This window comes from Gorilla gorilla, chromosome 7 (genome assembly GCF_029281585.2).
Source record: "Gorilla gorilla gorilla isolate KB3781 chromosome 7, NHGRI_mGorGor1-v2.1_pri, whole genome shotgun sequence".
Lineage (NCBI taxonomy): Eukaryota > Metazoa > Chordata > Mammalia > Primates > Hominidae > Gorilla > Gorilla gorilla.
The window spans coordinates 114,888,375-114,960,463 of NC_073231.2; the positions used below are offsets into that span (position 1 = coordinate 114,888,375).

Genomic DNA, 72,089 nt, shown 5'->3' on the forward strand with positions numbered 1-72,089 from the left:
GCCAGAGCAGTGCAAACAGCAACAGGCTGACCAAATCAGTCCACGGCCTCTTATTCCAGTGGCCCATGAACTAAAAATAGTTTTTACACTGCTGGTTAGGGGGAAAAAAGAAGAATATTTTGTGACACATGAAAATCATGTAAGTTTCACATTTCATTGTTAATACGTAAAGTTTCATTGGAACACACTGTCTATGAATGCTTCTGTGCTACAGTGGCAGAACCGAGTACTTAAAACAGGTGGAGGGCCTGCAAAACCAACAATATTTCTTCTCTGGCTCATTACAGGAAAAGTTTTCTGATGCCTTGTTTGCACAATACTGAGCAGGGGGCTGAGAAGGGTATTTCAAATAATGCAGTACCCGACTGATGATCTGTCCTTCCACTGCTGTCCGGGTGAACCTTCCATTCCACCTACTTCCATCGATCTCATTTTCATATCTTTGCTCTTGTGTGAGAATGTGGCACAACAAATTTCTGACCCACCACTGATAAGTTAGCTTATTTTGTCTTGAAACATATGGAGAGAAATACAACTATGATACACCAGCAAAGATGAATGAGGACATTCTATGCAAAATTGAATTAGAAAGCCAAGTTTCCCAAGTACAGTTATTGTGACTTGAAAAAATATTCGGGCCATTGTTCAAGGTGGAAAGGGGGCATAAACATCCAAAATTTTTCCTAATTAGATTTCTCTCATCAAAGAATAAAAGGTTAAGCTCTTGCCCAGAGAAGGCAGTCTCTTTAGCTGATCCAGTCACTTAACTACCTTTACTGTAGCTCAGCAATTCTCATCTGAGAATAAGAAAATGCAAGTGAGTCACTCTTGCTGAAGACACCTGTGTGCATAAAACAGCAATCAACAAGGAAAAGGAAAAGGTAATTGGGAAAGTAGTGCTTCAGCTTCCCAGATGGCTGTATTTTAAATATTTTAATAAATAAATTAAGTCCACGTTTAATTTAAACATGAGTTTGATCAAAAATTCAGCTGAATACTTCATGCCTGGCTTTTATCTCCCAGAAATCGCTATAGCAACAGCACAGGAGCCTGACTCAGCATTTCCTTAACCACAGTTAAGTGGGTAACCAATCAAAGATGTGAACTCGACGAAAAGACCATAAAATATACATCATTAAACTGGTAAAGCTCTGGTTTTCTCTTGAATTAATATGCATTCCATAAGAACAGGAAGCCAGTGGGTAAATATGATTATCTCCAAAGAGGAAATATTACCCTGTGCTCTTAAGGGGACTCATCTGAATATGTACAGTGGATTTAAAGGTCTACAAGAGCTTGATTCTTTGACATCATGTGGGTTTTTCTCTCTGTTCCTTTATGCAGCTCTTAACCTCCACAGACTCTCTACTAGCTAGCGGCATTAAGTCTTTAATACAAAAGGTTTTTCCATGATGGAGTAAAGCAGCAAAGGAAAAGTCAAATAGAGCAGCCTTGTAGGCTGCCAGTAATGTAGGTAGTGCAGTTTTACACAGGTGATGACATCCCAGGGGCAAAACCGGAGGGTATAACTTCACATTCTTGATCCAGAATATAGCTAAGTCTATCAAGAGAAGAAACTGGCTTCCCTTATGGTTCCTTCAAAATAATTAAATAGGAGATATGGTATAGCATGACTGTGAGCTATCTGCACCTTTGATGGCTTTTTCCTATGGTTCTCAAGAAGAGTCTAAGATGCCTTCAAAATCAAACATTTAAAAATCGAACAACTTCATTTTATAGATGAGGAAACTGAGGCTGTAAGAATTGAAGTACATGTCCAGGTTCATCCAGCTGATTTATGGGAGAGTGATGTTTTTATGGAGCCTCCAAGTATTTCATTTCCATTGTATTTACCACCCTGCCTCCCTGCTCTTCCAAGCATGGAGCCAATTGTTTCAAAAGATGATGCTGGAACACTATATATTCTACTGAACCCTGGGTTGCCAAAAGTTAGCATTGCTTGTTGAAACACATTGTTAAAAACATGTGTCTAGAATGGGAGAAGACATTCTCATGGCTTGTTCTGTCCTGGAGAGGTGGTGAACACTCAGTGTAATATAATCGAGACAAGTGAGGCAAGTTTAAAGTTGCTGCCTATGGCATCACCCTTGAAAGGCAGTGAATCAATCAGTAGAAAGTGTTTTGATCTTTGAAGTACACTAACACTTTAGGTAAGCTAATTCAGAAGACTCTATTAGGAAAAGGCATAATATGGTAGACATTTTCTTTTCAACTACAATAGTATTCCATTATACATACTCAATAGATTCTAGGAGAAAACAGTTGTTTTGGCAGGGTTCAGCATTTCTTCAGTTATTAGGGATGTTGTAGAAAAATAGGGAATGTTTATTTGCAAGGTCACTCTCATTACTAGGAAATATGGTAGTTGGGGCTAAGTTGGAACAAACCCACAGTTGCATAAACATGCCCTGCCCTCCCACTCCTTCACTTTATTGCACACATTCCTTCCACGGCCTGAAAAAAAATCTCACTTTTCTTTCTACTTTCAAGATTCAAGTCAAGGACTGGCTTTTCCAGGAGTTTTTTGATCTTCCAAACCAAGTTGGTGGCTACTCGTGTACAACTGAAGACCTTGCTGCTTTTCTTCATATTTCTATCACTGAACTTACAAGGTTATATTGTGACTCATATTTTGTGTTTGCTTCTGTCTCCCATTAGACTATAAACTATTTGAGACCAAAGGACGCAATTTTATTTACCATTGCTCCCCATAATACTTAGAATATGTAGGTGCGGCTGGGCACAGTGGCTCACGCCTGTAATCCCAGCTCTTTGGGTGGCCAAGGCGGGCAGATCACGAGGTCAGGAGATCGAGACCATCCTGGCTAACACGGTGAAACCCCATCTCTACTAAAAATATAAAAAATTAGCTGGGTGTGGTGGCATGTGCCTATGGTCCCAGCTACTCAGGAGGCTGAGGCTGAAGAATCCCTTGAACCTGGAAGGCGGAGGTTGCAGTGAGCCGAGATCGCGCACCTTCACTCCAGCCTGGGCAACAGGGTGAGACTCTATCTCAAACAACAACAACAAAAGAATACGTAGGTGCACAGTAAATGTTCATTTTTTAAAATAATGTTTTGTGAATGATACTAATTTTTTTATGGTGGGCACATTCCAGCAGTTCACCAATCTCCTTCCTAAAGGCATGCCCTTGAAGACTTTGATATTTTATTCTTTCACATACATTGACATTATTCTTTCATTCTTAAATGAACTAAATCATTTTACTAAAATTCAGAAGTAGCCTGAATGCTGAAGCTGGCTGTGATTGCCCAGCAGGTTGAAGGTCTCCAAAAGTAGTGCACTTTGCTGGGGATGCTGGGGTGGTGAGAATTGCACGTGTGTTCTTCATCATAGTGGTTTTCAAGCTCTTTTGACCCAGATCCACAGTAAGATATACATATTACATTATAACCATGTAGTTCATAGCTTTAGAGCCAGGTTTCTGGGTTTGTGCCCTGGATCTAGAATTTACCAACTCTCTGCCCTTGGGAAATTGTTTAATCCCTTGGTTTACTCATTTGCAAGTTTGGGTTGGTAATAAGATCTATCTCTTAGAATTGTTATGAGTATTCACTGAGTTACTATACATAAAGTTCTGACAACAATGTTGGGCACTACCTCAGTGTCAATCATTATATTATTCCTTATTTGCATAAGTGAAACTAGAAGTTTATAAAATAATACCCGTATTATCTGAAATCTAAAAAAAAAAGCATTTGTCATAAAACTTTAAATTGATTTTACAACCCAACATTGAGTCTCAACCTTCAATTTGAAAATAACAATGCTTATCAATTTATTATCAAATTTCCAATTTGAAATTAATAATGCTTATCCTTCTCTCTTAGTATATTCATTTTGCTAGAGTTTGGTAAAAACTCATTTTGCTATAGAATGGGCATACAGACTATAAAATTTCAGTGAGAAAGAGACAATAAGAGTGGGTGCTTTCATCTCCCTGACTTATTTCAAGGATTTGATGAGCAAAAAAGGAGTTATGGAGCTGGGTGCGATGGCTCATGCCTGTAATCCCAGTACTTTGGGAGGTTTAGGTGGGGGGATCGCTTAAAGCCAATAGTTTGAAACTAGCCTGGGCTATATAGTGAGACCTTGTCTCTACACAAAGTAAAATATTAGCTGGGCCTGGTGGCGCATGCCTGTAGTCCAAGTTACTCAGGAAGCTGAGGTGGGAAGATCACTTGAGCCCAGGAGTTTAAGGCTGCAGTGAGCTATGATCACACCACTACATTCCAGCCTGGGCAACAGAGTGAGATCTTGTTTCAAAAAAAAAAAAAAAGTTACGCTATTCATTCCCTTCATCATTGAATAGATTTGAATTCTGTCTTTTCCCTGTCAGTTCTCTGCAATACAATGAGCATGTAGCTTCCTGTAGATACCCTGCCACTTCTTGAAACCGTTTTTGAGGTGGGTACAAACTTCAGAAGGCTATGCCTCAAAAACCAGAAGAATTAGAAAACAGTTATTTTCTTCTACTATAATTATAGTAACTGCTAACATTTACTCAGTACCCTCTTTGTGTGAGCTTAGTTCTAATAATTTTAATTCATATTATTCTACTTAATCCTAGAAAAAAATACACAACCCTATGAGATAGCTACTATTATTATTTACTTTACAATGGAAGAAATTGGGGTACAGAAAAGCTAAATGACTTACCGAAGTCCCACAGACAGTAGGAAGTGCTCTAGGACTGACTAATGACCAGTCAGCCTGAATCAGGAACCATGGGCTTAGCATGTGTCTCTGCAATAGGACTCTGTGCCCAAAGAGGACTCAGGGCCTGCATGGGACATTCTCAGAGAAAGACAAGGCACCTACTGCTGTGTCCTCTGGATTTTCTCTGATGGTACCTTTCCTCTACCCCAACTGGTTGGTCAGGGGCTATTTATCCAACCCGTTAGTTTTTTTCTAAATCCTGGGTTGGTCCTGTTGACCTCTCTGGTCTTGCGAAATTACGCTGTACCATTTCACGTGGAATTAGTCACTTTTAACCCTATACACCCTTAAAAATGTGTACATACCTCAATTACGGGACATGACACACTGCAGTATAATTGGCACTCTGTGTAAGTCACCCATGCCAGGCTGGGGACTCCTCTGTGCTGTTCATATTCACATTTTTATCTGCAGTGTCTGGCATAGAGACTTTGAAATAATTGGCCCTCAATAAGTAAGCACTGAACAAGCATGAATGGACAAACAGTTGACTCTTCACAGCGAAGGTGAGAAATCACTCTGTAATATCTCCTCATTCTTATTTCCTGCCATTCTTCTTCACAGAGGCTTTGCCAGCAGACTGGAAAGTTTATGAGAATAGCCAATAAAATATTTCAGAATTGTCTTGCTTTACAGGAAATGACTGTGACAATTTTATAAACTGAGGTGTTTTCCACACTAATGTCTCTTTTTAATTTTTTTAATCATTTCCAATATTAAAGTGGCTTCTGATTCTCTAAGATGTTATACTTTTGACTTAGACAGATCTTGCTTACCTCCTTCAAATAAATCATCATTTCCTATCATTGTCACTCTCAACAAGTTCCCACCCCACCCACCTTCTCTGAGGGTGTGAGCCACTTCTGGGACTGTCAGAAAACATTTCCTCATGGAGATGTGGTTTGTTCTGCACATCAGTGCTAGAATAATCTCATCAATAAACCCAAATATTCAACTACTATTAACAAACTAAAAATTAAGTGACTAAATTTCTATCTGTAACTACTGTCCTTTTCTCTTTCAAAAAAATATATCCAGCTTCAATATTCTGTATTCTCCTTTCTGTCTTAAGGTACTACTTAAGCCAACAATTCTTAACAACTCAAACAAATATTTTATAAAGGTTTTCTATCACAATTATAATTTCAAAAACATAGGAGCCGGGCACAATGGCTCACGCCTGTAATCCCAGCACTTTGGGAGGCCGAGGCGGGCAGATCACGAGGTCAGAAGTTTGAGACCAGCCTGGTCAACATAGTGAAACCCCGTTTCTACTAAAAATACAAAAATTAGCCAGGCATGGTGGCAGGCACCTGTAATCCCAGCTACTCAGGAGGCTGAGGCAGGAGAATCGCTCGAATCCAGGAAGCAGAGGTTGCAGTGAGCTGAGATCACACTACTATACTATAGCCCAGGCAACGGTGTGAGACTCCATCTCAAAAACAAAACAAAGCAAAAGTTAGAAATGCAATTCTACAAATGCCCTCATTTGTCATAATTAGGGTGAATGAACAAATTCTTACATTTTTATTACTTTTTAGTTCATGAATTTACTGAGGCTTGAACATTTAATGTTATATATTTTATTAACTCAGTTTTAGAAGAGTAAGTGTATACAATCAATAATATGGCACTGGGATCTTCGTAAAGATATATCGTACCCAAACCACCAAAAAACCCAGCAAGTTTAATCATATTAATTTTATTTTTCATGATCCAAATGTGTTTATACAGTCATAAGTATATTACACTTTTATTATGTGCCAAGTGCTGCACTAAGTACCTGAGATGTATATGTCATGTACACACTACTATTCTATGGATTATATTTTAAGTCAATCACTTCGGAAAACCAATTCACTCATTTGTACAACATTTTGTACTATACACAAACCACTTTCTTTGTGTAGTGATGTGCTCTGTTACATGCTGGAGAACACACAAAATACATTAAGGAAAGTTTGCCCTAAACACAAAGAGTTATTTTCTGTTTTGAATTCTATATATGTAGTCCTTATGTAGATTTGTATGAAAACAAATTTGAGTTTTCTGAACTATAATTTCAAATGGCCTGGATAGCCTTTTGGGTGAAAAAAACAATCTGGTGTATAGAAGTGCAGAGTGACTCTTTGGGACACAGTAGAACAAATTAGTTAAGTGTATAGATTTTGGTGGCTTTTAATTCCTGCTCTGCTACTCATCAGCTATATAGTGTTGAAGAAATTGTTTAAGTTTAATGTCTCAATTTCCTTATCTGAAACATGGACAATAATAATTCCTTTGTGGTGTCATTATCAGGCTTGAAAGTATAGTGCTGGCCGGGTGCGGGGGCTCAAGCCTGTAACCAGCACTTTGAGAGACTGAGATGAGCAGATCACAGGGTCAGGAAATCAAGACCATCCTGGCTAACACAGTGAAGCCCCGTCTCTACTAAAAATACAAAAAATTAGCCAGGCATGGTGGCACGGGCCTGTAATCCCAGCTACTCAGGAGGCTGAGGCAGGAGAATCGTTTGAACCCAGGAGATGGACGTTGCAGTGAGCCAAGATTGCACCACTGCACTCCAGCCTGGGCGACAGAGCAAGACTCTGTCTCAAAAAAAAAAAAAAAGTATAATGTATATACAGTGCTTAAGACTTAATAAGTGCTTAATAATCAACAGCTGTTCTTGATCATAATCATCATTATTAGAGATAATATTAATCAAAAATAGAACAAAAAGAAAAAGAGTTGACAAAGTATGCTAACATCTTAAAAAATAACAGTCTGTTGACACTGTATTGCATCTTTACAAATATTATCTTTTTAAATACAAGTGTATATTAGTAAAAGATAAGTTGAGATCTGTATCTTAAATCAAAATAGATGCCAGATGAATTAAATAATTAAATTTTAAAATGAAATTGTTGAAATATTAGGAAATAAGATTTGAGGTCTGTAGTGATAGAAGAAAAGATTAAAATTTTACACTATGTAATAGTAAAAAGCTCCATATTTAAAAAGACAATGATATAAAACCACAGATACATTTAATAGATAATTTAATGGATATATCTTTTATATAATGAGTTCAAACAAATAAATAAGAAAAACACTAGCTTCCAAAGGTAAACATGTACAAATACGTCACATAAAAATATTTCTAAAGCATTAAGAAATGTGAAGATAAATTGATTTCAATATTATTTTGTCTATTCAACAAAGATATATTTAAGAAGGGAACGTTTTGTGTGGGAAAGGATACAGAATATGAGGAAATAAATATAAAATAAGTAGCCACATGATAGATTCAAACCTAACCCCACTGATAACTACATTAAGTGAAAATGATTTAAACACTTTGATTAAAAGTCACATGTTATAAGATTGAGTAAAAAAGTAATATTCAACTATATGTTATTACAAGAAACCCATTTAAGGTAAATATACAGAAAGGTAAAAGGATAGAAAGGAATACAAATGAAGAAACTAATTATAAGTAAGATAGAGTGACTATACCAATACCAGATAAATAAACTTTAAAAGAAGTTGTATTAGGGATAAAGAGGGACATATCATAATAGTAAAGGGGACAATTAATCAAGGAGACATTGAATAACAGAGTTCCACAGGACATGATTCAAGAAGTGACAGAAGTGAAAATAAGAAATAGGAAACTCCACAATTATCTTTGGATACCTCTGCACAATATCTCTGTAATTGATAAAACAGAAAAATCAATAGCGATATAGAATACTTAGCCCTACAATCCATCTTGAACTAATTGACATTCCAGAATGGTCTACTGAACCAAAGCAGAACACATGGAGCATTCACAAAGATAGACTATATGATAGTCTATAAAATAAATCTTCATAAGTGGAAAAGGACTGACATCATGCAGAGTATATCTTTTGTCCACAATAGAATTAAAGTTGAAATCAATAACAAAACCCTGTATGGAAAATCTGCAAACATATGAAAGTTAAACAGCACACTTCTAAAGACTATAAAAGGAAAACTGGAAAACATATTTAACTGAATGAAAATAAAAATACAACATATCAAAATTAATGGAACTTAAAGTAATATTGGGAGGGAAATGTATAGTTCTAAATGCTTACATTTTAAAAAGAGAGTTATAAATCAGTGATCTAAGCTTTCTTCATAAGAAGCAAATTGGAGGGTGGTCAGGGAGGGAGAGGATCACGAAAGATAACTATTGGGTACTAGGCTTAATATCTGGGTGATGAAATAATCTGTACAACAAACCCCTGTTTACCTATGCAACAAACCTCCACTTGTACCCCTGAGCTTAAAAGGTAAAAAAAAAAAAAAAAAAAAAAAAAACACTGTCCCTTTAAAATAATTATTTCTCATATCTTTTCTACATATATGCATAATAAACCATGTCTTCCTCATTTTATATTGTGTGTTTTGTGAACCAAATATTTTATAATTATCTATTTTTTAAAGAAGCAAATTGAAGCCAAAGTAAGAAGAGAAATAATAATGATAATAGAGAAAATAGTAAACAATTAAACTAAAGGTTGATCATTTGTAAATGTCAATAAAATAAATAAACCTATAGCTAGACTTATCATGAAAATAAGGAGATTGCATGAATTGCCAATAGAAAAAATAAGAGTGAACATCACCATACATTGAGCAGATATTATAAAGAGGGAAATGTTCTGAAAACTTAATGCAAATAAAATAGACAACATTAGCTAAACAGGATAAATTCACTGAAAGACAAAGTAATCAAAACTACTTAAGAAGACATAGATAACATGAATAGCTCCAAATAAAAATCACATTTCTAATTAAAAACCTTTCAACAAAGAAAACTCCATGGTCATATGACTTCACTGATGAACTCTACCAGATATTTAAAGAGGAAATAATACTAATCCTGTAAAAATATTTCAAAATATATAGGAAGTGGGAAGACTTATCAACTTATTTTATCAGATCAGTGTTGACTTGTTACAAAAAACAAAGACATTATAAGAAAAGAACTACGTGAACTGGGTAATTTATAAAGAAAAGAAGTTTAATTGACTCAGAGTTCCACATGGCTGGGGAGGCCTCAGGAAACTTACAATCATGGAGGAAGGTGAAGGGGAAGCATGCACCTTCTTCACAAGGTGTCAGGAGAGAGAGAGTGAGAGGGAACTGCCACACTTTTAAACCATTAGATCTCATGAGAACTCACTTACTATCATGAAAACAGCATGGGGTAAATCCATCCCCATGATCCAATCATCTCCCACCAGGTCCCTCCCCTGGCATATGGGGATTACAATTCATCATGAGATTTGGGTGGAGACACAGAGGCAAACCACACTATTTTGTGCCTGGCCTCTCCCCAATCTCATGTCCTTCTCACATTGCAAAATACAACTATCCCTTCCCAACAGTCCCCCAAAGTCTTAACTCATTCCAACATTAAGTCGAAAGTCTAAGTCCAAACTCTCATCAGAGATAAGGCAAGCCCCTTCTGCCTATGAGCCTGTATAATCAAAAACAAGTTAGTTACTTCCAAGATACAATGGGGATACAGGCACTGGGTAAATGCTCTTGTTCCAAATGGGAGAAATCGGCCAAAACAAAGAGGCTACAGGACCCGTGCAAGTGCAAAATCCAGAAGGACAGCCATTAAATCTTAAAGCTCCAAAATAATCTCCTTTGACTCCATGTCTCACATCCAGGGAATGCTGATGGCAAGAGGTGGGTTCCCAAGGCCTTGGGCAGATCCATCCCTGTGGCTCTGCAGGGTACAGCCCCCGCAGCTGCCTTCATGGACTGGCATTGAGTGTCTGTGGCTTTTCCAGGTGCACAGTGCAAGCTATCAGTGGATCTGTCATTCTGGGATTTGGAGGAAGGTGGTCCTCTTCTAACAGCTCCACTAGGCAGTACCCCAGTGGGGACTCTGTGTGGGGGCTCCAACCCCACATTTCCCCTCTGCACTGCTTTAGTAGAGGCTTTCCATGAAGGCTCTTCCCCTGCAGCAGACTTCTGCCTGGATATTCAAGCATTTCCACACATCCTCTGAAATCTAGGTAGAGGTTTCCAAACCTCAATTCTGGCCTTCTGCACACCTGCAGGCCCAACATCACATGGAAGCTGCCAAGATTTTACATACTGATTCCAGTGACCGAATCTTTGCCATGGTTTCTGTGTCTGAATCTTAACTCACTCAATACACGGCACCACATTCAGCACTTGTAAATCCAAAAACCTGAATAGTTATTTCTCACAGGAACCACAGTCTCGTGCCAGTGCTCTCTGTTGCCAAATTTTCTACAGCTGTCACCTTTCTGAATGTTGGTGGTTACTTAAGACCCAGTTTATTTCAGCTGTCTGGCCCTCCCGCAGCCTGGATTAGCCCATACCATCAATTTCCCATCTCCAGACACCAAATTTTATTGGCATGGCTCAGTGGTTCTCAAACATCATTGTACACACCAAAGCTTGGGCTTCACTTTATGACTAATTAGATAAGAATGTCTGAGAGAGGGACCCACGTTTCTGTAATTTTAAAAACTCTCCAGTTGATTCTGAAATTCAGCCAGGGATAAGAAGCCTGAGAATAGAATGAGGTAAGTGATGGCACAAAGTGTAGGGAGCTCCAAAAAACTCAGCTATCAATATAACATTTTACTATTAAAATACCTTTAAAAATCAAAATCACTGGAAAATAATCCACAATTAACAAAACATCAAAAATGTAAGTAAGGGATTAGCACTTGGAGTCTGAGGCAAAAGGCAAAATTCATAATACTGATCCTGCCTTTTAAAAAAAGAAATGTTCTCCCATTTTTGTGCAGTTGTTTGCACATAGGGAGCATTTATATTATCTGAGTTTACAAATAGAAAACCTACCTTATGAAATCATGCTTTGAAAATATAATTTTGCAAAGAGCATGAAATGGATTGAAAGTTTATTGAGAAGATGAAAGTTGATTGATAGTACCGTACTGAATAGGCAAGTCTGGGGTGGTAAACTCAGAAATGTAGCCTCTCCAGAGCTGAAAGAACAAGTTTAGGGGTAGAAGGAAGCGGGACCAAGGACAGTCTGAGTCAGTGCACAAGAGAGAGCGCCTTTATTAGAAAACCTGCCTGGTGGTCATCAGATGGTTGTCTCATCACCAGCTCAAATGCCTCATGGCCAAAGCTGAGTCATAAAATCACTCCCCTGTCTCCCCAAATCCCTGGCCATTTTACACAGCTGACTCTTATAATATTCTATTACTTCTAGTCAGAATGTCTTCACTTTCCCCACCTTTCAAAGGAAAGCTGTGCTTTTCTTCAAGACTGTTCCTGAGAACAGATGTTCTTAGAGGTTACGTTGCCTTAGAAGCCCTCTCTGTGCCTCAGCTGACTGCCCTGACCACCCACAAATGCCTTCCCTTCATAGTCCAAACCCTGTGATTGCACATTTTTAGTGCATATCTCTCTGTAACTGTTTACAAACCTGCTGCTCCCAATAGACCACAACCTACTTGGAGGTAAAAACAAAATTTTATGTACTAGCTGCCTGACACATAGTAGGAGCTTAATAATTATGTGTTAAAAAAAAACAGAGACACAGAAAAGAGACTCCGAATAATGGCCTTGCCTGTAAGTGTTGAAGAATGGCAATAAGAAAAGAATTGGAGTGGAGGTGGAATTGAGACAGCAGGTAGCAGTATATGGGTTCTCTCCTCTCATCTTGACAACTCAACTATAAGACTTGAAGTAAGCTGTTTTTAGGAGGCCTGAAGGCCAACTAAACTCCTTAGGGGAACAAGATGGGAAGATGGGATTTACGAAGTAAGACTTTTCGAGAGGAATTTTGGTTTGGAAATGGTGGGGGTAGGATGCAGTAAGGAGGAAACACCTTCATCTTAGAAAGCATTTTTCATTCTGAAAAGCAGGAGGCTAGACAAGAGACAAGCTTTTCACAGTAATCTCTGTCCTCTAGGCCAGGGAGAAAGGCATAGGGAATATCCATTGTCCAGCCTCCTAAACCAGGTGGAGGAGAAAACTAAAACTCAGACAAAAATCCTGCTTGGGATAAAAGAATGTGCATTTGGCTGGTGCCCTCCCCGTCTCTCTCAGGAACTTGGGTTTGATGCAGGGGTCAGAACTCAAACGGTGGCAGAAGGCAGGTATGCATGACTGAGAGACGCTGGAGGTAGTGTGGAGTGAGGAACAGGATGCACGTCCTGCACCAGGGACCCCTACAAACTCCTGACCACAACACCCACTCAGCCACAAATGATTATTTCTGTGAAGAAATGCAAGCCCCTGGTTGCCAGACCTTTCACGTATTTCTGATAACAATCCCTAAAATTTAATATTCAATTTCTCAATTTTGAAAGGTAAAAAATAATAAATTGTGTTAAATCCCTTGGGCTTACCATGTACAGGCCAAACAATACATGTCTGAAGGCTGAACGTGGGCTCATAACTACAAATAATTGGGGAGGAGAAATGGGTATTCAAGGATTCCTCAATGGTTCAACGGGTGAAAGTTCATTCAATATCATCCAGAACTTCACTTTCACCTTCATCTCATTGTTACCCATCCTTGTGCATGTTTTTGATATCCCTATGGTCCTGTCTACTCAAAATAGACTCTTCCATTGACCTCTTCTAGAGGTTTTGATGTTTTTTGTCTGTTTGTTGTCGTTGTTGTTGTTGTTGTTTGGGTTTTTTTGTTTTTTGTTTTTTTGAGACAGAGTTTTGCTCTTGTCGCCCAGGCTGGAGTACAATGGCGTGATCTCGGCTTACTGCAACCTCTGCCTCCCAGGTTCAAGAGATTCTCCTGCCTCAGGCTCCCGAGTAGTTATGATTACAGGCGTGTGCCACCACACCCGGCTAATTTTTGTATTTTTAGCAGAGACGGAGTTTTGCCATGTTGGCCAGGCTGGTCTCAAACTGCTGACCTCTGGTGATCTGCCCACCTCGGCCTCCCAAAGTGCCGGTGGGATCACAAGCATGAGCCACCGTGCCCAGCCTAGAGGTCTATTCTTAACCACCAGTTACCTTACAGGAAATTTAGCTAAGGGTATTTTTCATTGTCAGTTAATAAAATAAAAGTGGAGAAGCATCAGCATTTGATGTATTCAGTTGGTATCTTGAGAAAAGATACATGTTTTCTGAACTTCCATTTAAAAAATAGATTTAAGACCAGGCATAGTGCCTCACACCTGTAATCCCAGCACTTTGGGTGGGGGTGGGTCATTTGAGCCCAGAAGTTCAAGACCAGCCTGTGCAAAATAACAAAACCCCATCTCTACAAAAAAATACAAAACTTAGCTGAGCGTGGTGGTGTGCACCTGTAGTCTCCGCTACACAAGAGGCTGAGGTGGGAGGATCACTTGAGCCCAGGAGGTCGAGGCTGCAGTGAGCTGTGATCATGCCACTGCATTCCAGTCTGGGTGATAGAGTGAGATCCTGTCTCAAAGTAAAAAAAAAAAAAAAAAACTATAGATTTGCCCACTGGCTACTTTAGAGAAATAATAATGCTGAAGTGTACTTTTCTTCAAAAGATGAGTCTATTAATTTTCATTTCAGAGGTTTGGTAACAGAATGGCACTGGTATAGATTTTTACTAGATGATTTTTCCACCTGTAAATAAACTGAGACAAAACATTGCTAGATGGTTCATGTGATTGGAAATCCAGAGGACAGGTGAAGGTGAAAAGCACCCAGGGCCGATAGAGAGATTCTATAAAGTGGTCCAGAAATAAGAGTTGAAAAACTTAACAGACCCTACGCAGTTTAAATTGATGTTCTTAGCTCAAATAGGCCTTTTAAAAATAATTGTTATAAGCATCAGAAGATTGCAGCTGAAATGGTTTGAAATCAACTTTAACTAATTTTCTATTCACAAAATATGAGAGGAGGAAGCCAATTGTACTGATTCACTTGAGAAACAGTACAAGGGTTTTCATAGTAGAGAAAGAGGTTGATTTCAGCTCAGACAGATATTTCAAGCTTCAAGGGCCATGTCTAGACTGAGAAGGATTTGCTAACCCCAAAGTCCTATCAAGCAAGGAGTGTAAATGTATTTCAGAGCAGCTCAGGTACTAGAGTTTCTGCAGAACTTAGACGATAAGCAACGACAAAGCCAGCTGCTTCTAGACCCCTGGCTTATGATTTCAGCTTTCCAAATTAAAGACTGTCTCATCAGCACATTTAATAGTAAATCCTCCAAGAGCAGAAGACTCTGAATCAGTGAGGACTGACTGGCATCTGTGAGTGTGTGTGAATGTGTGTGTGTGTGTGTGTGTGTGTGTGTGTGTGTGTGTGTGTGTGTGTGTGTGTCTGCGTGTGAGAGAGCGAGCGAGCGTGTATGTTCTCATTAGGGGACGATCTATGATTTGACAGCCTCACTGCTGCTGCTCCTGCTGCTGCTTCTGCTTCTGCTTCTGCCGCGGCTGTATGGTTTGTCATTAGTTGGAAAGGGCTGTGAGGGTTTGGAGAAACTGCAGTTTTAAAGACTGAGCACTGCTAAGTGGTCTCCCTCTCAAATAGAGTAGACAAGATTTTCTGCAAGATTAGAAACTTGGAACTATTACCACTTCATCTACCCAGAAAATCAGGCAGCGCTACAGAGGATAAGGTAAGAGAAGAAATTGTCCTCTCTTGAATCTGTGGGTCAGGGGGCATGGGGAAATGTCATCTCAAAGGCTTGCTATTTTATACCAAAGACATCTCACCCTCTGAGAGCAAAAGAGGCAACAGCTAAATTTTTAACAAGCTTGATTATTGAGCTTCTTGGCTTTTTCCTCTGGTATCTTTTTCTTCTTTATTATACTTTTGCCAGGCATCTAAGAGGTGTATTCATATTTATTTTTCAGTTAGCAGATATTTAGTTTTTTTCAACTGGGCACTGTTTCAAAACAATGAGTTTTTACTGTTTCTCTTTCCTTAAGCATTTTTCTCCATTAAGAGGGAACTGGTCCCTCTTAATGTGAGCTGGTCAAAACAGTTACTCCATTCTACACTAGAGATGCAATAAAAGAAGTTTTAAGAAGTACACATGAGCCCTATTCCCATAGAAAAATGGAAAGTGAAAGGAGTGGAAGTGAGGGTTATTTGTGATTGGGACTTGATCAGAAATTGTAACACTGTTAATGAATATGTACTATGACCCTTCACAGGGGGATGGAACTGCTGCAATAAAGGTGGGCGCTGGAAAGAAGATGTTTTGAGAAGTCAGTGTTTCCGAGAAACTTTAAGCCTCTAAAGATGGAAAACGAGACAGTCAGTGAACTGAACCAAACACAGCTTCAGCCACGAGCAGTGGTGGCCTTAGAATATCAGGTGGTCACCATCTTACTTGTGCTCATTATTTGTGGCCTGGGCATTGTAGGCAACATCATGGTAGTCCTGGTTGTCATGAGAACCAAGCACATGAGGACCCCCACAAACTGCTACCTGGTGAGCCTGGCAGTAGCTGATCTCATGGTCTTGGTGGCCGCAGGCCTCCCCAACATAACAGACAGTATCTACGGTTCCTGGGTCTATGGCTATGTTGGATGCCTCTGCATTACTTACCTCCAGTATTTGGGAATTAATGCATCCTCTTGTTCAATAACAGCCTTTACCATTGAGAGGTACATAGCAATCTGTCACCCCATCAAAGCCCAGTTTCTCTGCACATTTTCCAGAGCCAAAAAGATTATCATCTTTGTCTGGGCTTTCACATCTCTTTACTGTATGCTCTGGTTCTTCTTGCTGGATCTCAATATTAGCACCTACAAAGATGCTATTGTGATATCCTGTGGCTACAAGATCTCCAGGAATTACTACTCACCTATTTACCTAATGGACTTTGGTGTCTTTTATGTTGTGCCAATGATCCTGGCTACCGTCCTCTATGGATTCATAGCTAGAATCCTTTTCTTAAATCCCATTCCTTCAGATCCTAAAGAAAACTCTAAGACATGGAAGAATGACTCAACCCATCAGAACACAAATTTGAATGTAAATACTTCTAATAGATGTTTCAACAGCACAGTATCTTCAAGGAAGCAGGTAAGCAAAACTGAAACTCCAAGTCAATAGAGGAAATGTGGGATAGAGTTCCTTGGAGATGGGAACAACTTTTCCCTGTTTAGCTGATGGCGAAACCAAAATACAATTATGCAAATGTTTCACAGTGTAAGCTTCTGCCTAACATATTAAATCCATCTCTAAAGCAACCGAAGATCTAAAAATAGATAGGGAAAAATTGATAGCACATCAGCAGGTATCAGTTCAGGTGCTATTAAGATACAAAGAAATATAAACAGAAACTCTAGAAATTCACCTTTAATATGTTTGTGCCTCTCTGGAAATGTTATCAGAATATTTGGAGAATTTCTGGCTTCTGTAGGAAAGAATTATATTGCATGATAAAGAATTACCTTTAAAAACTCTATTGCACAACAAATATTTGACAAGACAGTTTGAAAACAGGTTAGTTTAAAAAAAATGAAACTTTCTTTGCCATTCTATAGTTACTCACAATGGAGACATATACCTGAGAAAGGTTCCTGGACTTATTTTTGGTAGTCTTAGTGGGGAAAGATTCTATCACCCTCTCCTCCAGCTCCCTACACAGTGTCCCAGCATGCAGAAGCTGAAAATGCACTTTGCTCAGGAAATGTTCCAATAAAAAAGACAACATCAAGCTCAATTTTTCATAAAGAATGATTGAAATTTTTTTAAAAATCGGTTTTTTCCTGCTAAGCATACCTAAAAATTCTTTTATACTTTTAGATCACCTGAATGTGCATATAATTAGTTGAATAGTGGTTTTACTAGTGAACCAAGTGCAAAACTTTGTTGCAGTGTTTATGAAATGATATAGGAATAAAATACTTTTATATCATTTACACATTTATCTATATTTATACAATTGTTCTAGGTTACTTACAAACTTAGCTTGAAGTTTCTTTTCCTTCTTTGTTAAACATAATGAACAGATGATAAACATTTATTCTCATAGCTGAAAAAGAAAGCTAAACTTGAAATCAACATGTTGATACTTTTAAATGGGTTGAATTTTCTCATATTTCTTGAAAGGAATATAGTTCTTCCTGTGTACATAGCTAGAAACTGAGTGTACTTTGTAAAAAAGTATACATATAGTCATTCACACTGTTACTTCATAAACTCCAGCTGATATATGCATTGTAACTGGACACAGCGAAATAAACTGCTAAAAAATTTAAGTGTTTTAGATATGCATGAAATGAATAATGAGCCATAACTTAAAGGAAACATATACTGCATTTTAAATGGTGCTGTAATATTTGGTTTATATAATACTTATTATTAAAGATAACTAGATGACAGAAGAAAGACCTAAACAACTATTGTCAGCTCTTAGATTTCTTTTGCCTTGGATCTAGCAGTGATACCTAATATAAGGCTTATTCGGCCATTTATTACCCAAAACTTGATTAATGGAAATTTAGAGAGATCTATTGACTATCTTCCAAGACAAACATTGACAAATATAATAAGAAAGTAAAGAATATGTACATCTCAATTAGACACCAAACATGGGTTAATGTCTGCAGCAAGGAAGGTCAGGGAGTAAATTCATTTATTAGACTCCAATTTGCATTCCTGTTATACATTTTTAAAACTTGATTGTCTTGTCTAATGTCCTTTCTTTCTATTACAGTCATTAGTACCTATCAGCATTAATATGCCTTAATTTGCTAATTATGTTACATGTTCACAGTCTTATTTCAAAGCTGTTACCGATAAGCTGTCCTTAGAGAGGCTGTATGATAGAAGAAAAAGCCAAAGACTTGGCTCCAAACAACCTTGGGCTTAAATGCCAGGATTCCATTCAAACTCTATAAACTTGGATAAGCAGAACTCTGTGAGCCTTAGTTTTGTCATCTGTTAAACGAGATAAATAGCAATATCCAAGATCAGTATGAGGATCCATGAAATACCTCATGAAAGATGCCTAAATTGGAGTGGTGATTAACAACTGAGTATTAACTAGGCTTCTTCTTAATTTTTAAAAATATATTGGCAACTGTGAGGGAACTACAGGTTTTTCCTTAAAAATACACATTATCTGCTTTAACAAAGATTACTTGTTGAACAAAGGTGTATATGACATGGTAACTTCTTTAAGGAGTTTTTTTAAATAATTAGAGCATTTGGAAATACATTCTGAGCATTTGGGGTTGTCACATTAACACCACTGTCAGTTAGCCTCCAAGAATAAGGAATGAAGTTCCCTTGTTGCAAATACCAATAACACCCTAATTGAGAAACATGGAGTGACATATAAGCCAATAGGAGTGTATTTAAGTCGTGTGTCTTGCAATTCAACCCTGATTATAGATGGGATGGGAGTTCAGAGAAAAGGAAAATTACCGGGCTAATGGTATGGAAGTCTTTATGGAAGAGGTGGCATTTGAGATGGCTCTGGAAGGATGAAGATAATTTGAAAAGTAAAAGTCAAGAAGGACGGTATTCCATGCATAAAGGACAAGACGTAGTGGCTGGGATGAGAATGGCATGGGTTTGGAGAGGGTCCAAGAAGGGGCACATAGAGTGGGACTTATGTGATGGAGCGACTTAGTTGTCTGACATGAATGATGTATTTGTGGGAGTGGTAAAAAAGTAAGACTGGATTGATGTGTGAAAGTGAAAGAAGAGAAAGAGACAGAGAGACAGAGAAGGCTGTGGAGGATCCAGACAATCAGGCAAAGAAAGGAATTTGCACTTAATGCAGAGGCAACAAAGAATGTGAGTGATGAGCAGGGAGCAGCAGTGATGAAATGGTGTTCAGGGATGAGAAATCTGACAGCTGTGGGGGAGGCAGATTTGAAGAGAGAGAGATTGGTGGAAGAAAGACCACTTTGGAAGTTGTTAGTAGTGATACAGGCATGAGGCAGTAAGATCCTCTATCAGGAGAATTTAAAGTAAAGAGTATACCAGAAAGATGTTTCAAAGAAAGAAAGGGTGTGATGTGAACATATTAGACATAAAGGATGAAGAAAGCAGAATTCAATATGGCCCCAGGATTCTGAGTCTGGAAGAATGTGGTGCCCCGATCAGTGGGAATGAGCACAGTGAAGGGGAGCCAGTTTTGTACAAAATTAGTGACCTGCTTTTTTCTTCTTCCAAAATAGTTATTTTCTTAAACCTTTGAAAGGTTCAAACCTCCACCTTCTATAGCCAAAGGACTTTAATTTTAAGATTTTCTCTGCATTTTTTTCTTTTAGGAAAGTTTAATTTACAGTTTAATAAATACTCATCTGGGTCAGGTCTTTCTAATCAAGTTCTTAAATTCAAATGTGCATAGCCTAAAAGAGAAACATTTTAAAAGGAAGTAAAAGAGCATTTACATGTAAGGGACAAATGTGAGTTTCTTCCTTGCTTATTTGTTTTTAACTTTCATTCTCTATGCAGAAAATCCAGGCCAAAATCTTTGTTTTCTTTTATTCAGAGATTCAATTATATTTTAGGAAAACATCTAAATGTTGGGTAAATTCAGTAAGATAAATTACCCAAACTTATGGCTTGGACTTGTGTAAACCAAAAGGATTATCTGACTAAATATATTGCTTTTATAGTTTGTTATTTTAATATAAAGGAGACGTTTAAATTATCATATTTGTCTCATTTCAGCCCTATCTACACAATGCCTCAAGAGTCCCTCAGTTCAGTCAATTCAGGGGTTCAACATTATGTAGATACAATATCTCTATCATTGACTGTGTATTTCTATGTAATCGATTGGATTTTTGGTATTTTGAAAGCACAGAAACACCTGAACATCTTAGTAAAATGTAATATCAATAAATACATTCAATTCAAATATGTACTTTCTACAGGATACAGAAATATGCAGAATATTTTATAGATTTATAAAACAGGCTACCAGTTTTATTATCAATGGAGTTGCTTCAATAATTTTTTTCTTAATTCTTACACAATAACTAGTAGAGAAACCATGAAACATAGTCTTAATAGAAGCTCTAAGAGTAATGGCAGAATTTTTACTATGGAATTCACTTGACTCATCAAGCCTTAAAAATATCAGTCTTTGTTTCCATGAAACTATTAAACATCTAGAAGGAATATTGGTAGCCCAAGAAACAGAAACAACTTTCCTTTTTATTATTTATTTATTTATTTTTATTATATTTATTTATTTATTTATTTATTTTTGAGATAGAGTCTCCCTCTGTAGCCCAGGCTGGAATGCAGTGGCAGTATCTCAGCTCACTGCAACCTCCGCCCCCAGGATTCTAGAGATTCTTCTGCTTCAGCCCCCCGAGTAGCTGGGATTACAGGTGTGCGCCAACACACCTGGCTAATTTTTTTCTATTTTTAGTAGAGACAGGGTTTCACCATGTTGGCCAGACTGGTCTTGAACTCCTGACCTCAGGTGACACGCCAGTCTCGGCCTTCCAAAGTGCTGGGATTACAGGCTTGAGCCACCGCGCCTGGCACAACATTCCTTTTTAAAGTAATGCACGCCTTTTGCGGTTATTGGTGATAATGACAATGATGCTATAAAAGCAATCATGTGTATTATGGAAAATATAGAAAACTAGGAATAGGCAAAAGCCATCTCTTACCTCCTGACCCCACCTCTCAAAGACCAAAATCATCATCATTTTGTTATATTGCTTTTCTTGTGTTTTCACTGCATCTTTTTTTTTAACACAATTATAGTCGAATGTATGTGTAGTTTTGGCTTCCTGGTTTTCCACATAAAATTTTGGAAATAATATTCTCAAAGAGAAAGCACAAGGCAAAGCAAAAGAAAATGATCAGGATTAAGTTTGTTTCTCTGAGCCTCAGTTTTCTCATCAATAAAATAGGAAAAATAATGACCTCATAGTGCTGTTGCTGAAGTCATATGAGATATATCAGAAAAAATTCAGATCTGCTTTCCTCCCACCTGTCCAGCCATCTACTCTTCCCTCTCTCCCATGTGTCTCAGTGATCCCCACCTCGCTGGGCACCCTGCTGACCCTCTCTTAAGCTCTCCTCAGTCATACAATGCTCATGGAAAATGAAGACACTCAGATAAAGAACTGGCTTCCATGTGTCCTCCGTCTTCTCCCCTGCCTCACTCCAACTCCTACCTCTAGTGCTATTTCCTTTTTTTTTTTTTTTTTTTTGAGACAGAGTCTCACCCTGTCACCAGGCTGGAGTGCAGTGGCGCGATCTCGGCTCACTGCAACCTCCAACTCCTGGGTTCAAGCAATTCTCCTGCCTCAGCCTCCCGAGTAGCTGGGATTACAGGCACGCACCACCATGGCCAGCTAATTTTTGTATTTTTAGGAGAGACGGGGTTTCATCACGTTGGCCAGGATAGTCTCGATCTCCTGACCTCATGATCCGCCCGCCTTGGCCTCCCAAAGTGCTGGGATTACAGGCATGAGCCACCATGCCCAGCCTATTTACTTTTTAAAGAATACATGTTTTGGGGTATGAATGAATGTTTAATTAAATTGGGGGAAGATATTGAACAATAATGACCTACTGCAAAATTTTACTTAATGTTGACCCAGCTCTAGCTTTAGAACTTTTGCTTTCCCTACAACTCATTTAAAAAAAAAAAAAAAAAAAAGACTAAGAAGATAGTTACCGACCAGGCTTCACCTGTCTCGAACTTGGGGTATTAGTTTGCATTTTGAAGAATTCATGAGAGGCTACGTAAAACCTGTAAGACACATAGGAAAGGAGGCACAATGTTGGAATGTCAGGCAGTAGGGCTGGCATTTGGGACCATAAAATCTCATAAATTGTAAACGTAAGCAGCTGCCAGCTCCACCTACATCTAAGAGAACCTTTACTCAACAGACTCATTCTTCTCCCCAGGTAGCTTAATCAATGGTTAAGCTCACAAGGCAAATTAATGATATTAAACTCTTCAGCATTAGGCCTAAATTAGAGGTTTCCCGAGAGTACTGAGGCTACAGTCTCATCTTTCATTTTCTTTTTTTTTTATTTTTTCATTTTTCAATTTTTTTTTTTAGAGATGGAGGCCTTGCTCTGTCATGCAGGCTGGTGTGCAGTGGTGCAATCATAGCTTACTGCAACCTCTACCTCCTGAGTTCAAGAAATCATCCTGCTTCAGTCTCCCAAGTAGCTGGGACTACAGGTGCACACTGCTGCGCCCAGCTCATCTTTCATTTTTAATTGTGTTATTTATTCCAATGTCTGGGTTCAACTATATACTTAATAGTGTAAATATCTCTAAGTTCAGGAGAAAATGTGTAATTTTTGTGACAGTTCACAGCTAAGTGTGCCATTTTATTTTTATTAAAGAATAGTTTTCTATTTTCTGATTCACATCCTGTATAAGAAAAGATTTTGTACGTATCCTATAAGTTGACTAATAATCTCCTAAAGTTGTGTGTTTTGTGTGCTTTTAGATAAGTACACATTGTTTATTCCTAATTTTATATTTGCATAAAAGCTGCAAATATAAAATTAGGAATAAACAATGTGTATTTATGAATAATTGAGCCATAATTTCACTAGCAGAAAAAAATAAATTATTCGATATGCCTACAAAAAAGAAAGACCTATGCTCCTATAGAATTCAGTCTGACCACACAAGAAACATCATAAAATCAGCTAAACTTGAAGATGACAAACTACTTTATACTTCTTTACATAGTCGCTAATTAATTCTTCAACATGCACACAGATACTCCAAGTTCCAGACAGATGAAGTCTGATTGGTAAGTATGTTCTTAGTCTCCTTTAGTTTTTCTTTTTTTTTAATGAGTTGGGGGGAAAAGCAAAAGTTATAATGCTCGAGCTGGGTCAGTGTTAAGCAAAATTTTGCAGTAGGTCATTCTTATTCAATATGTTCCCTAATTTAATTAAAGATTCATTCACATCCAAAAAGCCCCTAGCACTATCCTAGGTACAGAGGCTACAGGGATATATAAAGACAAACTCTTTGTCTTCAAGGAGCTTAATATGGGCCATGTACACAAATAATTCTGAGCATACCACTACATTCTATGAGAGAGAACGTGGCATCAACGGCAGGAGAAAGAAAATGGGGGAAGGCTTTTGGAGTACATGGTATTTGAACTGGACTTATAAAGGTGGGATGAATGTCTACAAGCAGCAATAAAGTCAGAGAGAAAAGAAGGAAAGTTCAACAGTAGGGGGAAGTAGATGGGAGAAGACTGGGCACGTTCAGGGAGGGAATAATCTGGTATTGTTGAAGCAAGCTATGGAAGGGAAGTGTCTAGAGAAGGAAGTCTGAGCCAGATTGCGGTCCTGCTACACCTAATCCCCGCCTCTCCTCCCCATCCTATCCCTTGTCATTCTGCATACTTTCTTCTACGCCCATGCTTACAACTTTCACCTGAGTCTTCAGTGTGTAGCTTCAGAAAAGACATCTCCCGACCCATACATACAATTGCTTTTTGGACATCACATAATTACATCAAATCCAATAGGTCTAAAACAAAACACATTGTTTTGCCTTATAAACCTCTACTTCTTTCTTTCTTTCCTGTGTTAGATTCCCAAACCAGAAACCTGGGGGTCCTTCTAAGTGCCTTTTTCTCCTGTTATCCCCCCGCCCCCCATAGCTAAGCAATAGCCACATCCTAGTGATTCCAGCTCATTATTCTCCTGCTGACCTGCTTCTCCACTCGCACCGCTGCTGCCCTGGTTCACCGCCTCTCACTGCCCTATTTCACTGCACACCTTACCAGCCTCTCTGGCTCCCATGGCACTCTCCTCCAAATCATTCTGCACATTGCTCACTAAGGGATCTCTCTAACACAGAGATACTATCTGCATAATTTTTACAGTCCCCTGAGCACTGGAGTTTTAACTCCTTAGCGTCACAAATAAGAGCTTGTCCCTTTCCTACATTTTCGGCTTTCTCTCACGTGGCTCTCCCAACTTACATATTATGCTCCAGCAATTCTGAATTATTTGTAGTTCTCTGAACATGCTGCGTTCTCTAAGCTGGAACACCGTTCATCTGGCAAACTCCCAATTATCTTTCAAGTCATAATCAAATGATGCCCAGCCACCTCATCAAGTCTTCACTGAATTTCCCAGGTAGATTTATATAGCTGCATTCCTAACTACATATATGTTAGGTGTTCTTCCTGTGTTTCCACAGTACTTTGCATACACATGTGCTTTAGTAATTCTTGGTCCTCATAATTGGCGGCATGTCTTCCCACTCTCACTAACATCCCAAAGAGTAGGGCCTTGTATTCTGGTACTCTCAGCCCTGCATTTGGCATACAGTAGGTTCCCCAAAGTGTACACACTCAGTGGTGTGTAGCTGCCAAGGAGTACAGGCTTTGCAAGAGCAGGTGATTAGTCTCACTCCCCAACTCTGCATTCAGTGCCATCACACTGGTGGCTTAAAATTGGTCATGGTTGAATTACTTACTTTACAAAATCAGCAAATATGACAAGCCAGGGCCCCCTCTTTTTTTGTGGAGAGATGATTGTTAAATACTTATCAGCACACTTTTGTGTTTGTGTGTATGTATATATACAAATATATATGTGTGTGTGTATATATATATATGTATAAACATGTAATTTTACAAATGTAGTAAGTGAAAGTGTGAAAGAGTTCATTCATATGGACTTAGGGTCTCGGTCAAGTCCAACACTCTATTTTGCTTCCTGAAAAATTATCCTTACATGTGACATATTCTTCTCTGATTTTTATTAAAATCTCCTTGTCTTTTATTAAATCCTTTTTGAATTCCCAAAATAACAAAAGTGCAAACTTGCCAGTACGATGGTGATTGTGTTAGTGGAGAAGATGTTTTAGGAAGATTTCCCCCTCCAAATAGGACAGGCTGATTTGGAAACATGGAAAACTCAGATAATTGACTTCATTGTACAAGAACCTGTTGGCTTTCCCATGAACCTTTAAATTCCCTCCACAATAAAAGAGCTACCTTGGACAGAAGGCATAGAGAGGCAGAGAAATGACCACCCAGAGAAGGGAAACAAAATGAACAGAGGTATAAAGATGAGAACAAATTCATTTGAGTGCCCCCATGTGACTAATTTTCCTTAAACAGTTTTCACACATCATCTTCTTAAAAATATATATATATCTCCAAGATTCTCTGAGGGCTTTCAACACCCTTTAAAATATGACCCTTTCATCACTTTTCTGTCTTTGTTCATCCGTTATCTCTTCAATTCAATAAACATGTATTGAGCACCAATTTTATGCCAGGTACTGTCTAAAAAGAACCAATAATACTCTCCTCTGGAACATTCAGTAGAATATGAAAGATCTACATTAAAACATAAGGTTAAGCTGTGCAGTGTACAGAAGAGACAAGAAAGTGGTACTTATTGTGCATACGGTTGAAGAGCAAGCCCCCAGTGGGATACAAGTCACTCTCAGGCTTGAAAAATGAGTAGGCATTCACTAGGCCAACATAAAATACAAGAAGACCTTCCAATCTGCAGAAGTAGTCAATGAGGCCAGAAAAACAAAGCCCAAGACCACCACCAACACCTGCCTTCTCAGTTTTCTCTTCAAGCTATTGAGCAATGCCAGCGAATATCACATTCTACAGACAATGGTTTCTTCACCCTTGGAGTTTCCATTCCAAATGGGCCCTCAGGGATTTCTGTCTATACATTTGCAGAACCATAATCAGTTTCCTCTTTTTATTCCTTAAATTCCTATTTCAAAATTCCCTACTGTCCTCATGTCATTATACATGGAATTCTTTCCTCTGAAATTCCTCCCACATCCAGTATCTCCCTTCTGTTTTATGATTGCAGTTCCAGTTCCACTGTGTCCTCTCTGCACTGTAGGCAAGAAGGCTGATCTCCTGCCTTGCCACATGTGAAGAAGCCTCCTTCCAATCCCCCTGCCTCTTTTCTTTTTTCTTTTTTTTTGAGACAGTATTGCTTTGTCACTCAGGCTGGGGTGCAGTGGCTTGATCTCGGCTCACCGCAGCCTCAACTTCCTGGGCTCAAGCAATCCTCCCATGTCAGTCTCCTGAATAGCTGGGACTACAGGCGTGTGCTACCATGCCTGGCTAATTTTGTTCATTTTTGTATAAAGATGAGGTCTCACTATGTTGCCCAGGCTGCTCTCAAACTCCTGGGCTCAAGGGATCCTCCTACCTTGCCCTCCCAAAATGCTAGGATTACAGCCATCAGCCATTGCATCCCCCAACCCACACCCTGCCTCTTGATTGCCCTCCTCCAGTTCTTCTTCCAGGGTGCTTGCTGCTAGAATCATCTAAAATGCAAACTTGCTACCATCGCTGTGCTGCCTGAAATCCTTCAATCTTCGCATTTTCTATATGTTGAAATCCCAAGTCACTATCTTGGCATACTAGGACATCTATGATCTGCTCCCTGCTTACTTTCCCAAACTCATCTGCCCTCTGTCCCCCAACACACCCTCATACAGGCAATTTCCGTCACTGTTACTCTTTCATGCCTGCAAGCCAGCATGCAGACTCCTCCAGTCTTGAGCACTCGGTAGCCCCTTATTTGACCTGTTTCTTTCTATCCTCCCTGTGGTAGGTCACCTCTCAGAGCAGGCTTTCCTGACCACCACTGGCAGGGTTTGGTGTTTCTCCCTTCCCTTTTTATCACTTTGTGCATTCATCTGTATGGTTCACCATTTTGCTGTTAATAATTTTTTCAAATGCCCCTTTCTCTCAGTGGATTGTGCATCCCACAATGGCAGAAACGTGATCCTATTTATTGTTGTGTCCACGGTGCCTCCATGGTGCCTAGGGACATGCTGATAAATTACTAAACTAGTAAAGCCTGGATATACAGGATAAGAACATGGAAGAATCAAATATGACTCTAAAGATGTTTTTCAGGAAACAGAAAATGGTAGAATTATTGAAAGAAATTGTAAGGGAGAGATATTAAACAGAGAGACATCAAGAGGAGGAGTTTTATGGAGGAGTTAGAAATATGGGATTGGAAGTGAGTGGTCAGGATCAGGTAAAGTGGATTTGTGAATCAATATAATAATGGAAAGGTGTGGTGGGGGTTGAATTTAAAGCATGAAGAACAGACTGACAAACACTGAGGTCTAGAATACTTACAAATAGGAGGCTAAAATGGGATAGGAGACTTAGCTAGAAATAAAAGGACCCATTTTCTCCTCTTGGACATGGCTAGAGGGCCAAAGACACGTTTTAGTGGATTCTCTCAGTTGGGAGTAAAATTAAAGAAAAATGAGCCAAGGAGCAAGGGAAGACGCAGTTAAAAGAGTAAGTGGATTTATCTAAAACAGAAGTCATGGTCTTGCCACTGGAGTCAAACACGACACTTGAGAGCTGCATGGAAGTACATGAGAAGAACTTGAATAAATTTAAAGCTAATTTAGCTCTGAGAATTAAACAAGGCCACATACATATGCACATGGATTAGGATGCATAATGTGAAACACTTGACAGCCATATTCAGTTGAAATAAAAATAGATAACATTTCAAAAAAGAAAACACTGCAACCTTTCATAAACAACACTGGTAACTTTTGGCTATAATCCTTGGATAGATTGCTCCGAATATAATTATATAGTAGCTGCAAGAAAGTAAAGCATCCTATGCCTCTCCATTCTGGGCCTTTGTTGTTTGAGTTTTATGAGGATTTATGACTATGGGGAAACTCAGCATATTTTCTGTGGGCAGCAGCTCTTAGCTTAGAAAATAAGGAAGTGGCTCAGTGAGAGAGGTGGCACCATTGTGAGAGTGAGAGAGGACAGAGGCAGGGTGAATGCAGAGCACCCCATGAATTTTTAAAGATCATTTTTGTGTAGTCAAGTGACTCAAGCCCCCGGCAATGTGCAGAACTGATACCCTGCCATGTTTCCTCTGATAGGAGTTCGGCTTTGTGACTAATTTTACTTGACAAACATTTGAAAGATTATGCACACATAAAATTCAGTAGGGGAGGGCAGGAGAAAGTAATTCACTGGTAGATTTTCTGTTTTACCAGGAAAAATAGGAATAGGCTCAGATTCAGAGTATATTTACAGGAGAAATATTTAACTAGAGATTATAAGGGGCTAGGATGGACCTCCAGGGATTTCTTTAGGAATCAACTGGAAATCTCTCTGAATAAGTTAAAAGTAATCAAATCAATACGTTGGCATAAAACAACTGCAGTGCACAGTAGAGGTGCTATCCTGGAATTAAGCATGTTTTTTTTTTGAATTCCAAAATAGTAATTCTATTATTACAATCCCTTCCAGCATGTTATATTATATGGGACAGGAAAATGGTGAAAGTAAGGATCAGATAGATTCGGACAGATTTGCATCTCCTCACCTATGATTTAATTAAAAACATACTAAATGTCAGGGACTTTATTAGCCATTAGGATGCAAAAATGATTAAAACAAAGCTTATGCTCACAAAAACTTTCACAATCTAATACAGAAGACAGAATAGTAAGCTGATAAAGTCATAAAGAAACAAATGTTATCATAGTAAAAACACAAATTAGTGGCACCTGATCTACATGGCTTGGGGAGAGGCGGGCACCAGAAAGGCTTTCTGGAAAGGAGCACTCTTAAGCTGAGCATTGTGGAGTCACAGGGATTTTGTAGGTGAAGGGAAGGAAGATGGTTTATGTACTAGGACCTACACAGGTGAAGACCAGAAATCTAGAAATAACACAATCAGTCCAGAAAATGGCAAGTAGTTCCATAAGTCTGGGCAACAAAAGATGAGCCTAGTGAGGTAAGCAGAGATCACGAAATAAGGCCTTCATTTAGTATATATATGAAAGATTTGGACAAGCTTCTAAAGGCTATGGAAAGATATTGGGAGATTACAAGGCAAAGAGTGTTATAATCAGAGTTAAGTTTGGGGAAGACCACTCGGTCTCCAATGTGGCCAAATAATTGGACCAAAGTCAAAGCCATTAGGAGAGGACTGGAACAATATGGGCAAGATATGAATCAATCAAGGGCCTAACAGAATAAGGTAAATAGCATTGAGGGTAGGGAAGAAAATTATACATTTGGAATAGAATCAATAGAGTTGGTGTGAGAAGATGTGTAGAAAGTGGAATAGAAAGGAGTCAAAGTGACTTTACTTGAACCATGGAGAGAGAAAGTAGTGTGACTGTTGAGAGCCTGAATTCCAATTTCACCCCTTGGAGTGAAAGCCAGGTTTGGCTGCAGACTATGCGATGTGAACAAGTTAACTTACAACCCTGAGCCTTATTTGCATATCTATAAAAAGAATGATAACAGTACCTATCTCACAAGGTAGTTATTAGGGCTGAGTGCAAAATTTCATATACAGTACTTCTCACAGTGCCTGGAACATGGAAATAATAAATGTTAGCTACTGTTATTATTAATTGAATAGTGTAACTTACGTGAGTGTTGACAACAGTAGAGAAGAAACATATTTCAGTAGGTTAAGCATGTCAGGTTTAGTTTTGTCCATGTTGTACTTGAAGCGTCTATAAAATACCAGGATACAAATAGAAACATAGATTTAAGGCTCAGAAGAAACATATAGACTGGAGATATAGCTTTGGGATTAATTAGTATAGAGATGGTTTGTTGAAGACACCAGAGTAGATGTGATCACTAGAGAAAATTTTGTAAAGTAGAAAAGAAACTCTGGTATAGCTAGAATTCTGGGAGAATGAGATGTAGAGCCTTTGAAATAAACAGAGAAGGAATATTCAGAGAGGGAAGAGGAAAACCAGGAGAAAGAATCACAGAAATCAAAGAAGGAGACTATTTCAGTAGTGGTCAATGATAAATGTAAAGATAAGGACTGAGAAGCACCCAGTTTCTGAATGCAATTTCCATAAGGTGTTGGGGAAATAAATAAGATTGCATGATGTTGGTGAATGATGAATGGAGGAAAAACTAAAAAGACGGTAAGAATATACTGCTGTCTTAACAAGCTTGATTATGAGAGAGAACAGTAATAACACGGAGAAACAAGGCAAGGTATTTTTGTCTGCTTTATTTTGCTTTACTTCTTAAGATAGAAGAAATCTATGTCTGTTTAAATTTTGATGGGAAAGAGCTAGTAGAGTGGAAGGAATTATTTGTAGATGCACAAGCAAGACTTGATATTGATGGCGCATGGTTCCTGAGGAGGCAAGAAGGAATAGGATAGGGCTCATCCTTCTTTTTCTTGTCAGAAAGGATTGTGCCTAATTCACTGATCTGTCTGCAGCACCTAGCACAGTATCTGGTACACGGACGTATCCAATACATGTTTGTCAAACAAATAGATAAATGAGTGAATTAAATAAGAAATGAATGAGATGCAAAGAAAAGAAATAACGATGATCATGGTTGCAGATTAATTTTAAGTAATGAGGAATAAAGTTGTGAGTTTAGCAAGTTGGTCTCTATTTTTTCAGTGAGGTAGAATGGAAAGTCATTGATTGAGAACGAGGGTAATGGCAAGGAGAAAAGGCATGGCTGTTCATTGTGGGAAATGTGAGAAGTAGGGATGGGTAGACTACTGATAACAAGTTCCATTCATTTTTTTTTTAAATAAATGAACTGGTGTGGTAGTAAATTACAGCTGATCTGAATTTCTTTGTGACATCTAAACACTTTCCAGTAAGTCTGTTCTGGGACTCATTCCCAATAAACCATATTTATAAGAGCCACTTTATTAGCCAGTAGCTAGCTGGCATGGTCCTCAAGGTTGTTTCCTTTGCTGTTGCAGCCAGTGACACACCCAAAACAGGTACGATTTCATATTTAGCACTCTATTCCCCTTCACTGAGGCAAGGATCTTATAATTAGAGGCCAGACTGAATCATATTGGATGCATATCCACAGGGCAGGGATTTCTTCATTTGCCAAAAAATTCCTTCTGAAGCCCTAATTCCAGATCAATAGAAGCCAAGTGCCTCAATACATCCCTTACTCAAAAACATGTGAACAAGGCAAACTTATGAGTAATAACTCTGTCCTCACATCTTAAACCAGGTCTTTCCTTTATCAGCATTCCCTGATGACATGTCTTATGTTCACAGTCCATTTTTTTTCTTTCCCTCAAATATCTTGGCTGTTTCCACTTTATCTTTAAAGAATTCTAGAAACACATTTAGAAGCAATTCAATTAGCCATGTGACAAAAGCAACGCACTCCATTTTGCACACAGTACTTGACTTCATTTTGCTACTCCCTTGACCTCAAAGGAATGTGATAGTGTGAGGTACGAATGCTCTTATTAAACAGGATCGATCAAGGATGCTTGACTCTTGTTGTTCATGTGCAAGTATAGTGGCTTTTTTGTGCCTCAACAAAACCATCAAGAGTACTAAAGGCAAAAGCCAAAAAGCCTTTCTCTATCAATCTACCACTCTTCACACTTGAGCATCATGCAGAATGTTTGGTTGTTCCTTAGGGGAGCTCTCCCAACTCAAGAAGTCTGTGTCAGCCACTCAAAATCCAATGCAGACCCAAAATTGAGGCAGGTGGGAAACTGCCTGATCATGGCTTTTAAGCTAATGAATAACAGTTTCTGTTGCTGACTCCTCCTCAACTGCATCCACATCCTCAGGATAATCAATCGGGAAAGGTTATTAAATCACACCGCGCTCATTGTTCCCATCATTAACATGTTTTAAATCAGACCAATGCCAATGCATATACCACAAGTAGAGAAAGCAATCTTGATTTTTTAAAAAACATGAACACTGAGGCACCAGAAGAAAGAAAATTCATGTTCTTATATGCATTGTTAGTCAAAAAACAGAAACTTCTGGGCTGTGATGAAATGAATTATCATCTCAAATAATTTTTAGTTCTTATTAGAAAGATCTTGGTAGACTTTAAGGAAAGTAGACTAGATTTTTGCAAACTGATTCCTAAATATAAGCCCACTGCCAGGTAGCCTGCTATCTTTAAAGAGTTACAGTGGAAAATTATTACAGTCAGAATTCTACATATTCAGTAAGATCATCTTTCTTCTTCAGCTAAAGTGACCAAACACAATTCCAAAAATTAATGCTAGAGAGTCAAGTTGCTTAGTAACACTGAGCAATATAAAATATTCTTTCAAAAGCACCAAAAATTTATCATAAAGACAACTTGAAAAATGATGATTAGCAAGGACAAAATTCACAAAACCATTTTTCCGAAAGAGAAATAGAAATGTCTACGTTCAGAAGTAAAACATCTTGGTAAAGTGTTATGTAGTACTGCTAGGGGAAATGCTATGCACAAAAGCCTTTGGAACGAGTAGTGATTTCCTTGTACACTACCTGGCCAATATTTTATATTTATTGCCGTTTATAGTCATTATGAAGATTTGAATGTATTGTATTTTAATATAATACCTTGTAAATTTATATATTGCAAATTTGTTGTTGTCAACATTTATTTCACCCAAAACCCCTGAAGAACAGGACATTTTCCCATCAGTAGCAGAGGTACATCCCAAGACAAATTCTAAAGATGAGGCAACATTGCAGACTCTTCAGAGAGCATAGAGAGTTTTGAAAATCCCCCCAGGTGATTTCTACAACCCTCACAAAACTTCCCCATCCCACTTCAAGCATCACTATTTAAATATTCTAGCTTAAATTCTTCAGTTAATATCACATTTGGTAACTGGGCACCGGGGCTCATACCTGTAATCTCAGCTACTTGGAAAGCTGAGGTGGGAGGATCGCTTGAGCCCAGGAGTTCAAGAGCAGCCTGAGCAACATAGAAATACCCCATCTCTTGAATAAATATATTTAATGCAACAGACTACATGTCTGATTATCTAACAATATAATCCATAAAATAATCTGTCCCATTTGCATATGTGTCCATGTGTTAATTAACCTTTATAATAAGTAATATTACTGAGCTGTTATATGTGCCAGGCATGGTGGTGCTAAGGGATTTTCACACATCATCTCATTTGTATCTATGACATAAGTGTAATTTATCCTGTGATGTTTAAAGATGAGTGCTATAAGATTTAGTGATATTAAGTTCATGGTCACCCATTCAAAAAATGAAAGAGCAAAAACACTAATTCCTAGAATCTAATCCAAAGTCTTTGATGGCAACACTATTCTCTGCTTTTTCCCACACTTGCCAATGGTACGAACTCTCAGAAATGAGGTGCAGAGATAGAGACTATATCTGCCCAAGAAAAAGGGAACATTGTCTTACATGTGTGACAATTAAATTCATTCATTCATTCATTCATTCCACAAAAATATGTTGAATACTTGCACATCTCTGAATCCCGAGTACTCTTTTAGACCTTGGGAACACAGCAATGAACAAATATGACAAACATTCCTGTTGCATGGAGCTATCTTTCTAAGGAGAAATGGGGAAACATGGAATAAAAAACAAATGCCCATATTATATCAAGTTGTGACCTGTCAGACAGTGGAGAAAAATCAAGCAAATAAGGGAAATAATGAAATGCTGAAATGAGAGGGGTCTAATTTAAATAGGGCAGTCAGAGATATTAAATAAACAGCCCATTTTCAGAGCATGTTGTTGTATTGAATCCATATGTTTTCCTAATTAAATTTTTAGTAGAACTTAAAAAGCCATGCCTGTTCCCTTATTTATTGACCATGGCTGCTTTCTCACTACACTGGCAGAGCTAAGTAGTTGTGACAGAGATTGTATGGCCCACAAAGGCTAAAATATTTACTATCTAGTCCTTTACAGTAAAAGCTTGCTGACTCCTGAGCCATTCCTAAAGAATTTATTTGTGAAAATAATTATATACTTAGTACATGTACTGGTGTATGATAATTGCTCAAAAGATAAATTATAAATACACATTAAATAAATATGTTTGCATTCCACAAAATTGCCAAATGCAGGAAAGAGCAAGCTTATCACAGGCAGCCTAAACTAGCAGCTAGTGCATCCCCTGCCTTCATTTTAACTCCTTATCTCCTAAAGAAAATGCTTTCTGTGTTATATTGGAGCCTGCTTATTTCAACAGGCCCTAAAAATACCAATTTATAATCTAAAGATGCAGAGTGGCATCATGAGAAATAGCCTTCTACAACTTCATGAGTGAAGGAGGAGCAACAAGATTGAATGTGACAGCTGACAGATAGGACAGAGCAAGAATACCTGTCAAACTGAGCTTTGTATCTTTTGGAGGCAAATCCCATTTTAGGTTGGTATATATTAACATAGTGCCGATCAATATTCAGTAATAGGAAATAAACTTAGCATAAATCATATTGAGTTAGCATTCCCTTAGCTCTTTATTTTTCCTAAGTTCTTCATAACAATATAGCCAATAATTCTTTATTTCTACAGAATAACAGACTGTTCCCCGAAAAAATTTTCTTCACTGTAATTGCATTCTGCTCTATCAATCATGTCCTTTTCTGAGAAGGAATCTTTACACATTGATTCTAATTTTTAAATGCAAGTATTTTTGATGCCAAACTTGTTTTAGAAGTTAGAGATAAAAATATGCAATACATATCCTGCCCTTTTATATACCAGGAAAGAAACCAGACACAATATAATAATGACATTTGTGATTAGGAATGGAAATGTAAAATGGCAACATGGAACTCCACAGAGGCAGGACTTAGACTAGCATTCATGAACTATTTTTCTCATTTGTTTATTCATTCATTTCCTGAATGTTTATTGCACCTACTAAGTGCCAGAGCCTCATGTTGCTCCTTGCAGGTAAAGGAGTGGCAACCCTCAAGGAGGCATCATTCTATGGAATAATGAGAGACAATACATAAGTAAGCCAATGAAGGAACAGGATCCTTTCAGGTTGTGACTATTAGCACAAATGAATAAACAGGGAGACATGAAGGAAAGTAACTTGAAGAAGGATTAATATCTACCACTTTCCAGAATTATTAATGTCTCAGAATCTGTTTTTCTGCAGTTATATAATAAAGAGAATGGAATACCTGCCTCAGAAATACTATAAAAATTAAATAATTCAATAAAGTCCCTGGTTCTGTGTTTAAAATATAAAGTGTTCAATAGGATATTATTATTATTTATCATCAAAGGCTTCATCTGTCATTTGGTTAAATACTACACCTTTCCCCAGTGATGGGAAATCTCATCCCCTTAAATTATGGAAAATTAGCTGTCTTTTATTGAGAACCATACCCTATGCTGGTGCATTACCTAAACTACCTCATTTATTCTTCGTACCTCTTTGTATTTCACAGACGTATATACTGAGTTTTACAAGGCTGAAATGTCTTATCCAATGCCGTACAGATAGTAAGTGGCAGAACTAGATTTAGATTCCAGCGAGGTCTGCCTCCATAGCCTGTCCCCTTCACCACTATACTAATACTGCAAACCAACCCTGACCATATCATCCAAAAGAGACTCTGATGCAGTAATAATCTGTGTTGAATGTTGGAACTCATAGCCAGGGCCAGCATGGTTTGTAGGCTCAAATTATGTTTTTAATCAAGTAGTGAAGAAGCAGATAAGTGCAAAGAAACTCCATTCAGTCTGCTAGGTTAACACAGAGTGATAAAGCTGGCACCTCTTATCAAGGATGCAGATTTCAAGACAAGCTAAAGAATATAACAGCCCCTTATGTTAGAAAGGTATAGTACATATTACAACGTGTTTTTATGTTCTCCTTGTAATGAATCCTCATGCATATATTTTCACATATTAAATGCAGACATTAAGGCTCAAAAATCTTTGAGTAGCAATGGTTTGTAAAGCTGAAACTTAAAACCAAGGTTTCTGATTTTGAGTATCATGTTTAGTTGATCAGAAAGCTAAAATCAGTGGAAAAGGTTGAATTCATGGTTTGCTGAAGGAAAGAAAATGTGCCTATCCCTTGGCTGACTCTGTGAGTTCTTTTAGGACAGCTAGAAAATTAGCTCCGTAACTCCAGGCCTGAGCATAGTACAGACTGTCTCGCTTGGGAGACACACAGGTGGAGAAGGAGTCCGATGCCTCCCAGGTGCTCCCAGCTCTACGATGAGGGACTTTGTCCGGGATTTTTAGAAGCAAGACAACTAAGTGCCCTCTTAAAAATCTGGCAGCTCTGAGAATTTTACTTCTATTTAAGGATCACCATCACCTCTCTCCTTCTCCATCATTTGCATTCTACATTTTAAAATATCCCCTTTGATTTCCCAGCCCCTACTGGGTAAGCAGCTGAGGAATCACTTATCTGTGTCTCTGTTTACAATGTCACCCTTACCAGGCTATATAGCCAGAGAAGCACAAGGGAGAAAAGAGGCTGTGAAATATCTCCCCTGGGAAAGATCAATGTCTTCAGAGAAGTGTTACAGCTAGCAGCTCAGAGCCAGCCAAGATGCCCAATTAGAATTCCTAAAAACTAGTTCCAAATGAAAATATAACCAGGAGAGGTAACCATACCCTAGAGAGCAAAGTTAAGAAAATTAAAGCAAGCTATATTAGGGCAGACTTTTCCACAGGCTTAGCTATTTACCAGTAATATACCTAGAAGAAAGAATACTTAGAAAAGGCTAAATAGCAAACTCAGCCCATGGCAGATCAACGGTAGCATTTTTCCAGCATGGCTCATAAAATAATTCAAAATGACATTTTATTTTCTAAATTTAGATGTTACTGTAATTTGAATCCAAATTCTGCCAGTTGAGTTTTTCTTTCTCAGTGTGTTTCCAAATATTCACCTCCTGTGAACAAGAAAACATCCAAGCAATAGGAGAAAGGCCAACCTCTCATCATTCATGATTGCCAGACTCCACAATCAATACTGAAACCTCAGCACTACAATAGTTGCTAGTATTGCAGAAAGTGTTACATCTAATCCTCAAGTCTAGATGCAAATCTTACCTAGCACACAGCTGTTTTCCATTCTTCGAAGAAGAACCCTGAAATCAGAAACATTTTAAAAATATGTTCCATAAGGACTTAGTATCACAGCGTGAATAAGAATATCTTTGTTGGGTGCGATAGGCATAAACTCTTGTGTAGAAATAAGAGTTAGTTTTTCATTCTCCCTGCTCCCCTCCCACATACGACCTCCACCAATTCCGACCTTTAAGCCCAAGTTTTGTTTTTAAGTTTTTCAAATTTCAGGAAAAATATTCCTTCCCAAAATTCAATGCATAATAGTAAAGAGAAAAAGATGATGTTGGAGTCCAATATATCACTTTGATATACCAATGCATCAAAAGTGCGGCTTTTGATCACCAGCATATAAACTTTCTGCCATCAGTCTTATCCTCTCTAAAATGCAGATAAAAAATAGGGCCGTTAAGATTAAGTATAATAAAAAAAAAAAGTAGGGCCGTTATGAAGAATATACTAAGCACCATGCCTGGTTCATACTAAGTATTTCATATATTTTAATTATCTTTCTTCCTTTAATCTGTGAATTCCTATTACTTAGATTAGAATACCTTCAATTTTCATCTAGTTTTTTCCATTCTAGATTAAAATGTGTTCAGAAAGCACTGCATAGTTCCTGTCTCACATAGACTGTCATTGATTCTCAGAAAGCAAGGCTCACTATCACTTGGAGCCTCTCTTACACTGAGAAATGTTGGTGCAACTTAGCATTGAACCCCAGTTCCACTAACCAGGACAGCTCAAAGTCCCATCACTTTTCCCACTCTTCATGTATGTGTGCCTCTCTCTAACTTTCTTCTTGAAAGAAAGTACAAGGCTTTGAGGGTTCATCCCACATCAGAGTGAGAAGCAGAGCTCTGTTGATTTTCCACTGGAAGTACCTTCACATGTGCATTTGGTGATGCTAAGTTATTTTCCTAGAGAACTGAAGGTGTCACAGAGGAAGGGTCATGTCATGTTCTACATAGCTTTATGTCATCCTGTAACTCCTACTGTCATCTGTGCTATGATATCCACCTAATGACAGCGTCAGCTCATGCCCCTACTTGTGCATGCATCCCCCCTGAGATATAGTTTCCTGTCCCCTCAAATGTCTTGCTCATAAAAGAACCCCACCTATCTTTCTCAGCACACTCTAGAATTGTGAATAAAAAACTTTTTTTTCCCATTTCACTGGATGCGCCACACTTATAAACTTATATTTTAAAAATCCTGTCTGGGTACAGTGACTGTCACCTATAATCCCAGCACTTTGGAAGACCAAGATGGGAAGATTGCTTGAGCCTAGGAGTTCAAGTTTACAGTGAGCTATGATTACACCACTGTACTCCAGCCTGGGTGACATCGATACCTTGTCTGTGAGAAAAACAAAAATAAAAATCCTATGTCACTTTTTTTTTCTTTAGCCCTTCTTCTATTTCCTCAAGCCTTATCAGATACAACCAAAGTTTCTCTATTGTGAATCCCTGCTAATATTTTCTTGAGCATTTTTAATCAGAATAGAGCCCAGAAAACACTCCATAATGCTTGCCAGAAAGGCTATTCTGAATGAAACATTTAGGTTCAGTACTTGACAAGCGAAGTCAAGAACCTATGCATTAGCATCCCTGGGTGGCTTCTTGGCAAGAAATCCATAAGTAATGCACAACACAGAGTATGTCAGTCCACGGTCTTCCCACCATGAATCATCACTCAGCCTTTATTCACTTTTATTACACAGTAACTGACAAGTTGATGTCAAGCCCTTTTGTAGCCCCATCATTCAACTTTTAAGCCCCATCAATGATCTCACTCCATGATATGAAGCACCACACATTGATTATAACTGTCTTTTAAAAACTGAATGTCAGTTGGGTGAGGTGGCTCACGCCTGTAATCCCAGCACTTTGGGAGGCCAAGGCCGGTGAATCACTTGAGATCAGGAGTTCGAGACCAGCCTGGCCAACATGGTAAAACTCCGTCTCTACTAAAAATACAAAAATTAGCAGACATGGTGGTGCACGCATAGAATCCCAGCTACTTGGGAGTTGAGGCAGGAGAATCGCTTGAACCCAGGAGGCAGAGTTTGCAGTGAGCCGAGATCACACCACTGCACTCCAGCCTAGGCGACAGAGTAGAACTCCATCTCAAAAAAACAAAACAAAACCAAACAAAAACAAAAAACTGAATGTCCAGAGATAAGTCAAAACAAAGCAGAATAATCTGCAAGAAGAAATTCCCAGAGCTTCCAATTAGTGTGGAAGCTTGGCTAAATTCAGATTTGTTTAATTATCATGTTAAGTTCATTCAGCTGGCCCAATTATTGTAACAAAATTTAAATAGTCATTGATCACTTTGCTGAGGGCCATCTGAGAGTAAAATATTCCCAGTTACAGGACACTTTGTTAATATTCAGAAATACTGGAGAACATGGGCAGAGTCCAAGCACAGAATGTATTGTTACCCTCTGAAGAATGGCATTAGAATATTAAAGACTAAATGTTTTGTATTCATTAACAAGAAAATATTTCCAGAAAGAAGTATATTTCTGAAAATGAGAATATTCCAGCCAGAAGAAATACAAGAACTAGCATATTTTTGCTAATTGAAAGAATTCTAAATCGATGCATAACTCCATAATTATATTTTAACATTTGTGAAAAATAAGTATTTACTCAATAATAATTTAACTGTGCTTTGAGTACTTATGTGCCAGGCATATGTACTAAAGACTTCTCCCAACCTTTTGTGCAGTAGAGATGAAGTGAAGGTTTTTTGTTGATTTACTTTGTGAATGAAGCCAAAAAAGGGTTTTGGCATTATACAAGGTGGGATCCAAAATTGATAAAGAGTCTATTCACAAATTAAAGTTATCTGCTTATAATGCTCTTGAAAATCACTCATTATAAAAGAGATAGTCTTCAAATACAAGTTTAATGATAAGGTTGTCACCATCTGGTATATGACTTTGCTTTTTAGTACTAACAGAGCTTTTTCACAACTTAAGATTGCCCTGGAATTTAGATAAGATTCAGACAAAAGTCATATGACCTGCCCAGTCTCTTCAGAGGCAGAAAAGGACTGTGAATCCAAGATGCTGAATGCAAATTCCAACTCTTTCTTCTATACCTACTACATATTATCATTCAATAACACATAGAAGGACAAAGCCACAGCCTTTATTTCCAAAGCAAGAGTATCCAGATACTAGCAAGACCCATGAGCATGCACAGAACCTTTTCTGAATCATATATAGAATCAAAATTCAGAATTTTTTCTGAATCAGTACAAAAATTTCGACTAAAACTTCTAGGGAATTGAGGTATGAATCAAATCCTTATGACTCCCTAGGCAAACTAATAAGCTAATCTCTGACAAATAATCAAAATGTCCCCAGATACTATGTAACCAGAACCTAATAAATGACATACTATTAACTGGGCTGTGGCCCAAGAAATAAAAGTTTTCATTTTTAAAATTTGATTATTTTTGCATTTTTAATTTTCCTTTTTTCCCTCCCAGGGAATAGATGAGTATGAAGGAGTTCTGTCTCCCTTGTTATGAAATCTTCTTCCTAATCAGTGCTTTCTGAATGTAGCACTCCTGTCTGGGGCAAAACCCCCATGATTCCATAGTTACCAATGATTTCTGGCAACAATATTATGTCTTTCAAATAGTTCATAAGCAATATTTACAGTGATTAAAATTCTTCAACTCACTATGTTGATTTTTTGTGATTATCTGGAAAGAAAACGAGAGCTAGACTCAGAAAACCTTGGTTCAGTAGCTAACTTTGATACTTATATGTATAAGCTGTATTGCTTTATTTCTCTGCTTCTCTAAGCTCAGTTTTTACTTCCTCATCAATGAAATGGTAATGATAACACTTGTCGTACAAATTTCAGAGGAATATGGCTCAAATGGTTCAATTACAATAAAAGAACTTTGTTAATTTCAGAGAATTCAACAATTAACTGCCTTCAGAACTCCACTCAGGATTTGGAGCATTGATGAGAAAGGTGTCATTTTCTCGTGCATTTTCTTGATCTCTTAAATGTGTGACTAAGAAATAAAAGAGGCAGATGTTTTAAAAATGATTTTCTGGATATGCTTAAGATGAGGCCACCCCCACACTGTGCACTGGACTATTCACTATTCTAGAACAGTTTCCCTAATTGTCCTCTTCCAGTAAAATTCTCAAAAGATATGTTTACTATCGCTAACTTCACATCTTCTCCCATTTTGGCAAGCCTGTTTGGAGCAGGTTCAAGAGAGAATGGTTGATATGTTATGGTGAGAATGGCATGTCACTCCTGTGGCCTCCCTCTCAAAAATTCATAACTCCAGTCTAACCATGAGAAAAACGTCAGCTAACCTCAACTTAAAGTGCATTCTATACAATACCTGATGTATTCCTCAAAACTATCAAGACCATCAAAACAAGGAAAGTTAGAAAAACTGTCCCAGCCCAGAGGAACCTAAGGAGCTGTGACACCTAAGATAATGTGGTATTCTAGATGGGATCCTGCAACAAAAACGGGACTTTGGGTAAAATGTAAGGAAATCTGAATAAAGCATGGAGCTAACTAACTCCATACAAAAATTATTGACATGGATTTATTAATTGTGACTAATCTACCATACTAATGCAAGGGGTGAATAATAGAAGGACTTTGGTGTGGGGTATATAGAAACTGTCTGCATTGTGTTTACAACTCTTTTATAAATCTAATACTATTCTAAAAACAAATAGGCAATATACAGATGTTAGCTAATAGTTTTGGAACTTGTAGTAAGAGTCACAGCAGTAGTTACAATAATAGCAGTTAGTAATAGAAAATTCAAAAGCATGCTAGAAGAGATAACCCAATTAGCCTGTTTCTTCCATGCAGCACATATATGCAGGTTTGAACTGCATATATAGCCCTCTTGAGGAACTATAATCTTAATTTTAGCAATAAAAAATCTGTCCAATTCATATTTATAAAAGATAACTGCCTGAATAGGATCCTTATCTGGAGGCTTTATAAAGATGACAAAAGGGTGTGTTGAGAAGGACTGAATCCAAACTTTTGTGAGAGGTTTATGCCACTTATTCTACATATTTAAATACAGTGGAGACTGAAAAACATATAGCAGTGTTTGGTATCAAAATTTCCAGCTGATATTCACAAAGAAGATAACACTTAGTAGGGTCGCCAAGGACAAGCCATCAAGCCTAGACCCTCCTGTTCTCATCTACCCTTTTCCTCAACTATCTCTGCCTGCAAGCTCGCTCTCTAAATACTAAATTTTAATCCATTAATTTTTGCAATTGCTTTTGATTGCCTTCAATACACTCTACAAAAATGGCTGCCTGCTTCTATGTTAACTAAAATGGCTCCACGGAGCCAACATTTTCAGAACTCAATATGCCTGTACCCCTTTTTGCAGCTGTATCTCTCTTTCTGTAGGGAAGACGGAATGGAAGGCAAGCACTCCACGGAGTGTGACATTACCTTATCATATAAAAGTAATGACTTTGTAGTGGTTTCCACAAGATTACTAGAAAAAGAGATAGTGTTACTTCATTACATGGTCTGCAATTGGAATTTGCACATTAAATTACTTCTATTCCCATGATATACCCACTGTTACACTTCCAGATTGTCACACATACTTAATCTCTGCAAGAACAGTCTTCTCGTCTCTCTTTATCTTAAGATTTTAACTGGATCAGAAAGCCCCTGCTAATGACTTCTCAACCCCAAGTTTATATCAAGGGTTCTCTTAGAACCAAAACATACCTCTGTATTAGCAGTTGTCATATTGTATTATAATTGTTCATCAGATTTAAGGTACATGAATGCATTGCCATGTCTCTCTGGATCACCGTCAAATCATCAAGAACCAGAACATTGACTGATACACAGTAGGGATGCAAATGCGTAACTTAGAATGGATGGATAGATTCCTTCCCAATCAAAAGTATAGTATAAGATCATTTTTACTCAAAGATTGTGTCATGCTATTTCTCAAGGACCTTTAAATCTTAGGGCAGAGGCTGATGTAAAGAAGCTGTCTTTCATATCACCATACACCCTATGCGCTACTCTGATCAGATAGTTGTAGATATGCGGTGTTATTTCTGAGGGCTCTGTTCTGTTCCATTGATCTATATCTCTGTTTTGGTACCAGTACCATGCTGTTTTGATTACTCTAGCCTTGTAGTATAGTTTGAAGTCAGGTAGCATGATGCCTCCACCTTTGCTCTTTTGGCTTATGATTGACTTGGCAATGTGGGCTCTTTTTTGGTTCCATGTGAACTTTAGTTTTTTCCAATTCTGTGAAGAAAGTCATTGGTAGCTTGATGGGGATGGTATTGAAGCTATAAATTAACTTGGGCAGTATGGCCATTTTCACAATATTGATTCTTCCTATCCATGAGCATGGAATGTTCTTCCATTTGTTTGTATCCTCTTTTATTTCATTGAGCAGTAGTTTGTAGTTCTCCTTGAAGAGGTCCTTCACATCCCTTGTAAGTTGGATTCCTAGGTATTTTCTTCTCTTTGAAGCAATTGTGAATGGGAATTCACTCATGATTTGGCTGTTTGTCTGTTATTGGTGTATAAGAATGCTTGTGATTTTTGTACATTGATTTTGTATCCTGAGACTTTGCTGAAGTTGCTTATCAGCTTCAGGAGATTTTGGGCTGAGACAATGGGGTTTTCTAAATATACAATCATGTCATCTGCAAACAGGGACAATTTGACTTCCTCTTTTCCTAATTGAATACCCTTTATTTCTTTCTCCTGCCTGATTGCCCTGGCCAGAACTTCCAACACTATGTTGAATAGGAGTGGTGAGAGAGGGCATCCCTGTCTTGTGCCAGTTTTTAGAGGGAATATTTCCAATTTTTGCCCATTCAGTATGATATTGGCTGTGGGTTTGTCATAAATAGCTCTTATTGAGATACGTCCCATCAATACCTAATTTATTGAGAGTTTTTAGCATGAAGGGTTGTTGAATTTTGTCAAAGGCCTTTTCTGCATCTATTGAGATAATCATGTGGTTTTTGTCGTTGGTTCTGTTGATAAGCTGGATTACATTTATCGATTTACGTATGTTGAACCAGCCTTGCATCCCAGGGATGAAGCCCACTTGATCATGATGGATAAGCTTTTTGATGTGCTGCTGGATTCGGTTTGCCAGTATTTTATTAAGGATTTTTGCATCGATGTTCCTCAGGGATATTGGTCTAACATTCTCTTTTTTTGTTGTGTCTCTGCCAGGCTTTGGTATCAGGATGATGTTGGCCTCATAAAATGGGTTAGGGAGGATTCCCTCTTTTTCTATTGATTGGAATGATTTCAGAAGGAATGGTATCAGCTCCTCCTTGTACCTTTGGTAGAGTTCGGCTGTGAATCCTTCTGCTCCTGGACTTTTTTTGGTTGGTAGGCTATTAATTATTGCCTCAATTTCAGAGCCTGTTATTGGTCTATTCAGGGATTCAACTTCTTTCTGGTTTAGTCTTGGGAGGGTGTATGTCTCCAGGAATTTATCCATTTCTTCTAGATTTTCTAGTTTATTTGTGTAGAGGTGTTTATAGTACATTCTGATAGTAGTTTTTATTTCTGTGGGATCAGTGGTGATATCCCCTTTATCATTTTTTATTGCGACTATTTCATTCTTCTCTCTTTTCTTCTTAGACCTATTTCATTCTTCTCTCTTTTCTTCTTAGACCTATGGTTACATATTTTAAAATAATTCCTTCCATGCCTGAATGTATTCAAGTTTTTTCTTATGGCCACTTTATGTCACATAGTGCATTAAATCCCTGAGAGTAGGGAAATGAAGAAATTTTCCCATACCCTGAAGGAGTTTACTATTTATTGGAGAGATCAACAAGTATAGGTCACTGCAATGAAATGTTTGGGGATGATGTCAAAGTATGCCTGGAGGCGCTGTGGAAATGCACAGGAGAGATACTAACCTTGAAACAGGTTGTTCTTCTCCAACACAGTGAAAGTTGCTCCCTTCACTGACATTCAGTGAAAAGAGGCAGGTAGGTATTACTTGTGGATTCAACATTTTACCTGACAGTTGTAGGGAAAGATAAAGGTAGATGAAATTCAACCTTTCTTCTGAAATTTAGCAGCAGTAAGTGTTCTTGGGTTTGTAATTGAAGAAGTTAAGTGTTTGGGTGATCATAATGGAAATAACACAGTAGAAATGTTATTGAAAATGCAAGAAACATTCATGGAAAGGGCAAAGTATAAAGGAAGGAGCATAACCTTTGTCTTAAGTAGACAGATTTGAATCACAGCTCTGTCACTTACTACTCATATGTCTGTAGACAAATCATATAAATTACCTAAACCTCAATTTCTTCATATGCAAAATGAAAAGAATACTAGCTTACTCATGGAATTACTATAAGCATTAAATAAGATAATGTTTATATGGCATTTTTCAGATTACCTGGGCCATCTTAAAGGACTAAAATGTGATGGTATAGATCTAATTGTAAATTAAACTAGGTATTTCAATGTAGGATGCTTTACCCCTGACAGGGAGTGGGAGAATGTTGACAAGTGTGAAGCAGTGATCTGATTTCAGAGTGCCTGGAGTACCAAGCAGAGAATAAAGGCAGGGATGTGATTCATAATGACGAAGATCATGGTGATGATGACAGTGAAGATGATAATCACTACATCTCCTTCCAAAGCTTAGAACATTTATCACTTTGATTTCCTATGACTAATTATTTACTTATATATATTTTTTAAAGCCTACTTAGGAAAAATCATGTTTCAGTTAACCCCTTTGCTAAGTAGACCCTCTTTGGCTCTAAAAGAAGTCAGAATCTCTGGAATGTCTTACTTGGTATTATATGAACCAATGTGAAATCACATATTCTCACTGAACAATTTTTCTACTCCTAGTGGTAAAATATGTAGTCTTAATATCCTACATACATTGAGTCAGAATGAAGCTCAGTGAACAGTGAGCGATCTGGGATATTGACCTCATCCTACCTATTGTCTTACTTCCTGTGCATTGCTTATACTTAGGAGTGGCTTCAGCATTAGGTAAAATTCCAGCATTTGCTTTCTCTCTCTTTCACTTCCCTTTAACCTGAAAGAGTGCAAAAGCTTTGAATTCAAGCTCACTTGGGCACTAATCCCGGCCCTGAGACTCTACAGCTTCCACCAAAGTACTTAACAGCCTCTGTACCTGTTTTCTAATTTGAAAAAGTAGTGGGTACAATATCTATTTTAGGAGGTTTAAAACTTTTTAAACATGGTAACAAATAAACACCTTGGATAGTGTCTGGCACATAGCAGTCACTAAACATTCAATAAACACTGGCTTTTTTGCATTATTCTTTTCATGAACTGTTACCTCATTTGATTTAGGAGGGCAATGTTGGCTCCATTTTACAGATGAGCTATAAGATAGGTTAAGATAATTTCTTAGGCCACACATAGGGTAAGTAAAGAAAGGATTTGACCCTAAGTCTCCTAATGCTTGTCACAGACACTTTTGGTGCCCTGTGCTAACATTCTCTTACAAGACTCTGATTTCAGCCATAGCTGCAGTAGATGGTTCCTGCAGTGGGAAATATCCCACTTCAGGCATCCACTGTACCATTTGTCTCTCCTCTTCTTGGCCTCAAGTGTCTCTCTAAAGGCCCTAGGAGTTTTCAGACAAGAGAATCCTGGAAGTACACAGGAGTTAAAGTCCTTAACAATATCCTTTAATGAATGGACGCTGGCATTCATTCTCTTACTTCTGACAGATAATTCTCAATTGCATTACTTGAGCCAGAGTTGGCTATAGGGGGAGCTGTCTCAATAACACACTGCTTTGGCCTTTCCTACTTTGGATTTTCCTTGTCTATAGCATTCTAATTGATAACCCTTAATCCTGCTTCCTGGGATCACCTCCCCAATAAATGACCTACACCTAACTCCTTGTCTCAGACTACATTTTGGGAACTAAAGGTTTGGGTGAGAGAAGAAAGGGGGTTTTGTTTTGTTTTCATTTGTGTTTGTACAGCATTTCTCTCTATTTCTCCCTAGGTCACCAAGATGCTGGCAGTGGTTGTAATTCTGTTTGCCCTTTTATGGATGCCCTACAGGACTCTTGTGGTTGTCAACTCATTTCTCTCCAGTCCTTTCCAAGAAAATTGGTTTTTGCTCTTTTGCAGAATTTGCATTTATCTCAACAGTGCCATCAACCCGGTGATTTACAATCTCATGTCCCAGAAATTCCGTGCAGCCTTCAGAAAGCTCTGCAACTGCAAGCAGAAGCCAACAGAGAAACCTGCTAACTACAGTGTGGCCCTAAATTACAGCGTCATCAAGGAGTCAGACCATTTCAGCACAGAGCTTGATGATATCACTGTCACTGACACTTACCTGTCTGCCACAAAAGTGTCTTTTGATGACACCTGCTTGGCTTCTGAGGTATCCTTTAGGCAAAGTTGATTCATGAATTAGAAGAAAATGGATGACAAAGAAAATGAGAATCTGTGCAGTCATCAACAGAAGGGAGAACATGGCCAATAGTCATATGCGAAGACAGAGCAGATCAGTCTTTGTCAATGCTCTAACAAGTCCTGGCCCTAGATACTTTAACCCAGACTTTCCTTCTTACAAACTAATATCACTAAAAATGGAGCAGATCTGTGAAATAGCTAAATGATAGAAACTTAAAGTTTAGCCCTTTTCATTTAACTTAAGAAATTCACTATATTTTCTGGACTTACAGAGTTTCAATAAAATCTAGACATCAATTTACATTATTCATAGTAACCTTATCAAATGTCACTTTTCAACTTCCCTAATTTATTTATACATTCGATAATTTGACAACATGCAGATTTTTAAATGTTTGCATTTAGTATTCATTTTAACATAGTACAGGGCTAGTTCATGAATATCTGAAATTAAAGGGAAAAATATTACAGAAACATTTTATTTATTGAGTAAAAATAAGATTTTAGACATACATGTTAACTGTATTTTAAAAGTTGCCATAATGTTTATAAAATTCTGAGATGATTTTTATGTCTTAGAAGGTAGATAATCATCATTCAACTTTAAAATAAACCTCAAAATATCTGAAATTATTAATTAAGGAGAAATGTAGATTTTAAGATAAATCCAACTCTTATCAACTCTTCCAGCCTCCCACATGATGGGTGGAAAAAGGTAAAAGCCCAGATTAAGTAACTGTGAAGATACAAACTAACATACAATTAAATTTGAAAAGTATAGTCAAGACAAAGCAAGTATTTATAATTAGATTTTGCTTCTTCTCTGACGCTTTTAAGCAATAAAATCTTTTTGAACATTCTTGTTTATAAACTACTCAGCCATGTCAAGCAAATCATTCAAGCAAAATCTAGCTCAAAAGTCTAAAACATTCTTAAAAGCTTCATTGTTATTCTAAGTCAGCCAAAATCCTGGTATCCCTCTTCCAGATGAAGAGTTCCCACTGAGAATTGTAGTCTATGGATTTTACCTTGGCTGCAATTGTCTTTCCTTCCTATCTGCTTGTTGTTTGTAGGTTCTTTTTTTGTTTTTCTCAAATGCTAGTGATATTTTGTTTACAGATTCTAAAAGCAATGCAAAATTCTGTTGGCTTTATTTTCAGCAGAGTTAAAACTGATTTCATCATATTATCAGTATGTCATCTTTATATTTATGACTGACATCTGCTATTCCAGTGATTATTGGAGACTTGTGAATGAATCTGTCCAGGACACTTGTCAGTTCCTACCTGAATCTCTTACCTATTGAGATTTGGCCAACCAGAATCTCCAAGGGCAAAAATTGCCCTTGGTGATGGTTCAGTAGTCATTGATTTTTAATGAGTAGATCAAAAAGTACCCATACTTTTACATGCCCGTAGGCTGTCATTTTCCCTCTCCAGCCTATATCCCTATTTTATGGACTTTTCTAGAACCTAACTGCTAATGATAATTACGCCTCCCCATCTTCTTAATGAAGAATATACCATTCTACTTCTGAAACTTGTTTTTACGTGCTGTTTCATGGAGACTCTGCTATCCAGAACCTCATTCTAGAGTATGCTTTTTTTTTTTTTTGAAAACTGGCCTTATGTACTCCAGCAAGACATTTTTATCCTGTTACTATAACAGTAAATGAATGCAAGCAAATATTTGCAGGAAATACCCTAAAACCCTACCTGCATGACAGTAAGTAATCTATGTTAACTGACTTTTCATTCTGGTATAAATATTAATCTTGGCATCATATAAATAGAGCACCAGAGTGACCCAACCCCAAATCACACAAGCACATGTGTGTTTATAAACACATACCCACATGTTCATAAATTGGTGAAAAAGGGGATTGGAATATATGAGATTTTTTCATTACAGAAAGGAGCTAATATCATTGAGCATCTACTATGTCTCTGGTATGCTGGTAGGTAGTCAATCAACATTATCTTCATCACAATTTCACTACAGCTGTGATTTCTCTGATGATTAGACCAGTATTCCTGTGACCTAATTCCTAATTAATAAAAAGTTATGGATTTTGCAGAATGATTATATCAGGTGTTAAAAAATACAATTAGTTTAACATGATATACACAGAATACAAAGATGCTCTTCTTATCTTTGGAAATTTAATGTATGGGCTGAATTCTTTCACTTTAATTTTTAAAAAGTTATTTCTCAAAAATCTGTTAGTTTTAGACCACATGGGAAATTCATAAGAACTCAGCTCATAGTGTTTTAACTCTAAAGCAAATGCCATTTTAAAATTAAATGTTCCTATGTAATGTCCAATAGATATTTGAATTTACACAGAAGAGATATAACTTTTTAAAATATTCTTTATCACACTATACTCAATCATAAAATATTTCCACAAATAATCAAAACAATATACCACCAAATGAGAAATAAAGAGCTAGATTAAAATTTACTGGTGAAATGAAGTAATGTTATTAAGAGCCCTCCTTAATAAAAATTCCCTGTGTTCTTTTGTTACTTCCAATTTCATTAATTGCTGAGGGTCTTTGGTTAGATCTCATACCTGAGGTAATTGAGTAAAGGGCACAGATCATGAATAAAATGAACAAACATAAATTCCCTCTTAGGACCTAAGGGCTGTGAGTATATTTCTAGACCTTAACATACAAGGCAAATATTCTAAATGCTGAAGAAAAATAAGACAAGTCCAAACTCTACAGTCATTCTTAAACAAGTTGAATGTACAGAACAATACGCCTTGATAATATACCAAAATTAATGGCTGATTTGGCTAAACAATTAGCAATGTCAAAGGAAAAGCTACAGCCATAAAACTTAGTTTAGTGCAACTAAGTCTTGATGGATATTTGAAGTGTTTTATTTTCAGAAGACTATGTTGGAATAATAAGAACAATATGTCTTAGTAAAAGTTGGGTCAACATAGTTTTGGTTGGCTCTTCAAGAATAAAAGAATTTATATCATTCTAAACTATGTTAAACCTGTAAACATGATAAAGAGAAAACATTAACTTTCTGAAGGAAAAGATTTTATGTGGTTAACCTGTCAATGTATAAATTCTATAAATATTATATTTAATATCATCTTTACTTCTCAATTGCAATTAAAACAGGGATTGGAATATTTATATATGAAGTAGGGAAATTCAATGTGAATGAGAGTACACCTAAGAGGAACTAGTCAGTTCCAGAGTCAAGAAAAAATGTTTTCAAATGTTTTAAGTCACTCATTCCCCTAGGGGGAAGCAAACATGAATATCTCCAGCAATTTATTTCTTATGTATCCTTAGCTGTCTACAATAAATAGCCATCAAAACCAAGATTTGACTGAGTCAACATAAGCTTTCAGAATAATACACACGAAGAAATCTTACAGAGCTCTGTGGTCATAAGTATTTTTCTCTCTCTTCCCTCTCCCCACCAAACTCTCATCACTCCACAATCATCACTATCCTCATAGCAGGAAGATTCATCTAACTTCATTCAAGACTAAACCTGGACATGAAATATCTTAAGTAAAAATACAAATGTTCTTTCAAACATATTTATCTATAAAAATATGTCATTGTTTTGCAAACTTTCATTTTCATGAAATCACTTTTAAACATAGAAAAACTGATGCTTTAAATTAGAGTTCTCTTTATGTCCTCATTGACATGGTAGGAATCATGTACAGAGTTGAGAAGTTGGCATTTTAGAGGTTTCGATCAGAAACTAATCAAAGAACACTCAATATGTGCAAAATTGCTGCAGAAATTTGTTTCAGCAGACAAACTCTCCCCTTTCTTATGAAGCTCACAATCCTACAAGAAGAAGAAGACCAACATGTCATCACCTGAAGATATAACTGTTTGGCAATATTTAGAATACAAATCTGAGATGTCAGAAATATAATTTAAAGAAGCAATTGTTAATGGTCCATTTGAAATATCATAAGATGACTTTTAATACAAGAATCAATTTTACATATTCTCATTGTACTTTATGGACTCTAATGAGAAGTATCTGTTAACTTAATTCTTCACTGATTACACAGGAAAATAAGGTCAGATAAGACCCCGTACTACTTTTCTGATATGTTCAGTCTATAAGTACAATCTCATCACTCAACAGCAAACCTCATTTACAGGAGTTTCACATCAGAGAACAATTTTGTTACTGACATGGTTAACACCAAATGATGACAATGCTGACATAAACTAAGTCTACAGGGTTCTGCTTCTAATATTCAAATACAGTGCTCCTCCACATCCTCCGGTGATCCATTTCAAGACCCCTAGTGGATGCCTGAAACCGTGGATAGTACCAAATTCTGTATATACTATGTTTTCTCGATCTGATAACCAAGATGGCTACTATATGACTTGCAGGAGGCAGGCAGAGTGCACAGCATGAATACAGTGGACAAAGAGAGGATTCACGTTTTGGGTCAGATGGCACAAGATTTTATCATGCCACTCTGAATGCCTCTGAATTTAAAACTTATACATTGTTTATTTCTGGAACTTTCCATGTAATATTTTTGTGTAGAGGTTGACTGCAGGTAACTGACACCGCAGAAAACCAAACCAAACTGTGTATAAGGGGCAACTATTGTAACCTCTTTTGACAAGAGGGATCATGAATGTGTGTGTACAATGTTGTCGGGTCTATTTACATTCTTCTACACCAAACACATTCATGATAAAGCCAATATAAAGTTATTAATTCATATTTTGGAAATGACATCTGGAAAAATAAAAGAGCTAAATGAAGTAGTACAGCTAAGACAGTACATTGTCCAGAATTTTCAAACCTGGATCCAGCAAGGAAACAAAGGATAGTTTTAATGGCCAATAAACAGTGAATTCACACTGATTGCCTGCCTGGCCTCATGAAGAAGCATCTGGGTTAAGTCCATACTACAGGCTCTCAACTGGAATAATGGAAATGAAAGTACTTTGTAAATTATAAAAGTTGAAAGAGTGGGATAAAAAGTGGAGTCAGCTGGAGCTCTTTCAGTGTATTTGAGCCCTGAAGCAGCACCTTATTTCAGCCCTGAATGAAATAAGTGGTTATTTCATTCCTCACAGAATAATGAACTTAATTCTTGTGCCTGTGGCTGTTCTCTGACTTCCAGAAAAGAGAGAGTATGAACTTCCTCAAGAATGCCGTGGACTGATATTGATAAAGATGGAGGCTTTGGATAAAAACAGAAATAAATACAAGGCAGCAGAGTAAGACTCCATCTCACCAGAGATCTGAATTCAGAAGTCAGTAAGAACATTATATTCCTGAAATGGCATAAAATGCCCTAGTAAGGAGGCCAAATATTTAATTCCTAGCTAAGAATAATAAAACATTCCTGCTTTCATATACATAAGAGTTACCTGGGAGCTTATCTTAAAATGCACTTTCTTTTGGTCTTGCCCTAAGAAATTCTCATTTATTAGATGATTTTGATGCCAATAGTCTTCTGAGCACACCTTGAAAATCACTGAACTCAGGCCCTCAGATAGAGCCTTCAAGGCTCTTACTTATCACATAATTCTTAATAAGCAACTAAACGGAAAGATCCTTGAGGGTAAGTCTTTTTCATCTTTGTATTCCACAAATTATCTAAACTATTATTTAGTTAATTATTTATTATCTATTGGATGATATCCCTAAATATCTGTAAAATGAATGAAATCAATCCCAGCTCAGAAATACATTCTAAACTTTTGATAATATCCAGTTTGCCTATAGATCTATCTTCACAATCAGATAACTCATTGTGCTTGTTTTATTTTTTAAATAGTTTTCCTGGCTCATTGAAAGGCACTGCATGAAGTATGCCAGATGATAGTCAGAACAATCCCTTATGTATGTAACATGCATGACAATTTCAATGGTACTCTCATGTCCATCATCCAATTTAATAATGAGAAAAAGGAAGACTAAAACATTGTTTCTGTTTTCAAGGAGATTACAATTTAGTGATAACATATTAACACAGAAACATGCCAGAAAAAAAAGAACACATAATTGGAAGCCAAATTGTATGATTTCAGACTATAAACAGCTGAGTTCTTCAGAGGGAAGGGGGCTTCCATGGGGCTTGGAGTCGTTAAGGAGGGCTTTGTAGAGAAAGTAGGACGTCCTTCAAGGATAGATTTGATTTAGATAGTTAAAGAAAAGATAAGCCATGTGAGAAAAATAAGATGAGTAAGGAAAGGAGACATAAATCAATCTTAAAGCAAGCCTCTTGATATTAAGAATGTATATCCAGAGCAAATCCAATTCATCAGGGATTGATTAAGGAAGGCAGCTAGTCCAAAAAAAAAAAAAAAAAAACAAAACAAAAACAAAAAACCTGACAAAGGAAGTAAGGGACCAACCTGTACTTATATTTGGTGAGGAAATGTTCACTCATTCACAAGAATATAAAGTAGAAGTGTATATAAATCTGCTATGTCTATTTTGTAAACTTTGTGAATTTCATCATCTATAGAAAATACAGTATACTATTTGTCTTATGTTGTAATTCTAAAAGTATTCTTATAGTCCTAATTTTCCAAGTGAAAAATATATGTATATAGATTTATCTTTTTTCTATATTATATTATCATATATTTAAAATATTTATATATATGTATATTATTCAGGGGTCCTAAATGACTCTGGATTTATCCAATTATGCTACATATAGAGATCAGGGCTAGCTCAGGGACCTATGCCCTTCATGAACCTAAGCTTCGACATTAAACATGAAACTGAGAAACATGTAGTGATTAGCTTCAGGCTACTGTGATAACATTGTTGACTTGCATGTTGCTTATGATGTGTCTTGGAATGTTTTGGCTTCCTTCTATCAGCTTTAGAAAGTTGTATGCTGACTCACCTCATCATTTGGGAATTAAACATTGTGTCCTTGTGGGGCAAACACTCTTTTTTAAGAAAGTGCAGTATTACGTGCTTTACTGTGAGAAACTGTGTGTCTGTTCCAATATTGTATGGTGAGCAATAAAGCATCAAACTGAAAGACCTGGCTCTTTAGCTTTCTTTTTCTTCCAAATTATTTCATTTTTGGTGTGACTGGACCTTAAACCACTTGCCCCAAAGAATTCATTTTAATTCAGTGCCACTCACATGTACCACTGGTGGTTTTTTGAAATAATGGTAATACACAAATAGACATTTTAATTTTAATAATAAATTGAATGTGTCCATCCCATCCACTCCACTTAACTTCCCATTCTACTGATACATTTATTCTAAAAGGTGAGATAACGTAGACGAAGCTATACAAATAAACCACTGGGGTAGTAGACACTTGTGGTTCCTCATGCCGCATCTCCTCTTTGGTCCCATGATTTCAGGACAGCTATGGTAGACCATTCCATATACATTGCCATTCTCCCATCTTCAGCAAACTGAAGTAGCAGAGTGCTCCCAAGCTGTGTTACATCACTCAGTATAAGCACAGGTAGCCAAGGATTTCAAGGGAGTTAATGCCCCTAGGGACACCAATCAAAAAGTGGGGAATAAAAACCAATAGAAAAATGTTCCAGGTTCTTATCTTCTAATGGAATATTTCTGAGGCATCTTCAAAATGATTCTTCAAAAGGTCCTCAGCATTACTGAGCCCCTATTCTTCATACTGGAAACCAACTCACATACCCTTCACCAACTTTTCCACCTTCCTTGTCCCACTACTTGAACTTCCTCACTTTTTCAAAGTTGAAAATATTGTAGGTTGAAGATGTATTTAATACACCTAAACTAGTGAACATTGTAGCTTAGCCTAGCCTGCATTAACCATGCTCAGAACACTTACAGTAGCTTATAGTTAAGCAAAATCATCTAACACAAAGCCTGTTTATGAAAGAGTGCTGAATATATCATGTAATTTATTGGATACTGTACCAAAGTACAGTTTCTACTGAATCTGTATTGCTTTCATACCACAGTAAAGTCAAAAAATCATAAGTATTATGAATCAAACTACGGAAAGTCAGGGAACATTTGCATTTCCAATCAGAAGTTGCTTTCTAAACTACAGAAGAGGTAACATTGCATATGTATGTCAGTTAAAATACTTTTAATATAGCACAAATTTCATGAATTGCAGAAAAAAATAATTGTTTCTCTATACTCCTGAACCATAAACGATCTTGTCATTTCAACTCAACTTTGTTCAAATTCTCCCCTGTGTAATTTATAAGTATTTTACTCTTATAATATAATAATTGCATCTGTAAAATAGAGATAGAAACACATCTAATTCATGAATGAATTATGAGAATTAAATTAAATTACATTTAAAAGTAGTTATAAGATACAAGGCCCATAGTTTGCACTCAACATTTCCTAACAATTACTAATCAGACTCAATAAAAGGAATTCCAAACATCTGAAGCCATAAATACTTATTGAGAAATGCTGGGTACAAGGCACCTTCCTTAGTGCTACAATAAGACAAAAGAGGAAATAAGAATTGTCCTCAAGAATCTTACAATCTAGCTGAAGAGACCAAATACAAACATTTTAAATTTAGGTAACAGTACAAGGTTTAACTAGCAGTCTAAGACACCAGGAGAAGAAAAAAGGAAGTACCTGATAAATTCCCCAATCATTAACATAAACAATAATGGTCATGAAATTTCAGAAGAGAGAGATAAATTACTCCAGTCTAAACTAGTATCTTATTTTGTTACCTGCTACAACAAAATATCAGAGCAGGGTAGCTTATAAACAACAGCAATGTATGTCTCACAGTTCTAGAGTCCAGAAAGTTCAAGTCCAAGGCACTAGTACATTTGGAGTCTGGTGAGGGCTGCTTCCTAGGTTCATAGATGGTGCTTTCCTGTTATGTCCTCACATGGCAGAAGAGCCAAAGGGGCTCCCTTGGGCCTATTTTATAAGGACACTAATCCTGTTCATGAGGGCCCCATCCTCAAGATTTAATCATCTCCCAAAGACCCCACCTAATACTAGCACACTGGTAATTAGATTTCAACATATGAATTTGGTGGTGGTAAGGAGCCACAAATCTTCAGATCATAGCAGCTAGCAAGAAAAGACTTTGAGGAGGCAGTGAGATATGTGCTGAATGTTAAATGGTAGTAAAATATGAAAGGGCAGAGAAGGTATGGGGTGGAATAGACAGAAAAGTAGACATTCAAAAAATGCCTGAGCTAAAGTAATGAGAAGGAATAAGATGGTGTGGAGACAGACAAGTGAGATAGAAACTGGAAACTTGTTTATCATAGAATATCAAGAGTAGAATAGATCTAAAGTCAGGTAATGCTCATTCAAAAAAGGAAATTTAGGGCCAGATGCAGTGGCTTACTCTTGTAATCCCAGCACTTTGGGAACCAAAGGCTGGAAGATCACTTTAGCTCAGAAAATTGAGACCAACCTGGGCAACACAGTGAGATCCCATCTCTACAGAAAATTTAAAAAGTTGCCAGGTATGGTGGCATGTGCCTGTACACCCAGCTACTCAGGGGGCTGAGGTGGGAGAATAGCTTGATCCCAGGAAGTTGAGGCTGCAGTGAGCCATGATTGCACCACTGCACTCCAGTCTGGGCAACTAAGTGAGAACTTTTCGGGAAGGGAAGGGAAGGGGAAGGGGAAGGGAAGAAATTAAGAAAGAAAGAAAGAAATTTAGCTGGGCTATGTCTTACTTTCAAACTAAGATATTTTTTCTGAAAATATAAAGCATGATAATAATAATAACAATTTTTTGCTTAACTTTTTTTCTGGTTTAGAATAATGCTAGTAGTATCTTGGCAACTTTTCTGTAAATCTAAAATTATTCCAAAAGAATATGTTTACTAAATAAGTAAATGTTGGTAATAGAAGTCCAAAAGAAAAGTAGTTTGATCTAGAATATTTCTCCTATAAGGCCCCAGATCATTTTGGCACTAAAGGTTTTTTAAATTAACCAAATGCAAAATTATTTAAATTCTCTTTTCAAAATGACTAACAATGCTCATAATTCTTAAGTCATAATTTGAGTGCAGCAGGGCTTCTATTGCAAGGATCTTTTTGAATGACTATCCCTTGAGTCAGTCAGTTTCATGTTTTCTTATGTAGCAATATAAGCCAGAAAAGTCCATCTCAATTCCAAACTACACACACACACACACACACACACACACACACATTGCCAAATTACAGAATTTTCAGAAGTATAAATCATAGGAAGCACAGGGTCAACACAAACATCTTTCTTCACTTCATACACACATTTATTCATCAACTAAAATATATAACCTACCTACCACTCATGACTTTGGTTATGCTTTTCCAATATGAAATGGATACCAATTGACTCCATTTCATTAGCAGTTTCTAATTTCATTTCATTAGCAGTTCCTAATGACTCTGGATTTGCCAAGTTATCCTCAGAGAAACTCCATCACTGATAATTAAATGGATTTCAACTTTTACCCCACACTCCATACCTTGAATGTTAAATGTCTCATGCCCTCGGCTATTATGACAGGTGACATGGTTGTGACAACTTCTAACTTTTACGGAAGACTAACTCTTGAGCTGAAAAACTCTGAAAAATAGGCAATAATACCAACAATTAGAATAGTTGTTTGGTTAGCTTCTAAGTCCTATTTGTCATGGTTGGATAGATGTGTACAAAACTATTTTGAGACATTACCCCAACAGACAGATAAAGAGAAGAAAAATAGAATTTAAAAAAGATCAATGAGAAGTCTTCCAAATAGCACATTCTGGGTTAGATTTATTGGGGGAATGGTTTTTAAGAGTTTAATATTAAATATTTCATGTGAGTACCATTACTTCATTCACAATCAGTCATTTTCTTAGGGAGGAATGCAATTGGCCACCAGAAGGATCTGAGACAATTGAAAGAATCTGTCCCTTTGCTTGGCATATTGAACACATTGTTTTAATGCCAACATATGAAGGATGTGAAAACACTGATTTCCATGGCCAGGTGGCAAACTACAACTTGGGCAAATTGGGTTGTTGCTGAGTTTGCCATTACTTATTGATCATCTGGCTATATCTCATAATGCCCTTCTGCTTGCTGATCAGAAATGGCAATGAAGATGATTATAAAATAATCATTCTATAATTATAACGGTATAAAATACCGTTCTTTAATTTCTTATGTCAGTTGCATATATTTGGGATTTTAATCAAAATTTAATATTGCCATGGATTATGATTGACATGATATAGTCAAATAGAAGAGCTAGAGGGTTTGGGACCTAGCATCAAAACTGCTGCCTACATGAAGCAGACACTAAGAAGAAAGCACTGAGGTGATGGTCATCTATCTGTGGAAGCAGAGAAAGAATTCAGTCCAATAGGGAAAATGTCAAACACATAATCAACTGAAGGCAACAAATAAGTAGTCAGATGGAGACCATTTATAATTCCAGGGAATTCTCCAAGACTAAACAGTGTCTGTGCTTAAAACAATTGACTGTGCCTTCTGAGAATGTAAAATTAGTAAGCATTTCTGTCTTGGTATTATGTGCTTTGTATAGAGGTGATGTCTAATGGCCCTCTCTTCCTCTTCTCAGCCTTGAGTTTTATTCTCCTCTTCCAAAACATCTCAACCCCTACACCTCATGCCCAACACACAACTCAAAGAAGTAAAACTTAAAGACGGGGGTGAGAATATTTGTTTCAAACATTTCTTGGTAATAAAATACACCAATCATTTAACAATTTTCTTTTCTTAGACTGAGTCAAAAGTGCCTGCTCCAAAACCTCTGGGACAAGCTGCTGCATCAAAATGTCACAGGAGCTACAAGCTTATTTACCATGATGGCCTCAAGGCAGCTTTAAAATGTCTTCTGATCTTTCTCATCATCTTTCTCTTTCTTCTTCTCTACCTCCTTCTCTACCATTATTTTCTTCCTATTCATTCTCTTTCTGATCCTTCACAGAGCGTTATTTAAAACATGGTACTAAAACATCAGGGAGGGACAAAGTGGGCTTATTAATAGAGATTCTTCATGGTTTAATCAAGCAATATTTTCCTAAACAGGGAATATTTCCCAGAAAAGATTCTAAAAACTTATTCAATTTACCACTGTTTTGATCAAAAAAAGCAATATATGTCAGAACTTAAATCTATAATTTTTAATATTAAAAACACATAAACATAAAGCTACACTTTCTCTATATCTGTTATTGCAGATTGAAGTAAAGATCTTTATTCAATTAAAGATTGACTTTATATTTAAGGATTAATGGATACATTGATGAACAGATAGATAGAGAGATAGAGAAATAGATCAACCCGGCCAGACAGATAAGCAGATATTATTTGAATATTTAAGTTGCTAAACAATGACTTAAATGCTCTTTAAAAATGCTTTTAGGGTTACTCTTGGCACACTTTTTCCTCCTACTATTCTCACTACAAGTTCACTTTCTAGAAATCTCATCGAAACTTCCACAAGTTCACAAGTTGCCTTTCAGACATCCCTCATCTTCCACTCTCACCCCTCTTGTTAAAAAAGGCAACTAACTCATTCCACACACTATCATCTGCCAGAAGCAATTTCTGCGTTTGTCTTTTATTACCACAGTAGGATTTCACATTCTGCAAGCTTCCATTTCTGAAACAACGCAAAACAAATAGAAAAGTTTATCTCATCAGATTTTAGAAAAAGTCATCAGATGCAAATGTGCTGAAATAATGGAAATGCAGCAAAAAGAGTGATCTCTGCCAATAATTTGGCATTACTGTAAAGTGCCCTAAGGTAAAATGTAATGCCTCTGTTTTCAAGTGAATTGAAATCTGAAGTCCCAAATACATATTTTTACTGTGTGAAACAGGAGGAAATGTAGTTTGTATTCCCCTGGACTTCACCAGCCTATGGACATAAACTAAGTCACATTAAGGTTAACATGCAATTTCACTGGGTGGCTAACCTCCCTACCTAAAACAGAGAACCTCAGCCTCCCCTTCAGATATTTCCTGCAGGGTGGGTATCACACTGCTCAGGGCTTATCTTGTTCTTCAACCTCAGCCTCCTTTTTGACTCAAAGCCACAAAAGGATAGCACTTCTTGCTGCCATGGCTTCTGGTTCCCCTCATGATAATGCAGCTTTACCCAAGGAATCATCTCTTCTGACTTCAAAAGTTGCAAAAATTTCCATTGTCATAAAGAACTGCACTTATTTCCCTGCTCCATGTAAATATCCCCTATCTCCTACATCATATCATCTTTTGCCATAACCTTGGTTCTAATGTCACTGCTTTTTCACTGTGTATAAGAATGACTCATGAAAATAGGCTGTCAGTTTCCACCTGCAAATGCTCTGTTGCTAGAAGATCAAATCCAGCCCGGGTCCACCCTGTCCTCTGCCTCCTCCACCTCTGCTCTCAGGCACTCAATCACAAAAAACTTCCATCTCTAGCATATCTTCCCCCGAGTATAAGTCAACTCGCAAAGGTAAATAATGGCAGGCACTGGCTCTCCAGAACAGCAGACTGAATTGCAGTGTCGGTTCAGTGAAAATTACAATTGTATTGAAAACAGGCTGTTTGAGAAACAAAGTAGATATGCTAGTTTCCTTCTTTTTGGAACATAGAAGAAGAGTAAATGTCAAAGGAAAGAAAAACTCAAGGGATCCCTAGCTTACTTCAAATCTGAGTTCAACCCTACCCAAACAAGAAGTACTAACACCAACTAACATCAGATATCATCACTTATGGCTTCAGAATGTCTTTCAATCAGCAACAGCCTCAAGCATTCAGATGACATGAGTGAGGGGCAGAGCCAGAATGAAACAAAACATATTTGGCTGTCATTAGACTATAAATGACTAAAAAGAAAAATAATCTACTTAGTGTGGCCAACTAATATCTGATAAAGCTGAGGTGGAATTTTGAAATCAAACAGGGAGATTTAACTGTTAAGATCCTAAAAGCAAACATATTCACTGGTCTTTATTCTGCCTTCCAGCTGTTATTTTGAAATCCTGTAGACTGGACTGAGATTACAAAGCATTCTACCCAACAAATCTAGACCTACTGACTTTTTTCTTTTTTTCTTTTTTCTTTTTTTTTTTTTTAGTGCATTTGGAGGGAAGCCACAGAGTCCACACTCCACTTTCCATAGCCGTTAACTGATGGATTCACAAAATTCAATTTTGTGGTGAAAGGCTGCAGCCTCTCTCCATGTTTTAGAGACCATCAAATTATTCATTCCCTCCTTTCACAGTGATCTCAAGAGAGAGTAAGGTCTAAATCTCCACCTGCAGGTAAATAAACAGAACTTTCATAAGCAAATGAAGAATGCAAACCAGAAGCTTAGTCTTGGTTTGTACATGCAAATCAAAAAGCAGCAGCTCAGCCAGGCTTCCTGAACCCAGTAAGACCAGAGTCAAGTAAACATTCTTTAAATGGAATCCTGGAAGCTTATTTCCCTCTTTGTGTATTACCTCTCCTGGAGAAATTTCTCCAGCAATTAAAAGTGTCAAATTCATGCAGAGTGCCTGTTACACAGAGAAAACCGCACACAGAAAATTGGGAGACACATCGCAGCATCAAGTACTGTAATTAAGAAAATTGTTTTTATGCTTTTCTATGAATATGAATGACTGAATAAATGACTGAGCAACACCACAGCCTCTTCATTACTAAGACAGCCGAGACCAGAAGAGGCTCCTGGGTCTTCAGGAGATCTGAGAAGGGTTAGAAGGAGGAATAGGGTCAGAAGCCAATTGATCTCAGTAAAACATAGGAGCCTGTACACTTGCAAACAGAAGATAAAAATAAATGAAATGTGCAGCCCAGGTGCAGGTGCTGAAGCATAGCCTGAGTCAGAGATAGGAAATAAACTGTCACAGCTGGAAGGTACCTAGGAAAGGTGTGGGATCTATACTGTGAAAGTGGACTGTCAGCTCCCTGACCTTAACGCTGCTCTTGATCCTGGCTCTTAACTCCTACCCTACTAGGAACATTTACAAATTTCTCTGTGTTCACCTCTTTGTGCTTCTCCAGAAATCAGGGCTGGTGTAAACTGGAAGTTCTAAAAGGCTGAGAAAGAAGCAGAGAGACCCTGAACTGGGCTCTCAGAAATGCCCCATGCCTACCTGGCAGAAATGGGGAAGGTCTTGGTCAAGAGTCACCTTTGGGAAAGCATGGAGGAGGAACTAAAGGCTGAAAAAGGGGATTTGAGAGGCAAATGGAACCCAACATACCAGGGGCAAATGAACAGCCAAGGAAGAGGAATTAGGGCCCCTTACTTGGGTATTGTTTGCAACAAAAAGGAATAGTTACATGGTTCTAGCTCACAATTTCCCTGTTAGACTTGGTGACATATTCCAAACCAATCTTCATATTTATTTTGCAATGTTCTGGATTTCCTTGAGTTCAGTCTTTCAGATTAAAGATGTCTTTAAAGATACAATTAGGAGCATTTAAACTTATGGCTCTGGTGTTCATTGTGAGGAAATATTTATAATAGATAGCAATTAGAAATAATCTAAAAATTCAACATTAGAAGATTAATTATAATTCTATAGATGGATTATTATGGGATCATTAAAATTATATAGTAGTAGTACTTAAGATATAAAGCAGCATTTGTGTAATATTCTGATTTTATATACATGCATATGTAATTTCAACTTGCATTATTTGTATAGAAATTTTTAAACCCCTTTATTTTTATCAAGCCAAGACTCACTTGAGTAGCCCTTTTGGTTGTTGCGGTGTAGGAAACCAAAATCTTTTGTAACTTGAGCAGGTCATGATCTCAGAAGAGTTACTTGGGAACCCAGAGAACTTCTGAAAGTCAAAGGAACACAGCCTCAACACTGTCGCCTGAAAGAAGAACTTAGGAAGAAGGTCTGATGGGGCTTTCTGGAATTGCTCCTGTCAGGTTTCATTGGCAAAAAATAGGAACAGGGCACCTGAAATAAATTTACCTTGACAAAAAGGTAGCTGTCTAGGCTTTTGACCCAGTCTTAAGAACATAGCCTAAGAGCATATGTGGAAAGGCTGGTTCTAACACTGCATGCAGCTGATTTTGGAAATTCTCTGGAACCACCCCTTTGGGATACAGTGGTTGTGCACTCGGAAACATTGACTTAGCTAAGACAATAGTCCTTGGGAATCCAAGTGTAGAATTTAGATGAAGCAGAATATGAAAGACATGCATGCCATCTGCCCTTTCAATTTAGGACTGGCCAGCTCCAGCATATGCACCAATTGAACTAGTTCTGAATGACTCCATAGCTACTGCTTTAAAAAAAATTCAATAGTTTTTGGGGAACAGGTAGTGTTTGGTTACGCGGATAAGTTCTTTAGTAATGATTTCTGAGATTTTGGTGCATGCATCACCCAAGCAGTGTACACCGTACACTGTACCCAATGTGTAGTCTTTTATCCCTCATCCCCCTACCACACTCCCCTCAAGTCTCCAAAGTCCATTGTATCATGCTTATGCCTTTGTGTCCTCAGAGTTTAGCTCTCACTTATAAGTGAGAACATACAATGTTTGGTTTTCCATTCCTGAGTTACTTAATGGTCTCCAACCCCATCCAGGTTACAGTGAATGCCATTATTTCATTCATTTTTCATGGCTGAGTAGAATTCCGTGGTGTATACATATACATATACACATACATACATACACACACACACACACCCCACATTTTCTTTATCCATTCATTGATTGACGGGCATTTGGGCTGGTTCAGTATTTTTGCAATTGTGAATTGTGCTGCTATAAACATGCGTGTGCAAATGTCTTTTTCATATAATGACTTATTTTCCTCTGGGTAGATACCTAGTAGTGGGATTGCTAGATCAAATGGTAGATCTACTTTTAGTTTCTAAGGAATTTCCACACCATTTTCCATAGTGGTTTACTAGCTTACATTCCTATCAGCAGTGTAAAAGTGTTCCCTTCTTACCACATCCACGTTAACATCTGTTATTTTTTCATTTTTTAATTATGGCCATTCTTGCAGGAGTAAGGTGGTATCACATTGTGATTTTGATTTGCATTTGCCTGATAATTAGTGATGTTGAGCATTTTTTCATATGTTTCTTGGCCATTTGTATATCTCCTTTTGAGAATTGTCTACTCATGTCCTTACCCCCCTTTTGATGGGATTACTTTTTTTTTCTTGCTGATTTGTTTGAGTTTCTTGTAGATTCTGGATATTAGTCCTTTGCCAAATGCATAGTTTGTGAAGATTTTCTTCCACTCTGTGGATTGTCTGTTTAATCTGCTGATTATTTCTTTTGCTGTGCAGAATCTTTTTAGTTTAATTAAGTCCCATCTATTTATCTTTGTTTCTGTTGCATTTGCTTTGGGGTTCTTTCTCATGAAGTTTTTGCCTAAGCCAATGTCTAGAAGCGTTTTTCCAATGTTATCTTCTAGAATTTTCATGGTTTCAGGTCTTAGTTTTAAGTCTTTGACCCATCCTGAGTTGACTTTTGTATAAAGTGAGAGAAGGGAATCCAGTTTCATTCTTCTACATGTGGCTTGCCAATTATCCCAGCACCATTTGTTGAATAGGGCATCCTTTCCTCATTTCATGATTTTGTTTGCTTTGTCAAAGGTCGATTGGCTGTAACTATTTGGATTTAGTTCTGGGTCCTCTATTCTGTTCCATTGATCTATGTGCCTATTTTCATGTCAGTACCATGCTGTTTTGGTGACTATAGCCTTATAGCAGAGTTTGAAGTTGGATAATGTGATGCCTCCAGATTTGTTCTTTTTGCTTAGTCTTGCTTTGGCTCTGGGGGGCTCTTCTTTGGTTTCATTTGAATTTTAGGCCTGTTTTTACAGTTCTGTGAAGAATGTTAATGGTATTTTGATGGGAATTGCATTGAATTTGTAGATTGCTTTTGGCAGTATGATGATTTTTACAATATCAATTCTACCCATCCCTGAGCATGCAATGTGCTTCCATTTATTTGTATCATCTATGATTTCTTTCAGCAGTGTTTCATAGTTTTCCTTATAGAGGTCTTCCACCTCCTTGGCTAGGTATATTTCTAAATATTCTATTTTTGCAGCTAATGTAAAAAGGGTTGAGTTCTTGATTTGATTCTCATCTTGGTTGTTGTTGGTGTATAGCAGTGCTACTGATTTGTGTATATTGATTTTGTATCCTGAAACTTTACTGAATTCATTTGTCAGATCTAGGAGTTTTTGGATGAGTCTTTAGCGTTTTTAAGGTATGTGATCATATCATCGGCGAACAGTGACAGTCTGACTTCCTCTTTACTGATTTGGATGCTCTTTATTCCTTTCTCTTGTCTGATTGCTCTCTTGTCTGCTGTTTGAAGTGGTTGGCTCATAAGATGGCAACCAGCAGCCACTGGAATAACAGGGTCTTTTGTTAATATCCAGAGGAGGAGAGAGAGAGGAATCACTGTTCAAGGATGGAATATGTCTTTCACATTAGTCTGATTGAGCCAACTAAAGTCAGAAGCCCATTCCAACATCAGTAACAGTAGTGGCCTAAGAATTACCTGGGAGTAGCTTACATATGTAGAAAATTGCAGAGTCACTGTTATATTTCGTGCAACTTGGGAGAGCAACTTTCTAAAAGTATAAAAATATTTCTGTCATCAGTATGCAAGTAGTATTACCAAAAAAAAAAAAATGGCTGTATCGAGTTTACAGATTACTGAATCAGTGTCAGTAGTTTTGAGCCAAAAGTTACACTCCTGCTAAATTCAAAATACTCCCAGTGCACTCACACAAAGATTTCATCTTTTAACTTTTCCTTCATTGTGTGTGAGCTGCCTACAATGAGGTGTTTAGGCCCCTCCCTCATGAAAATCAATTGCTGGTGACTCTATCCTGTCACAGCTGCATGCCCAAAAACTTAACTCCCCATGTGTACACAGATTTGGTTTCCATCTGGGATCCCCACTAGGTTAGCAGCCTCCAACATTAAAAATAGAAATGAATCTGAATGATTCAATAGACTGCATATAACCAAGTCTAAATGATTGTAAATGATTGTTCAAGCTAAAATCCATTTCCCAAATGGTCAGATTGATGTCATCTGATTAAAGCATGCCATATTGGACTTTAAAGGCCAGTTTTTTATAAGACTTTGTGATTTAAGGCAATTAATTGAGTTTATAAATCTTTCAGATGTCAGTTGCCTGAGAGTATTAGCTTCTGAGGGTTAGTTTAGATTACACATTCTCCAGTTCATAGACCCATGCCAACTGGAGTCAGTGAATGTATAAATAATGAAAGCTCATTTATTAAGTAATAATTTATTAAACACCTATGATATGCCAGGCACTGTACTAGGACAAGGCCATTCCATTCTCAGTTGTGAATTGACATATATTTAGTTAACACTGAAATAATTTTTTTTTAACATAGAGATCCACAAAGTGCTTTGGAGCCATGCAGACTAAGTGGTACATTCTTTCTGAAGATGTCAGGACAGCCTTTACAGAGAAAGCAACATTCAAGAAAGGTTTTTAACATGAGTAAAATCTTGAGAAAGAGAAAAGAACCAAAAGAAAGTATTTTCAGGAAAAGGGAATTTCATGGACAAAAGCATAAAATATAAACAAGTATAATAATTTCACAGAATGTTAATGGGCAGAAAATTTGTTAAGATGATTTTAGGAAAGGAATAGATAGGTGATGTGGAAATCAGTAAGCAACTGGATTGAGATACTAAAGACATGTATCGGGGACCTGCCCCGATAACCATGTAGGTTCTTTTCTATTTTTCCTAAGCGTCGGCCGGCTTGAGAAATAAAGGGACAGAGTACAAAACAGAAAAATTTTAAAGCCGGGCGTCCGGGGGAGGCATCACACATTGGTAGGATCCATGATGCCCCCCAAGCCACAAAAACCAGCAAGTTTTTATTAGGGATTTTCAAAAGGGGAGGGAGTGTGCGAATAGGTGTGGTTGACAGACATCAAGTACTTAACAGGGTAATAGAATATCACAAGGCAAGTAGAGGCAAGGTGAGATCACAGGACCACAAGACCGAGGTGAAATTAAAATTGCTAATGAAGTTTCGGGCACCATTGTCATTGATAACATCTTATCAGGAGACAGAGTTTTGAGATCAACCGGTCTGACCAAAATTTATTAGGCTGGAATTTCATCTTCCTAATAAGCCTGGGAGCGCTATGGGAGACTGGGGTCTATTTCACCCCTGCAGCCTCAACCATAAGAGACAGGCCATGCCCAGGGGGGCTGTTTGTAAGCTGATACCTCCAAGCGCGTATTCTCTTTCTCAGGGACGTTCCATGCTGAGAAAAAGAATTCAGCGATATTTCTCCCATTTGCTTTTGAAAGAAGAGAAATATGGCTCTGTCCTGCCCGGCTCACTGGCGGTCAGAGTTTAAGGTTATCTCTCTTATTCCCTGAACAATTGCTGTTATCCTGTTCTTTTTTCAAGGTGCTCAGATTTCATATTGCTCAAACACACATGCTGTACAATTTGTGCAGTTAATGCAATTATTACAGGGTCCTGAGGTGACATACATCCTCCTCGGCTGACAGGATTAAGAGATTAAAGACAGGCATAGAAAATCACAAGGGTATTGATTGGGGAAGTGATAAGTGTCCATGAAATCTTCACAACTTATGTTTAGAGATTGCAGTAAAGACAGGCATAAGAAATTACAAAAGTATTAATTTGGGGAACTAATAAATGTCCATAAAATCTTCACAATCCATGTTCTTCTGTCATGGCTTCAGCCGGTCCCTCCATTTGGGGTCCCTGACTTCCCGCAACAGACATGGGTTGGAATTTTTATTCTGTCACTTAATATCTAGGTCTCTCTTCAACTGTAGATTATGGATGTTAATCTACCTTAACTGTTTCACAAAATAATTGCTGACCATGCTGCAGCAGGTAGAACCCTTGCCTTAAGATTTAGCAAATACTAATTCTCCAAACTGTGACACTGGCACCTAAGAGGGTACCTTGGTGGGACCAATCCCAGCCATCCTTTCATCTACTGTGAGGAGGGATTTGGACACTAGCCTCTATTTATGTGTTATGATACTTTGCACCAATACTCAACAGATACAAAGGCTGCAACATTTTTGGAATAGTTGATTTATTATTAAGACAAAAATAGGTAAAGGTAATACTTGACTGAATCCTAGACATGGTTAAAAAAAAATCTGTATGACAGTTTGAGGCCACTTCAGAAAATTTGAATATGGAGTCAATAGTACTGTACCAATGTTAAACTTTTTCATTTTGACAAATGTACTGTGGTTATTTAAGACAATTTACATTCTTAGGAAATGCATGATGAAGTATTTAGGGGTAAAGGAGCACGACGTCTTCAAAATACCTCAAATGGGTACAGTAATTTCTTGTTCTCTTCTTGCAATGTTTCTGTAAGTTTTAAATGCCATTTTAAAAAGGAGAAAAGGTGATTAAGGTTTCATACCATCCAATAAGCCATTAATTCATTTGTCACATCCACCTGGGGACAATGACAATGGAAGTGACTCCAAGGGAATTTTCAGAAACTATGAAAGAAGACACCTCCTTGGGCAGGCAAATCTTTGATCCCTTCACAAGTTGATAGCTGCCCACAACATCACTACTACTACTAGTGTTAACTCTGTCTGTCTTGAAAAATTGACTGAATTTTTGATATAACCTAATTCTTACTGTGAATTGTTACTCACTCAGTTTGAACTCAATTTTTTTTTTTTTTTTTTCAGATTGGTCCAAGCATCCTTCTTTGAGTACACTTCTTCCCCAGATTCCTGGTGTTTGGCAAGTCTTATCACTTAATAAGGAATCATGAACTAATCTGCCACTTGGTAGGATAAGCTACTCAGATTTTTCATTCATTGAAGTCCTCTAATTTTCAGTTTCAGTTGTCAGATGGAGATATTAATTCCTGCCCCCCTTATCTTAAAGGATTACGAGGAGCACAAACAGGAATAACAGGTATGTAGGTTTTTGCAAACTCTAAAATCTGACACAAGTTAGGAATTTGTATAATTTAATTGTGATGTCAGAATCAAAGGCTCACATGAAGTTTAACCCTTCCTATCCTCTACTCTGGATTATTCCTGGGGCCTGAACTGTTTGAATTTTGAGGTACTTTGATTCCTACTATTAAACTATCTCATGGAGCATTTTTCCTATACAAATATAACAAATGCTGAACATTTTCTGTCCACAGTACTACATGAAATGTAATGCAGATAAATTACTGAATGAATAAATGTTTTAGAGCAAGCTAGAATGACACCACCTCAAAAAACTAACAAAGAATGTTTGACTTTCTTATGCACATTGATTTGAGTCATACTTGGTTTCAGAGATCACTAATGAAAAATTCATTTTACATTTATGTGTTTGGATCAAGTATGGCTTGCTCTACTTCTTAAATCCCATAAATTTCATCCCAAGGTAAATTTTTAAAGATTAAAATAAATCCTACGATAAAAGGGTTTTTGTTTTTCTAAAATATTTTCATTTTTAAAAATTAAATAACAGCCTGGCATGGTAGTTTACGCCTATAATCCCAGCACTTTGAAAGGCTGAGGCAGGAGGATCGCTTGAGACCAAGAGTTCAAGACCAGCCCTGGCAACATAGTCAGACCCCATCTCTAATTTTAAAAATTGGTTAATTAAAGAAGTAGGTAAGGAACACAATATTATTGAAATAAATTTTTAAAAATCAGACACATGTACAGTAAAAAAAAAGCTAATTACTATTAACAGTGTGATATGTACTTTTTAGCCTTTTCTCTATATTCAGAGAGAGAGAAATAGAATAGATATATAGCTTGAGTTTGTTTTCTTAAAGAATGTCGTACTAAACATGCAAATCTGCAACTTGATTTTTCTTATTTAAGTTAATTTTATAGTATCTAATGTCTGTACTTAAAGATAGTCCTCATGCTTCCTTTGGAAATAATTTTTAAAAATCTCTTAGAGAAGATCCATACATCATTCAGGTTGAAGAACATTGGTCAACTGCATATTATTCTATTGTGTGGATGTACCACGATTTACTTACATCCATCTATCAATGACACATGGGTTATCCTAGCATTTTACTATCACAAACAATGCTTCAGTAAGCATTATCATGAAGTTTGTCGTGGTTTTTTTCTTCCACTTCTTCCAGCAATCCTATAGGATATCAGCCTTAAAAAAGAAATTGCTGAGTCAAATGGCATATGCATTTTTAATTTTATTGCTATATTGACTTCCAAAAACACTGCATCTATTCATACCCCTAACCAAGAATACATGAGAGTAATTATTCCTCTATACTTTCACCCATGCTAGATATTATCAGTCTTTTAAGATTTTTCTAAATGGAAGGTCAAAAGTCACATTATTTTATTTATTTATTTACTTATTTTTTGAGATGGAGTTTCCCTCTTTTCACCCAGGCTGGAGTGCAATGGTGCTATCTCAGCTCACTGCAACCTCTGCCTCCCGGGTTCAAGCAATTCTCGTGCCTCAGCCTCCTGAGTAGCTGGGATTACAGGTGCCTGCCATCACACCTGGCTAACTTTTAAAAATACCTTTAGTAGAGACTGGGTTTCACCATGTTGGCCAGGCTGCTTTCGAACTCCTCACCTCAAGTGATCTGCCCTCCTCAGCCTTCCAAGATGCCAGGATTACAGGCGTGAGCCACTGCACCCAGCCAAAAGTCACATTATTTTAAATTGCAGCTTCTTTATTTCTCCCTCTCCTCTACTTGTATGTTTTTCTGTAAGTTTTTTTCATGACCTTTGTCCATTTTTTTAATTGCTTGAGTTTTCTTAAAACTTTATGGAAGTTTTTTATATATTTTAAATATCCCTTGTATATTTGTAGCATATTTTCTTTTATTTGGTAGTTTGTTTTTTAATGTGCTTTTATATCTTTTTTTTTTTTTTTTTTTTTTTGTTTTGAAATGGAGTTCGCTTTTGTTGCCCAGGCTGGAGTGCAATGGCATGATCTCGGCTCACCACAACCTCCGCCTCCCAGGTTCAAGCGATTCTCCTGCCTCAGCCTCCCTAGTAGCTGGGATTACAGGCATGTGCCACCACACCCGGCTAATTTTGTATTTTTAGTAGAGACTGGGTTTCTC

General features: G+C 37.4%; 1 protein-coding gene across 1 annotated transcript; it reads left to right on the top strand.

Moving 5' to 3' along the window:
• Nucleotides 1-15,051: 15,051 nt before the first annotated feature.
• Nucleotides 15,052-50,091, top strand: TRHR (thyrotropin releasing hormone receptor). Its single transcript, XM_004047435.5, has 3 exons — nt 15,052-15,358; nt 15,900-16,776; nt 47,588-50,091. Exons 2-3 carry the CDS (start codon nt 15,988-15,990, stop codon nt 47,993-47,995), a joined length of 1,197 nt encoding a protein of 398 aa, XP_004047483.1. The 5' UTR covers nt 15,052-15,358; nt 15,900-15,987; the 3' UTR covers nt 47,996-50,091.
• The last annotated feature ends 21,998 nt before the right edge of the window (nt 50,092-72,089 follow it).

Coding starts and splice junctions, on each gene's coding strand:
- TRHR (XM_004047435.5), top strand. CDS start 15,988: ATGGAAAACGAGACAGTCAGTGAACTGAACCAAACACAGCTTCAGCCA. Junction 16,777..47,587: donor CAGTATCTTCAAGGAAGCAG/GTAAGCAAAACT, acceptor ATTTCTCCCTAG/GTCACCAAGATGCTGGCAGT.